General features: G+C 46.3%; 1 protein-coding gene across 1 annotated transcript; it reads left to right on the forward strand.

Moving 5' to 3' along the window:
* The first annotated feature begins 25,958 nt into the window (after positions 1-25,958).
* LOC122548603 (potassium channel subfamily K member 1-like) lies at positions 25,959-59,554 on the forward strand. Its single transcript, XM_087978747.1, has 3 exons — positions 25,959-26,851; positions 50,320-50,715; positions 55,721-59,554. Exons 1-3 carry the CDS (start codon positions 26,494-26,496, stop codon positions 55,984-55,986), a joined length of 1,020 nt encoding a protein of 339 aa, XP_087834873.1. The 5' UTR covers positions 25,959-26,493; the 3' UTR covers positions 55,987-59,554.
* Positions 59,555-60,948: the final 1,394 nt, after the last annotated feature.

Consider the following 60,948-nt stretch of genomic DNA (forward strand, 5'->3'; position numbering starts at 1 on the left):
AGAGGGAGGAGCAGGACAGGGGGGCAGGAGAGACGGGCAGGAGAGAGGGGGACAGGAGGGAGGGGGCAGGAGAGAGAGAGGTGCAGGAGAGAGAGGGGGCAGGAGAGAGAGGGGGCAGGAGAGATGGGGGCAGGTGAGAGGTGGTAGGAGAAGGGGCAGGAGAGAAAGGTGGCAGGAGAGAGGGGGGGGCAAGAGAGAGGGGGGCTGGAGAGAGAGAGAGGGGGCAGGAGGGAGGGGGCAGGAGAGATGGGGGCAGGAGAGAGAGAAAGCAGGTGAGAGAGTGGGGCAAGAGAGAGGGGCAGGAGAGAGAGGAGCAGGAGAGAGGGGGGGGGGGCCAGGAGAGAGGGTGGCAGGAGTGAGAGGGGGCAGGAGAGAGAGGGGGCAGGAGAGAGAGGGGGGCAGGAGGGTAGGTGGCAGGAGAGAGAGGGGGCAGGAGAGAGAGGGGGCAGGAGAGAGAGGGGGCAGGAGAGAGAGGGAGGGGCAGGTGAGGGAGTGGGGCAGGAGAGAGAGAGGGGCAAGAGAGAGAGGGGGGCAGGAGGGTAGGTGGCAGGAGAGAGAGGGGGCAGGAGAGAGAGGGGGCAGGAGGGTAGGTGGCAGGAGAGAGAAGGGCAGGAGAGAGAGGGGGCAGGAGAGAGAGGGGGCAGGAGAGAGAGGGAGGGGCAGGTGAGGGAGTGGGGCAGGAGAGAGAGAGGGGCAAGAGAGAGAGGGGGGCAGGAGGGTAGGTGGCAGGAGAGAGAGGGGGCAGGAGAGAGAGGGGGTAGGAAGGTAGGTGGCAGGAGAGAGAAGGGCAGGAGAGAGAGGGGGCAGGAGAGAAAGAGAGGGGCAGGCGAGCGAGTGGGGCAGGATAGAGAGAGGGGGCAGGAGAGGGAGTGGGGGCAGGAGAGAGGGGGGCAGGAAAGAGAGAGGGGCAGGAGAGAGAGTGGGGGCAGGAGAGAGAAGGGGGCTGGAGAGAGGGGGCAGGAGACAGGGGGAGGCAGGAGATGTAGGTGTGAGGAGAGAGAGAGGGGATAAGATGGCTGGGGAGGGGGGAGGAGAGGGGGGTGGGGCAGGAGAGAGGAGGCATCCTTGTGTCTGACTCCAGATTTGATCAGGAAGCTTTCTGAATCGTTCCCAAAGTTTAGCCACTGAGAATAGCCGGAGCTATGAGGATTTCTCCTGAGGGCTGTACACTAACAGCTGGTCCCTACAGAATAAAAGAAGGAGATCGATGTAGCGTACAAGGAGAAGGCTTCAGGGAAAATAATGAGTCAAACTAAGTGTAGAATCATGGTGTTATAGAGGCATAGACACAGAAACAAAACCTTCAGTCCAATCTGTCCATGCCAACCGTAATCCCTAACTAAACCTGCCTCACCTGCGCTTGGCCTATATTCCCCCCAAACATTTCTTATCCATATACTTATCTGAGTGTCTTCTGAATGTAACTGCACTTCCTCTGGAAGGCCATTCCACACATGAACCACTGTCTGTGTAAGAAAATTGCCCCTCGCGCCTTTTTAAAATCTTTCTCCTCTCACCTTAAAAATATGCCCCCTAGTCCTTAAATTCCCCCACCCTAGGGAAAAGACACCTGCCGCTCACCTTCACTAAACCCCCCATGGTTTCATAAACATCGATAATGTCACCCCTCAACCTCCTACACTCCAGTGAGAAAAGTCCAGGTCTCTCCTTATTCCCAGCAAAGTGCTCGTAAATCGCTTCTGAACTCTCTGCAGATTAATAATATCCTCCCTATAACAGGGTGACCAGAACGCGACACAGTGCCCTAGAACAGGCCTCACCAACATCCCAACTCCGATACTCAATGGTCTAAGCAGTGAAGGCAAATGTGCAAATACCTTCTTAACCATCCTGATGCAGATTCCAAGGAATTGTTACCTGAACCCCTTTGGTCTTAAGTGCATAACTTATATAGTTACAACTAATAGTGTGAAGAAGCCTGTTTTATTCTTTTACTCTGTGATACTGTAAACTTCAAAACTTTAATAACTGTTCTGGGATTAAAGGAATCAACAATAACTCTTTCTGGAATGGACAAAGTTAAAAATCACACAACACCAGGTTATAGTCCAACAGGCTTATTTGAAACCTCTAGCTTTCAGAATGCTGCTCCTTCATCAGGTGGTTGTCACAAAGCTAGTGTTTCCAATTAAACCTGTTGGACTATAACTTGGTATTGTTAACTTTGTACACCGCAGTCCAACACCGGCATCTCCAAATCTTTCTGGAATAAACTGTTTCCTAAGATGAAAGCAACAAGGAGAAACTCTTACAGAGAAATTAAAAGCAACATGCTAATTAACCATCAGTGGGAAGAAAGACTTGAGTACCAGAAACAAGCTGTTACCTGGGAGAGAGGAGATAACCTGCTGCCCTGTGCCAAATGGGCAATTAAGCTTGCCCGCAGAAGGGAAGTCCTCAAGTAAAGGGGTTAATTGCAGGAAAGTTGTGTTTGAATGGACCCTTAATGTTGAATGTAACGAGGAACAGGGAAGCTACTCCTGATAAGAAAGCAAGCTACTGTAATCACTGTTGTGGATGAACAGATGTAAAAGATCATCAATAATGTCTAAGTAGAAACCTTACAAGACAGAAAATCCTTTAAGAATTCAACTTCAGGATTATTCTGTAGCAGAATTTCGAAGAATGACACAACATAATGATCGAACCCTGGATATCCAGAGACCAACGCAATTGGTAGCTAAATTCCCGGGGGTGGCTTTGATAAGAAGTGACCATAAGTTGTTCTGAAGTCAAACCCACCAGCCTTGTATCCTCAAAGACCTAGCCTGAGCCTGATTAAAGAAGGCAGATGATCAGGATTACAGTTGGTAAATGAGGATGGAAACAATCAAATCTTTTGAGATTTAGTCAGATCATTTAAATTTTTGTATTATTGAACCATGCATTGAAACTGTGCTGCAAAATCTTGGCACACAACCAACCTGAATGGGAGAACTTGGTTAAGGAATGTTTGATTAGGAACCTGCCAAAGTGGACAGAATATCAGGAAGCTTATGGCGTTCCGAGGCTCGTGCATCGGGTCGTTTGTTAGAATCAGTTAGGACGTCTTTGGGAGAGTATCCGCCCATAGCGTTGACGGGAATTTGTTGTCTTCATGTGGAGGAGAAAGTGAGGGCTGCAGATGCTGGAGATCAGAGCTGAAAAATGTGTTGCTGGAAAAGCGCAGCAGGTCAGGCAGCATCCAAGGAGCAGGAGAATCGACGTTTCAGGCATGAGCCCTTCTTCAGGAAGAAGAAGACTTGGTACATGAAGCATGCTTTAAAACAGAGAAATGATGAGATCAGAGAGTTGAAGTCAGAAAACCCAGTGACTCAGTGGTTAGCACTGCTGCCTCACAGCACCAGGGTCCCAGGTTCGATTCCAGCCTCGGGCGACTGTCTGTGTGGAGTTTGCACATTCTCCCCGTGTCTGCGTGGGTTTCCTCCCACAGTCCAAAGATGTGCAGGTCAGGTGAATTGGCCGTGCTAAATTGCCCGTAGTGTTAGGTGCATTAGTCAGAGGGAAATGGGTCTGGGTGGGTTAATCTTCGGAGGGTCGGTGTGGACTGGTTGGGCTGAAGGGCCTGTTTCCACACTGTAGGGAATCTAAAAAAAATACGCAGAGTTACAACAGAAATTCAAGACCCCAGGTCTTGCCAGTCAGGAAAGGGCAGTTTTCCAATTGGAAAAGACAGAATTAAAGGGAAAGGTTAAATGTCTTTCAGGAGGAGAGAGTTTACTTCTCAAACGATCAGGTTCAGTTTGAGACAGTGAACAGAAATGCTGAGAAGGCACAGAGGCAGGGTCAGCATCAGAAATGAAAGCTCAGGAACTTGAAGGTCGAGGCAAAACTCTCTACTGCATCAGGGGCTGTTTGAGCAATAAGTGCAGAATGCGGACCTTTCTAAACGCTGACAAGAGATTAATGCCTTGAGGTCACAGTTTTCCAGGCAGACAGGGTTTCACTGTACTTGGGGACTGGGAAAAGGTGATTCTGACTGGGGATCAGTCAAGGATGAGGGAATGCATTCTTCAGATCAAGGCAGGGAATGTGATAACAATCCTGGCCATGCCACCCCACTGCTACATTTGGATAAAGATTCCCTGTATCCAGTTATACCAGTGGTATTATCCAAGTCATCACCCCCATACAACGTTCCAAATATGCTGATTTTACAGTCACCTGTATTTTACAGTAAGAATATGCAGTGATTGAAACAAGGTGGATCTCATTGACTGTGAGATCCCTGATTATGACTATTAATCAGGTCAATCAGGGAGCCCTGGCTGACAGATACATACAGGGAATTCAGAGAATCTCCTGATTTCAGGGACTGACTCTGAGCTGGCTGGTCACAGCCAATGTACTGTGCATATGTAAATAACGGGCGACTTAGTGACAAGATACCAGCCTCTGTGCAGTTATTTCAGAATAAAATAAAATACAGCTAAAGGCCTTCATTTGTCACCATGAAGCAGCACCATTTTGAATAGTTTAAGAATAAGGAAATGAAAGATATATCTTGAGGAGAGTTTGTATGTCCTGGGCCAGCTCATCACGGTCAATGACCCCTGTGCCACCTTCCCTTCACCACGGCTGCCCGCCATCTACACTGGACCTAGCCACCATCGAAGACACCGATCCTCCAGGCGCCATCTTTGCTCCTGGGTCAATACGACTCCACCATCGCCTCAGCTCTGCCTAAACCAGAGCAACCAAGGTCAGAGTGCATCTCTCGCCCCTGCCAAAGTAGCAGCTGCCTGTTCCAGCTCCTGTGCTAGCTCTGGGAAAGTAATTACTGGCTGACTCTCCTCCACGCTGGGCCCGCTCAAGCCTATGGTTCAATTCCCAGAGGCAGCTCAGCACTAAGGCAACCTCCTTCAGTAAATCCCAACAATCCCTTCTGGCAGTCTGAACAGGATTGCAAAATGGGAACGTGGCCCTTATCCCATCACACAATTCTGGAATACTGCTAAAGACATGCCTACTTTTTCACTAGGCCTCATGAGCTGCTTGTTATCACTTACCATCAGAGAAGGTTGTGAAACAGAGGTGGGTGAAGCTTTTGCTTGCCTGCTATAAATACTTTGATTTGAGATACCCTTGCTGATCCACAGAGCACTGGGGGACAGGAGAGGGAGGGGATCCCCAGGAGATGTGGAGAAAGTAATACTGTCAGCAACAGGATGTAATCGAAGGGATTTTGGAGACTGACTGAATAAATGTGGACAAAGGGAAAGAGGAAATCACCTGCGGCGTTTGCTTCCTGTCTGTGGGCCCAGTTTATAACTCTTGGTGGGATCCAGCAAAGAAACTATCTTGATGATAGACAGCAGTGTTTGGTTGTGAACCCTAAAAGCTGAGGATAACACAGACTGGCATGATGCAGTCACAGGTAGACAGGTTAGTAAAGAAAGCGTTTGGTATGCTTACCTTTATTAGTCATTGCATTGAGAATGGGAGATGGAAGGTCATGTTGCAGCTGTACAGAATATTGTTTTGGCCAATTTTGGAATATTAAGAATGGGGAAAACACAAAGAAAATGCCCCCTGTTAGAACACAAAGGCCTCCAAGTGATTTACCAGTCCTGAGGGATTCTTGATGAAGGGCATTTGCCCGAAACGTCGATTTTACTGCTCCTCAGATGCTGCCTGAACTGCTGTGCTTTTCCAGCACCACTAATCCAGAATCTGGTTTCCAGCATCTGCAGTCATTGTTTTTACCTGAGGAATGAAGGACATGGTTTTGATCAAGGCAAAGGTAACTCTGCCCCCTAGTGGAAGGGGCAGAATTGTGTTTTAATTGTGAGGGAAGAGGACATTTTGTCAATGATTGTCCCCTCTGCCTAATTATCCGATAGACATAACTGGCCATTACGTCTGGAAGGACCCATTCACATGTATCCAATCATGGAGCAGGGAAGAGAGTGCCCCCTAGTGACAGGGTTGGGCCTTTTCACAATGAGTGTGTAGTGCCAAATGGGATTGGGTAAGATAGCTCTCATTGAGGGTGAGGTCGGAGGTCACCCTGATGAAATCCTACAAGTTATAAACTGTCCTTAACGCAGTCAATGAGTTTGCCATTAAATGGGCACAGTGCAAAGACAATTATTTTAAATGTATTTATAGGTCACAAACAGAAAGCGTCAAGAACCACCTGCTACACACTCAAATTGGTCAGATACAGTGAGAACATCTGGTAGAATCCGACTGGGATGCAGAACATATTCTGGGTTCAGATGTTATGACCAAATGTGATCAGGCCTGCATCTGACAGATGCCCTGGTCTGGGGGGGGCAGGGACCCCTTGAGATTCAATCGCCAAACCTGTAAAGTACGAGAATTATAGATTAACCCTCTGACCTGGCTGATGGCCATGCTGCTCAGAGTCTTATTTATAGTATAGAATGCATTCACCACCCACAAACGTGATTGTGGATGCATGATAGGGGAAATGGTGATATATATATAATATATAGCCCAGATCCTAAACCCCAACGACAATATTCTTTCTGGAAACGAGCAGAAGGAGAGGTAGCCAAAGTAATTGACAGTCTGTTTCGGCGGGACATTTTGTGCACGGTAACCTCTACTAGCCTAATTCCTCTATTTGGCCAGTTAAGAAGCCAGATGGCTCCTGGAGAGTGACAATTGATTATAGTGCATTGACTAAAGCCACTCGTTGCATTGTATCTACCGTAAATGACAGTGCTCAGACTAGGATGAAACAGGCACCTCGGGCAAGGTACTTGACTGACCTGTAATTAGTAATAAATCTGAAGTAATGGTCCATTCCTTTAAAGCAGGAAGTCAGTATAAATTTGCATTTACCTTTCAAAGGCAACAGTACACGCAGACTTGTTTGCTGTAATTCCCCAGCCATATCCGATCAAAGATTAGCAAAGCAATTAGAACACCTTTTTCAATCCTAGCTACCTAGTACGGTATGTAGATGATTTGTTGCTATAGATGGGGACCAAACATGAACACCTGCTTCTGCTACATGAGCTTTTAACTCTCTTCACAGATCGAGCATTGAGAGTTAACTCTAAGAAAGCACAGGTCATCAAACAGAAACGCTGTCATATGGGGTGCAGTGATGTTGGAGACAGACAGGAAACGGATTGATGCTGTCTGTAATCTGCCTATACAATCATTCCTCGTATTAGTGGGTCACTGTAGGAATCACATTGGCACCTTTGCTATGAAAGCAGCTCTGTTGTCAGATCTGTTGTAAAAGGGAGTTCTGTGGGAATGTCTGGGACAACACACACAAGCCAGTAGAACAAGGTTTCTCATTTTGTGAAAAACATTTGCGTGCTGTTTCTGGGCAGTCCGACATTTTGCATACAGAATTGGCCTTAATCCTCTTACCATTCTAACAGAACACCCCCCTATTTAGTTACTGCTGGATGGATGTCTTAAAGATGTTAATATTAGAACAGAATAGCTTCATCATTACATTCGTTACAAGACTTGTGTATTACAGTTGAAAATCTATGTAAAATCATTTTTAGCTGACGATTTACTGTAACGACATCGCACATCCCTATGCTCAGTTGAAACAAATGACCCTAAAGGACCATAAGGAAGGGGAGAGGGAGGGCCAATTTAAAATTGTTATCGATGGCTCCTCCATGGCAGAAGATAGAACCAGGAATAGAAAGTGGAAACTGTGACTTGGGTAGCACATGATGCTCTCTTTTTAAAATTACCAAGCAGCAAACTGCAGAACTATCAGTGGCGAGGGACATAGTGAGTCACCCTGAAGTACTGCCGACCCCATCAGACCTTCACTCTGATAGCATATACATTTGTATTAGCCTGACTGATTTTCTTCTGAGCAGTGAGAGGTTCTGTGTCAGCAGATGTGCTTTTGGTACAGGACAGAAATATACCTTAGAACAGGAAAGAGATAGAGGTCATTAAAGTTAAATCCCAACATAGATCATCTCCAGAAGGATACGTCAATGCAGATGAGCGAGGGGTCCAAGAGGGCAAGCTTTGGCAAGGCCCAGCCGCGACTGAGAGCTCAAAACAATGTCTATCGTCAACACCATGTGCTCCTTCACTGCAGGGAAAATGATGCTGGAAATGTATTTCAATAGCAGAAGGCTGCTGGAGGAATTGACAATATATACTGCGACCTCACCTAATCCCAGAACTCCAACTGTTACCAAAATTGATAACTCCTGATAACAAAGGTACAGATGATATTGTAGACCCCACACCAGTGCCACAAGAGCAAACAATATGTGAGGCCTCACAGAGCCAGGGACCCGGGTTCGATTCCAGCCTTGCGACTGTCTGTGTGGAGTTTGCACATTCTCCCTGTGTCTGTGTGCATTTCTTCCCACAGTCCAAAGATGTGCAAGTTAGGGTGGATTAGCCATGTTAAATTGTCCACAGTATCCAGGGATGTGTAGGTTAGGTGGATTAGCCATAGAATATATAGGGTACAGGGTTAGGAGAGTGGTCTTGGGGGGGTTGCTGTTCAGACTCGATGGGCTGAATGGCCTGCTTCCACACTGTAGGGATTCAATGAATCAGTTAGATCCAAACAACAATTATCATCATCTCAACCATATTGAGAACTAAATATAATAAGGATAAAATTAAGGTGAAATCTTAATGGAACAGAAACAAACAGTGTGGTTAGCAGGGATATAATGGACTACCTCACTGGGGAGTATAGCGATTTATTTGTATAAACTGTAAATAAGAGCAGGAATCACCTTGATCTTTTGGTTTTGAACAGTCAGTGTGATCTTTTGTGATCCTGATCTGCAGTCAGTGCAATTTTCAGTGACCTGAATCCTCTGTGATCCAATCCTCAGTCAGTGCGATCCTTAGCTTGATCTTCAATCATCCTGATCCTTAGTCATTTCAATCCTCAGTCATTCTGATCCCTGAGTATCTCAATCTTCAGTCATCCCAATTTTCAATTACCTTAATCTTCAGACATCTCAATCCTCAGTCACCTCGATCTTCTGTCATCCCTATCTTCAGTCACCTTGATCCCTAGTCATCCCAATCTTCAGTCTTCCCAATCCTCAGAAATGAGTCTTTCAGCATCAAGATCCTCAACCATTGAAAGAATTCAACCAGGATTTAATTTATTACACCAGTTAGTTTAATGCCTGTCATTGGGAAGCTGTTAGAATCCATTATTAAGGTGTTAGCAATGGGATATTTGGAATGTCAAACTGAAATCCATCAGAGTTAGTGTGGTTTTAACAAAGGGCAAATTGTGTTTGACTAATTTGCTAGATTTCTTTGTAGATGTAACAAGCAAAGTGGATGATGGCGGTTCTGTAGATGAAGTATATTTGTCGAGTCATAGACTCCGGCATCACGGAAACAGACTCTTCAGTGCAGTTCATCCATGCTGACCAAGTTTCTCAAAGTAAAGTTGCCTCACTTGCCTGCGTTTGGCTCTTATCCCTCTAAACCTTTCCTATTCATGTACCTATCCAAACGTTGTAACTACTTGCGTCCACTACTTCCTCTGGGAGTTCATTCCACATACAAGCCATACTCTATGCGAAGAGTTACCCCTCAGGTGCCTTTTAAACCTTTCTCCTCTCACCTTAAAAATATGTCCCCCAAGCTTTGAATTTCCCACCCTAGTGAAAACACCAATGCCATTCATCTTATCTATACCCCTCATGATTTTATAAACCTTTATTGAGGTCACCTGTCAGCCTCCAATACTCCAGTTGGTGGACTATGGTGGATGCTGGGACATCGAGTGAATTTAAGGAGGAGATAAACAGATTTTTAATTAATAATGGGTTAAAAGATTATGAAGAGTTATTTTGATTTGATTTATTACTGTCACAGCTACCGAGATACAGTGAAAAGTATTGTTTTGCGTGCTAACTAGATAAACTCATACCATAAGTACATCAGAGTAATAGAGCAGAATGCAGAGTATGGTGTTACAGCTACAGAGAAACTGCAGAGAAGGTTCATCTGTAACATCTGAGAGGTCCGTTCCTAAGGATAGACCGGATCTAAGATTTGAAGTTCTAAATTGGAAGAACACTAATTTTGACAGTATTAGGCAAGGTCTTTCAAAAGCTGATTGGGCACAGATGTTCGCAGGTAAAGCGACGGCTGGAAAATAGGAAGCCTTCAGAAATGAGATAACGAGAGTCCAGAGACAATCTATTCCTGTCACGGTGAAAGGAAAGGCTGATAGGTTTAGGGAATGCTGGAAGACTAAAGAAATTGAGGGTTTGCTTAAGAAAAAGAAGGAAGCACATGTCAGGTAGAGACAGCAGAGATCGAGTGCATCCTTAGTCTTGGTCAGAGCAGTTGCCATACCACGCTGTGACATATGTAGTTAGGATACTTTCTATGGTGCATCTTTAAAAACTGGTATGAGTCAATGCGGACATGCCGAATTTCCACAGCCTTCTTTTGGCATTGACTTTTTCTTGTATGTAACGTCAATGTGGATGGACCAGGATTGATCATTGGTGATATGTACACCCAGGAACGTGAAGCTCTCGACCTCAGTGCCATTAATACAGACAGGGCAGATCATCCACTCCACTTCCTTAACTTAATAACCAGTTCCTTTGTTTTGTTGACATTGAGGGAAAGAATGTTATCTTGACACCATGCCACTAACCTTTCTATCTCTTTCCTGTAATCTGGCTCATTGTTATTTGAGAACTGACCACTATGGTGGTGTCATCAGCAAATTTGTAAATGGAGTTAGAGCAGAATTTGGCCACACAGTCGTGAGTGTATAAGGAGTATAGTAAAGGGCTGAGTACGAAGCCTTGTGGGGCAATGGTGTGGAGGATTATTATGGAGGAGGTGTAGTCGCCTATCCTTACCGATGGTGGTCTCTGGGTCAGGAAGTTGGTGATCCAGTTGCAGGGAGAGGAGCAGAGTCCTCCGTCTTGGAGTTTTGTTGGAATTATGGTGTTAAAGGAGGAGCTAAATTTGATTAACAGGGATCTGACAAATTTGTGCCTGTTATCCAGATGTTCCAGGGATGAGGGTAAGGCCAGGGAGGTGGCAGCTGCTGTGGACCTATTGTGATGGTAGGCGCATTGTAGCAGATTAAGGCAGGTCAGGAAATTGGAGTCGAGGCCAAGCTGAGATCAGCCATGATCACATCAAATGGTGGAGTAGGCTGGAGGGGCTGAATTACCTACACTTGCTTCTCGATCTTATGTTCTAGGATTTGGACAAATATTAATTAACAAAATTATCTTCCATGTACTGGCGATTGATCAGTTATTGTGTAAAGATAGTAAATGCTTCATTAGGATTTCCAAATTGATTAGAATCACCATCAGGCCTGATGAATGGTTGAATTATATTGAATGTTCAAACGCTCTTATCCTGGACCCACACAGAAAGGCTCGAAGTTACTTTTCTGACAGATAATAAATCACTCGCTCTCATTCCCAAGCCAGACTGGCAGAGTGTGCTTTCAAACACTTCCTGAGAAATTAACAGCAAAATGCTTCCATGTGAGAAAGAGCTTGCATTTATCGAGCCACTTTCACAAAGTTTACAAGCAGCAAAGTATTTTTTGAAGTCAGCTCACTAATGTCGGAAATGCGGCTGTGAGCTGCAGTAGAATGCAGGCTACAAACAGCAATCTTATTGGATGTTAAGCACTTTGATGTGCAATATGAGAATGTGACTACTTGTAGGGAGTCCAAACCTGGGGCTTGAGAATGTAGGTAGTCATCGAGAAATCCAATAGGAAGCTCAATAACAACTTGTCTTGATATAGCACCTTTAACATAGTAAAGCATTCCAAAATGATTCATGGGAAAATTATCAAGCAAGATTTGACACCAAAGCACATAAAGATATATTAGGACAGATTTTGATTTAATTTGATTTATTATTGTCACATGTACCTGAGTACAGTGAAACGTTTTGTTTTGTGTGCAGTACCGGCAGATCATACCGTACAAAGTGTATTGGGGTAATGGAACAGAGTGAAAAATACAATGTTACAGCTGCAGAGAAGGTGCACAAAGAGCAAGATCAACACTGAATGTAAAATTTGAGAGGTCCATTTAGAAATCTCATAACACTGGGGAAGAAGCTGTTCTTGAACTGACATGTGTTTAAGCTTTTATATCTTCTGCCCTGATGGAAGAGGTTGGCAGAGATTATAACAGGGTTGGGAGGGGTCTTTGATGATGTTGGCTGTCTTTCTGAGGCAGGGAGAAGTGTAGATGGAGTCAGTGGATGGCAGGTTGGCTTGCGTGATGGACTGGGCTGTGTTCACAACTCTCTGTAGGTTTCTTATGGTCCTGGGCAGAGCAGTTACCAAACAAAGTCATGATGCATCCGGATAGATGGCCCAATGATTGATCAAATGTTTTAAGGAACAGGTTCAAGAAGAAAAGTGAGGTAGAGAGGCAGAGAGGTTGACAGAGGTAATTCCAGAGGCAGGCGCCTGCCTCAGCAACTAAAGGCCCGTCTTCCAATGGTGGTGGGATTAAGATCAGAACCAGTCGAGAGGCCAGAACTGAAGGAGCACAGAGTGCTCAGAGTGTTATAGGACTGGAGGAGATCACAGAAATGGTGGGGGGAATGTTAGACAAGATCAGAATGTCAGGGGAAACATCTTTATCCAGAGAGTGGACAATTCACTGACAGTTGGAGCAGTTGAGGCAAATAATATTGAATAATTTAAGGGGCAGTTGAAAAAAGTCATAACAATAAAAGCTCAGAAGAGCGTAGTGATAGCATGAGGTAAATAGAACATGGAACATAGAACAATACAGGACAGAACAGGCCCTTTGGCCCTCGATGTTGCGCCGACCTGTGAACTATTTTCAGCTCATCCCCCTACACTATCCCATCATCATCCATGTGCTTATCCAAGGATTGTTTAAATCTCCCTAATGTGGCTGAGTTGACTACATTGGCAGGTAGGGCATTCCACGCCCTTACCACTGTCTGAGTTAAGAATCTGCCTCTGACATCTGTCTTAAATGTATCATCCCTGACTTTGTAGCTATGCCCCCTCGTACAAGCTGACGTCATCATTCTAAGCAAAAGACTTCCACTGTCTACCCTATCTAATCCTCTGATCATCTTGTATGTCTCCATCATATCCCCTCTTAGCCTTCTTCTTTCCAATGAGAACAGACCCCAGTCTCTCAGCCTCTCCTCATAAGGCCTTCCCTCCAGACCAGCCAACATCCTGGTAAATCTCCTCTGCACCTTTTCCAATGCTTCCACATACTTCTCAAAATATGGGGACCAGAACTGTACACAATATTCCAAGTGTGGCAGCACTAGTGTTTTGTATAGTTGCAGCATCACATTACGGTTCCAGAACTCAATCCCTCGACCAATAAAACCTAACACACCTTATGCCTTCTTGACAGCACTATCCACCTGGGTGGCAACTTTCAGGGATCTATGTACATGGACTCCAAGATCCCTCTGCACATCCATATTACCAAGAATCTTTCCATTGACCCAGTACTCTGCCTTCCTGTTATTCTTCCCAAAGTGAATCACCTCACATTTAGCTGCATTGAACTCCATTTGCCACCTCTCAGCCTAATTCTGCAGTTTATCTAAGTCCCCCTGCAATCTGTAACATTCTTCCACACTGTCCACTACTCCACCAACTGTAGTGTCATCTGCAAATCTACTAATCCATCCACCTGTGCCTGCGTCCAAGTAATTTATAAAATGACAAACAGCAGTGGTTCCAAAACAGATCCTTGTGGCAGACCACTAGTAACCGGACTCCAAGCTGAATATTTTCCATCAACCACCTCTCGCTGCCTTCTTTCAGAAAGTCAGTTTCTAATCCAAACTGCTAAATCACCCTCAATCCCATGCCTCTGCATTTCCTCTAACAGCCTACCATGTGGGACCTTATCAAAGGCTTTACTGAAGTCCATGTATACGATGTCAACTACCCTACCCTCATCTATATCCTTGGTCACCTTCTCAAAAAACCCAATGAGGTTTGTGAGACATGACCTGCCCATGACGAAACCATGTTGACTATCTGCAATCAAATTGTTGCTTGCTAGATGATTATAAATCTTATCTCTTATAATCCTTTCCAAAACCTTTCCTACAACAGAAGTAAGGCTTACCGGTCTATAATTACCTGGGTCATCTCTACTGCTCTTCTTGAACAAGGGCACAACATTTGCAATCCTTCCTGTCCTCTGGTACTAAACCTGTAGACAATGATGATTCAAAGATCAAAGCCAAAGGCTCCAACACCTCCTCCCGAGCTTCCCAGAGAATCCTCTGATAAATCCCATCTGGCCCAATTGACTTGTCTACTTTCACGCCTTCTAGAATTGATAACACCTGTTCGTAACTAACCTCAATCCTTTCCAGTCTAATATCTCATACCTCATTCTTCTCCTCTACAATATTCTCCTTTTCCTGAGTGAAAACTGATGAGAAATGTTCGTTTAGCACCTCTCCAATCTCCACAAGATCCACATTCAACTTCCCACTTCTGTCTTTGATTGGCCCTATTCCTACTCTAATCATCCTTTTATTCCTCACATACCTATAGAAAGCTTTAGGGTTCTCCTTTATTCTATTTGCTAAAGACTGCTCGTGTCCTCTCTTTGCTCTTAACTCTCTCTTTAAATCCTTCCTAGCTGATCTGTAACACTCGATCGCCTTATTTGAACCATCTTGCCTCATCAACTCATAAGTTCCTTTTTCTTCTAAACAAGAGATGCAATTTCTGTAGTAAACCATGGTTCCCTTACCTTATAACTTCCTCCCTGCCTGACAGGGACATACCTAACAAGGACACACAATATATGTTCCTTAAACCAGCTCCACATTTCCATTGTCTGCCTCCCCTGCATTTTGCTACCCCATTCTATGCATCCTAATTCTTGCCTAATCGCATGAGAATTGCCCTTGCCCATTGATAACTCTTGATCTGTGGCACATACCTGTCCCTTTCCATCGCTAAACTAAACATAACTGAATTATGGTCGCTCTCTCCAAAGCCCTCACCCACCACTAACTCAAACACCTGGCCTGGTTCATGTTCATAAAGAGGGCAGCAGGTGGTTCATGTGGACTATTAGGGTTGAATGGTTTGTTTTTGTGCTGTGACATCCATATTATTCTGTGTAAGATGCTATGGGAACTCTCTGCTCCTCTTCAAAGCAAGAACAAGAGGTTGGCGCCTCCATTCAAGCTGCCTGTGAGAAGCAGCACTCCCCACCCCAATACTGACACTGGGAGTGTCTGCTCAATGATGAGCACTGGAGTGATGGTTGGCCGTTCTCTAGCATCAGGTCTGACAGAAATCTGAAAGCAGACTCCTCCACCTAACCTGTCAGGCTGGCATTAGTACAATATTGTTGAGATCTAAAGAGATCAGGGAGAAACCAAGAATGTTGAAGAAGGAACAAAGATTGAAACTTTGAAATAAAAACAGAAGGTGCTGGAGAAACTCAGCAGATCCGGCTGCATCTGTGGAAACAGCAACAGAGTTAACTTTTTGAGTCCAGTATAACTCTTCTTCAGGAGGTTGAAGCTTGTTACTTGACATCAAAGGACACAAATCTACGAATCCAACTTTCGGAATGCAGTGGACAATTAATCCAACCCCAGGCTGCATTTCTCCGCACCGGGATAACGGATTCCTAAAACTTACCTTTAGCTGCGCAAAATGCTCTCCGGCTCATGGCAGACTGGATGGAGAGTTGTGGTTTTCACCTGACCCATGGACTGACCTGGGTTAACATTACATTCTTCTTGGTTCCCTGGCCAGTATTTATCCCTCAACATCGAGTTACACAGAAAGTCCAGTACAGACGTAGGCTTGTGTTGGGGTTTGTGCTTCATTAGCCATCACAAACCATCTCACCCTGTCATCTCATCCTATCAAACCTTTTCTCTGTGCTATGTTTAAGGAGCTTCTCCTTAATCACATCTTCATAGCTCACTCCCACCACACTGCCCCCGTAACCATTCTCCTGGTAAAGAGGCTTCTCTGGATTTCCTCCATTGGTTTTATCAGTGACAATCGTATATGCATACCGTCTAATATCCCTAAAACACACAATCTGCTCATTTCACCCATTACTATCTGTTACAGCTTGGTCTACCCAAACTGGCTTCTTACACGATAACAGTTAGAAATTAGCTATAAGGTGCTTGGGACACCCTGAGGCAGTGAAAGATCGAATCCTTCTTCACTGTTTCATAGAATCCCGACAGTGTGAAAGCAGGCCATTTGGTCCATCAAGTTCCCCTTGGGCGGCACGGTGGCACAGTGGTTAGCACTGTTGCCTCACAGCGCCAGAGACCTGGGTTCAATTCCCGACTCAGGCGACTGACTGTGTGGAGTTTGCACGTTCTCCCCGTGTCTGCGTGGGTTTCCTCCGGGTGCTCCGGTTTCCTCCCACAATCCAAAAAGATGTGAAGGTTAGGTGAATTGGCCATGCTAAATTGCCCGTAGTGTTAGGTAAGGGGTAAATGTAGGGGTATGGGTGGGTTTCGCTTCGGCGGGTCGGTGTGGACTTGTTGGGCCCAAGGGCCTGTTTCCACATTGTAATGTAATCTAATCTAATCTAAGTCCACATTAACCCTCCAAAGAGCATTCCACCCAGGCCCACCCCCCTACCCTATCCCTATAACTCTGCATTTTCCCATGGCTAATCCACCCCTAGACACTATGGTAATTTAGCATGGCAACTCCACCTACACTGTCCATCTTTGGATTATGGGAGGAAACTGGAGCACATGGAGAGAATGTGCAAACTCCACACAGACCGTCACCCGAGGGTGGAATCGAACCCGGGTCTCTGGTGCCATGAGGCAGCAGTGCTAACCACTGAGCCACCGTGCTGCCCCGTGTTGTATAAATTATCCTGAATCTCCTGGACATCCAAAGAAATGAGTCTCTGTCAAGGTGACACGTGAATCCTCTTTTGCTTTCCTTTATTGGTCAGAGTATTGAGTACAGGAGTTGGGAGGTCATGTTGCGGCTGTACAGGACATTGGTTGGGCTACTGTTGGAATATTGCGTGCAATTCTGGTCTCCTTCCTATCGGAAAGATGTTGTGAAACTTGAAAGGGTTCAGAAAAGATTTACAAGGATGTTGCCAGGGTTGGAGGATCTGAGCTACAGGGAGAGGCTGAACAGGCTGGGGCTGTTTTCCCTGGAGCGTTGACGGCTGAGGGGTGACCTTATAGAGATTTATAAAATCATGAGGGGCGTGGATAGGATAAATAGACAAAGTCTTTTCCCTGGAGTGGGGGAGTCCAGAACTAGAGGACATAGGTTTAAGGTGAGAGGGGAAAGATATAAAAAAGACCTAAGGGGCAACTTTTTCACGCAGAGGGTGGTACGTGTATGGAATGAGCTGCCAGACGAGGTGGTGGTGGCCGGTAAAATTGCAAAATTTAAAAGGCATTTGGATGAGTATATGAATAGGAAGGGTTTGGAAGGATATGGGCCAGGTGCTAGCAGGTGGGACTAGATTAGGTTGGGATGTCCGGTCGGCATGGACAGGTTGGACCGAAGGGTCTGTTTCTGTGCTGTACATCTCTATGACTCTATAAGTCAGACCGATGCTATTGAAATGTTTTGATTTTCCTTCTGGTCACATGAGCCCATTCCCTTTCACTGTCATTTCCAAATCCTAGCCCTTCACTTCCTAACACTTCACCTGTCTCTCTCTTCAGCCTCACTGAGGCTTTCCAATGAGCTCAGGGTGTGTGTTTTGACCCTGCTTGAAGTCTGTAGGAACGTCAATCTATCAATTCCAGCTCCAAACCACTCCCATCCAGTGATTCCAATGAAAAGCAACATAAGGCAGGTTATATGAAGAGGTCCTGGTGGGTCATTATCGTGGGCGGCACGGTGGCACAGTGGTTAGCACCGCTGCCTCACAGCGCCAGAGACCCGGGTTCAATTCCCGCCTCAGGCGACTGACTGTGTGGAGTTTGCACGTTCTCCCCGTGTCTGCGTGGGTTTCCTCCGGGTGCTCCGGTTTCCTCCCACAATCCAAAGATATGCAGGTCAGGTGAATTGGCCATGCTAAATTGCCCGTAGTGTTAGGTAAGGGGTAAATGTAGGGGTTTGGGTGGGTTGCGCTTCGGCGGGTCAGTGTGGACTTGTTGGGCCGAAGGGCCTGTTTCCACACTGTAAGTAATCTAATCTAAAGTAATCTAATCTAAAAAAAAAATTACCATCTCAATGAGATCTGTGCAAGCACCTAAACATTTTGAGTATCTCAATAAAATTAGGTACAAAATACAAAAGAACAAAGAAAATTTACAGCCCTGGAACAGGCCCTTCGGCCCTCCAAGCCTGAGCCGATCCAAATCTACTGTCTAAACCTGTCACCCAATTCCTAAGCATCTGTGTCCCTCTGCTCCCCACCTACTCTTGCATCTGTCTTGACGCATCTTAAAAGAATCTACCGTGCCTGCCTCTACTACGTCTGCTGGCAACGTGTTCCAGCCACCTACCACCCTCTGTGTAAAGGTGTAAGGTTGGACAGATGGGTGGAACCTTGTTCTGTAACAGCTAGCCAAGATACAGAGCAGTCATGCAGGGGCACAGTGAAAAACTCTCCTTCTGTTCTCACTGGCAGAACTGTAGCTGACTTACAAACACTTTCAGATGGCAGGGTCCAATTGGCCAGAGCGAAAAGTCATATAAGTATCTAATCCTTTCAGATGCAGATACTCAGCGCCGGATGTTGTTGTGATCTGTGTTAATCTGTCTGTGAAGCAGTCAACTGGCTTAGAATTGAATGCTCTCTCGGTCCTATTCATCATTAAGGAGAAAAGTATCGAGTGCAGTCTATCAGGCTCTTTGATTGCGCTTGATGTCAACAGACTGTTCAGGATGAGCCAGCTTTGGCCTGATTGAAACTATCAATTGACGTGTTATGTAAACAGTGATCCTGTTAGAAATGACCAAGAAACCAGTCCTCACCAACATGTGTATCCTTTCCAAAGTCATACTAAAAAAACAGTTTCTGTGAAAAAGTCACTTGGCAGATTGCATTAAATCACCAGAACTTTGAAGCCAGCAGCAAGGCAGAGCTCTGATGGTGAGTCAGCCTTGCCCTGTCAGATCCTTGCAGGGTCTGTCACTCTCGACAATGGTGACCCTTTGTTACTGAACACTGGTTTGGCCTCACCTAAAGTACTGCATCCAGGCTGGGCACCACTTTGTAGGAACGATGTGAAGGTGTATTGTGTGGCACTATCACCATGACAGACTACAAACAGATCAAACAATTCAAAACTCGGCATCCACAAACCACCATAGTCCATCAGGAGCACCCGAATTGTACTCCGACGTGTTCTGTAACCTCACAGCCTGACATATCACTCACTCGCCCATTACCATTAGGCCAGGAGATCAACCTGGTCCAATGAAGAGTGCAGAAAAACATGCCAGGACCACACCAGGCATTTCTAAAAGTGAGGTGTCGACCCCTGGTGAAGCTACCAAACGGGACTACTTGGTGTAAGTGAGGACTGCAGATGCTGGAGATCAGAGCTGAAAATGTGTTGCTGGAAAAGCACAGCAGGTCAGGCAGCATCCAAGGAACAGGAGAATCGACGTTTCCTTGGATGCTGCCTGACCTGCTACGCTTTTCCAGCAACACATTTTTGGGACTACTTGGTGTGCCAAACAGCATAACTAGCAAGTGATAGTCAGAGTCAAACAATCCCAGAACCAATGGATCAGATCTAAGCTCTTCAGTCCTGCCATATTCAGTCATAAATGGTGGTGGACAATTAAACAAATCACTGGAGGAAGAGGCTCAACCTCAATGACAGAGGAGCCCAACACATCAGCGTAAAAGACAAGACTGAACCATTCACAACAATCTTCAGCCAGAAATGCTAAGTAGATGATCCATCTCAGCCTCCTCCAGTGGTCCCCAGCATTACAGATACCAGTCTTCAGCCCATTCACTTCACTTCATGTGATAACAAGAAACTGTTGGAGGCACTGAATACTGCAAAGGCTATGGGCCCTGACAACATTCTGGCAATAGTACTGAGGACTTGTGCTCCAGAACTTGCCAATCCGCCAGCCAGGAGAAAGTGAGGGCTGCAAATGCTGGAGGTCAAAGCTTAAAAATGCGTTGCTGGAAAAGCGCAGCAGGTCAGGCAGCATCAAAGGAGAAGGAGAATCGACGTTTTGGGCATGATTCCTGAAGAAGGGCTTATGCCCGAAACGCCGATTCTCCTTCTCCTTTGATGCTGCCTGACCTGCTGCGCTTTTCCAGCAACACATTTTTAAAATCCGCCAGCCAGACTGAATCAGTAGTTGCAGCACAGGCATCTACCCCAACAATGTGGAAAATTGCCCAGCTATGTCCTATACGCATAAAAAACAGGACAAATCCATCCTTGGCAATTACCACACCATCCGTCTACTCTCGATAATCGGTGAAGTGATGGAAGGTCTCACTAACACTGCAATAACCTGCTCAGCGACGCCCAGTTTGGGTTCCACCAGGGTCACCCAGCTCCTGACCTCATTACAGCCTTGGTCCAAACATGGAGAAAAGAGCTCAGAGGGTAGGGGAGAGTGACGGCCCTTGACATCAAGGCTGCATTCGACCGAGTGTGGCATCAAGGAGCCCCAGTAAATCTGGAATCAATGGGAATCCAGGGGTAAACTCTCCGGTGGTCAGAGTCATACCTGGCACATAGGAAGATGGTTGTGGCTGTTGGAGGTCAGTCATCTCAGCTCCAGGACATCTCTGCAGGAGCTCCTCAGGGTAATGTCCCCAGGCCCAACCAGCTTCAGCTGCTTCCTCAATGACCTCCTTCCATTGTGAGGTCAAAAGCACAAATGTTTGCTGATAATTCCACAATGTCCAGCACTGCTTGTGGCTCCTCAGGTATTAGTTAGTCCTGAAGAAGGGGTTACACCCAAAATGTTGACTTCTCCACCTCCTGATGCAGCCTGGCTTGCTGCGTTCTTCTAGCCTCCTGCTTGTCTTCCTCAGATATTGGAGCAGTCCATGTTCAAATGCAATAAGATCTTTACAATACCTAGATTTCAGCTGACAAGTGGCAAGTAACATTTGCACCACACAATGACCATTTCCACTAATATAACAATCACCCCAATGCTGTTATCATCATTGAGTCTTCTGCTATCAACATCCTAAGGGTTAACGTTGATCTGAAACTGAAATGGATTTGACTCATGATCACAGTGGCTACAAGGGCAAGTCAGATCCTAGGAATACTGTGGTGGATAAATCATCTCCTGACACCCCCGCCCCAAAAACCTGTCCATTATCTACAAGCCACAAGCTAGGAATGTGATGGAATACTCCCCACTCACCTGGATGGGTGCAGCTCCAACAACACTCAAGAAGCTTGACACCATAAGACCATAAGACATAGGAGCGGAAGTAAGGCCATTCGGCCCATCTAGTCCACTCCGCCATTCAATCATGGCTTATGGGCATTTCAACTCCAATTACCCGCATTCTCCCCGTAGCCCTTAATTCCTTGCGACATCAAGAATTTATCAATTTCTGATAAGACCATTAAGAGGCAATTGGATGGGTATATGAATAGGAAGGGTTTGGAGGGATATAGGCCAGGTGCTGGCAGGTGGGACTAGATTGAGTTGGGATATCTGGTTGGTATGGACGAGTTGGACCGAAGGGTCTGTTTCCATGCTGTACATCTCTATGTGTCTATGATTCAGTCCATGTGCTGTAGGGAGACCCACAGTGTTGTTTAAAAGGGCATCCAGGACAAAGCTGCCCATTTGATTGGCACCATATCTACAAACATCCACTCCCTCTACTGATGCTCAGTTGCAGCAGTGTGTACCATCTACAAGATGCGCTGCAGAAATTCACCAAGGATCCTTAGACAGCACCTTCCAAACCCACAACCATTTCCATCTAGAAGGGCAAGAGTATGGGAATACCACTAGTCCCTCACCAAGCCACTCGACATATTGATTTGGAAATATATCACTGTTCCTTCAGTGCCACTGGGCCAGCATCCTGAAATGCCCTTTTAAACAGCACTGTGGGTCTCCCTACAGCACATGGACTGAATCATAGACCCATAGAGATGTACAGACCCTTCGGTCCAACTCGTCCATACCAACCAGTTATCCCAACCCAATCTAGTCCCACCTGCCAGCACCTGGCCTACATCCCTCCAAACCCTTCCTATTCATATACTCATCCAACTGCCTCTTAAATGTTGCAATTGTACCAGCCTCCACCACTTCCTCTGGCAGCTCATTCCATACACATACCACCCTCTGCATGAAAAAGTTGCCCCGTAGGTCTCTTTTATATCTTTCCCCTCTCACCCTAAATCTATGCCCTCTCGTTCTGGACTCCCGACCCCAGGGAAAAGAATTTGCCTATTTACTCTATCCATGCCCCTCATAATTTTGTAAACCTCTATAAGGTCACCCCTCAGCCTCCGACGCTCCAGGGAAAACAGCCCCAGCCTGTTCAGCCTCTCCGAATAGCTCAAATCCTCCAACCCTGGCAACATCCTTGTAAATCTTTTCTGAACCCTTTCAAGTTTCACAACATCTTTCCGATAGGAAGGAGGAAAGAATTGCACGCAATATTCCAACAGTGGCCTAACCAATGTCCTGTACAGCCGCAACATGACCTCCCAACTCCTGTACTCAATACTCTGACCAATAAAGGAAAGCATAACAAACGCCTTTTTCACTATCCTATCTACCTGCAACTCCACTTCCAAGGAGCTATGAACCTGCACACCAAGGTCTCTTTGTTCAGCAACACTCCCTAGGACCTTACCATTAAGTCTATAAGTCCTGCTAAGATTTGCTTTCCCAAAATGCAGCACCTCGCATTTATCTGAATTAAACTCCATCTGCCACTTCTCAGCCCATTGGCCCATCTGATCAAGATCCTGTTGTAATCTGAGGTAACCCTCTTCGCTATCCACTACATCTCCAATTTTGGTGTCATCTGCAAACTTACTAACTATACCTCCTATGCTCACATCCAAATAATTTATATAAATGACAAAAATTAGAGGGCTCAGCACCGATCCTTGTGGCACTCCACTGGTCACAGGCCTCCAGTCTGAAAAACAACCCTCCACCATCACCCTCTGTCTTCTACCTTTGAGCCAGTTCTGTATCCAAGTGGCTAGTTCTCCCTGTATTCCGTGAGATCTAACCTCGCTAATCAGTCTCCCATGGGGAGCCTTATCGAACGCCTTACTGAAGTCCATATAGATTACATCTACCACTCTGCCCTCATCAATCTTCTTTGTTACTTCTTCAAAAAACTCAATCAAGTTTGTGAGACATGATTTCCCACACACAAAACCATATTGACTATCCCCAATCAGTCCTTGTCTTTCCAAATACATGTGCATCCTGTCCCTCAGGATTCACTCCAACAACTTGCCCACCACCGATGTCAGGCTCACTGGTCTACAGCCTGACTGCAGTGGTTTCAGAAGCCAGCTCACTACCATCCAGGGATGGACGATAAATACTGGTCCAGCCAGTGATACCCTCCTCCCGCCAATGAATAAGGAAGTCATGAGAGGGTGTGCAGAAAGCATGCAGGAGCATGAGTCCGGATACATGCCCAGACGAGATGCAATGTGGACTCCTGAGATGACAGCTGTGCTGGTCTATACAGAGCAGTGTCAAGTCACACAGCACTCAGCCTGAGCCTGAATCAGAAGCAGCAACTACTGCATTGTGACCATTACTTTCAACTCCGTGCTGCCCAGAGCAGCACTAAAGACAAACCAAAATAGGTTAATGTTTACTCCATGTGTGGCTCAAACCTCGAATGAGAAACAGAGGGGGTGCTTTTTTGTGAAAGTGTGCTGTCGGGATCATAAGGTGTTTGTGTGAGAGTAAGAGAGAGAGAGAGATGTCTGTGTGTGTCATAGAGAGTAAGAGAGAGATGTGTGTGTGAGTAAGAGAGAATGTATGTGTGAGAGAGAGGTGTGTGTGAGTGACAGAGAGAGTGTGTGTGTGAGTGACAGAGAGAGTGTGTGTGTGTGAGTGACAGAGAGAGTGTGTGTGTGTGACAGAGAGAGTGTGTGTGTATGTGACAGAGAGAGTGTGTGTGTGTGTGTGTGTGAGTGACAGAGAGAGTGTGTGTGTGTATGTGTGAGTGACAGAGAGAGTGTGTGTGTGTGACAGAGAGAGTGTGTGTGTGTGAGTGACAGAGAGAGTGTGTGTGTGTGTGAGTGACAGAGAGAGAGTGTGTGTGTGTGTGAGTGACAGAGAGAGTGTGTGTGTGTATGAGTGACAGAGAGAGTGTGTGTGTGAGTGACAGAGAGAGTGTGTGTGTATGTGACAGAGAGAGTGTGTGTGTGTGTGTGAGTGACAGAGAGAGTGTGTGTGTGTGAGTGACAGAGAGAGTGAGTCTGTGTGTGTGTGTGAGTGACAGAGTGTGTGTGTATGAGTGACAGAGAGAGTGTGTGTGTGAGTGACAGAGAGAGTGTCTGTGTGTATGTGACAGAGTGTGTGTGTGTGTGTGAGTGACAGAGTGTGTGTGTATGAGTGACAGAGAGAGTGTGTGTGTGAGTGACAGAGAGAGTGTCTGTGTGTATGTGACAGAGAGAGTGTGTGTGTGTGAGTGACAGAGAGTGTGTGTGTGTGAGAGAGAGGTGTGTGTGAGTGACAGAGAGTGTGTGTGAGTGACAGAGTGTGTGTGTGAGAGAGAGGTGTGTGTGAGTGACAGAGTGTGTGAGAGTAAGAATGTGTGTGTCAGAGTGTGTGAGTAAAAGAGAATGTGTGTGTGAGAGAGGTGTGTGTGAATGACAGAGAGTGTGTGTGTGAGAGAGAGAGAGAGAGAGAGTGTGTGTGTGTGTGAGAGAGAGTGTGTGTGAGAGAGAGTGTGTGTGTGTGTGTTTTAACCATTTCAGCATACTCCCTAAAGAGTGCAGGCGTCTCACTGTGTGCACGGGAGCGCTGCGAGTGAACCTGACTGAGAATTCCAACCTGGAGCCAGCCAGGGGACACCAATTCCCTGACTCTTCAGACAGAGCCCCCTCAGCGCCGGCGCTGGGTCACGGGGGGGGGGGGGGGAGGCTGCAGTCGCTGGTGTCTTTCCAGTTTATTGGCTTTGACAGACTCGTGGTTTCCACTTACCTGAAGACGTCAGGAGCTGCTGCCACATCCTCGCCCCTGCCTGCTCTCTGATGCGGAAGGAACAAGCTGACTTTTATTATAGGTCAGAGTCAGCCAGCGATAGCTCCGGAGAACAGAGTGCAGTGAAACCGGCCACTCCGGACAATCAGCCCCCAACTCCAGAAAACAAACAGGGGACCCGAGAGACTTCCAGAGGCCGGACTGTCATTAACAGGGGCCTCTCAGACAGTTCCACCGCCACTCCGGGAACACTCAGCGACAGCGACAACTCGACACAGCGCACTGAATGACTTCGAGAACTCTCCCAGCCTGGGGTAACATTGGGGACTGTATCCCAGCCTGGGGTAACATTGGGGACTGTATCCCAGCCTGGGGTAGCATTGGGGACTGTATCCCAGCCTGGGGTAGCATTGGGGACTGTATCCCAGCCTGGGGTAGCATTGGGGACTGTATCCCAGCCTGGGGTAACATTGGGGACTGTATCCCAGCCTAGACTAGCATTGGGGACTGTATCCCAGCCTAGACTAGCATTGGGGACTGTATCCCAGCCTAGACTAGCATTGGGGACTGTATCCCAGTCTGGGGTAGCATTGGGGACTGTATCCCAGCCTAGACTAGCATTGGGGACTGTATCCCAGCCTGGGGTAACATTGGGGACTGTATCCCAGCCTGGGGTAACATTGGGGACTGTATCCCAGCCTGGGGTAACATTGGGGACTGTATCCCAGCCTAGACTAGCATTGGGGACTGTATCCCAGCCTAGACTAGCATTGGGGACTGTATCCCAGCCTAGACTAGCATTGGGGACTGTATCCCAGCCTAGACTAGCATTGGGGACTGTATCCCAGCCTGGGGTAACATTGGGGACTGTATCCCAGCCTGGGGTAACATTGGGGACTGTATCCCAGCCTAGACTAGCATTGGGGACTGTATCCCAGCCTGGGGTAACATTGGGGACTGTATCCCAGCCTAGACTAGCATTGGGGACTGTATCCCAGCCTGGGGTAACATTGGGGACTGTATCCCAGCCTAGACTAGCATTGGGGACTGTATCCCAGCCTGGGGTAATATCGGGGACTGTATCCCAGCCTGGGGTAACATTGGGACTGTTTCCCAGCCTGGGGTAACATTGGGGACTGTATCCCAGCCTGGGGTAACATTGGGACTGTTTCCCAGCCTGGGGTAACATTGGGTTGTACACCTGTTACAATAATATTGGGGACTGTAGCCTTGCCTACGGTAACATTGGGTGTACATACCACCTTAGAGTAACAGAGGGGACTGTAGGCCAGTCTAGCTCTGTGCTACCACAAAGCCAGCCGCGCAGTTCCTGCCCTGTCTTTCTATTGTCAGCCGGGGAGATGTTCCAAGCTCTAGGCAGTTCTAACCGTTGCCTCCGCTTGATGCACAGCAACAAGTCCAGCTGTTACTTTGCTCTGCTGGCTCTCGCCTACCTGCTGTACCTGAGCTTCGGCGCCCTGATCTTCTCCTCAGTTGAGTTGCCTTACGAGGACAGCCTCCGGCGGGAATTGAGGGAGCTGAAGGACCAGTTTCTGGAGGATAACCCATGTCTGACCCCAAACAGCCTGGAACATTTCCTGGACCAGGTCCTAGAAGCCAACAATTACGGGGTGTCCGTGTTAAACAACAGCACTGGCAAGTGGAACTGGGACTTCACCTCTTCCCTCTTCTTCGCTGCCACTGTCCTCACAACTACAGGTAAAGCAGGGGCAGGTCCCAACTCCTCATTGCTTTGTTCAGCTATTGTACGCTGCACTTAAAATTTGTCTGCTGTTTACCTACTTTGTCAAATCAATAGGATTTGATGATGGCATTGTATATGTTCTGTGTGTATCTCTATAGAATATACGTGTGCAATGTGTCTATAATTAGTGCATGTCTGTATGTGCCTGCACCAAATTCAAGGTTGACAGTGCATTACTAAATGGGTAGGAAGTGCTGTCCTACAAGCACGGATGTTAGAATCTGTTGTGTGCTGTCCTCTGATATGGGTGCAACAATTCCTGACATGCCACAAGGGAGTTTAGATTAGAGTAGATTCCCCTACAGTGTGGAAACAGGCCCTTCGGCCCAACCAGTCCACACCGACCCCCCCAAAGAGTAACCCACCCAGTCCCATTTCCCTCTGACTAATGCACCTAGCACTACGAGCAATTTAGCACGGCCAATTCATCTGACCTGCACATCTTTGGACTGTGGGAGGAAACTGGAGCACTCGGAGGAAACCCACATAGTCATGGGAAGAATGTGCAAACTCCACACAGACAGTCGCCTGAGGCTGGAATCAAACCCGGGTCCTTGGCGCTGTGAGGCAGCAGTGCTAACCACTGAGTCACTGTGAATTAGTTGAATCTGGGTATGGAAACTTTCAAAGATGATGGTTTGAGGTACAATGGGCTGTCATGTGGGTGAGTGTGGGCTCACACTGGAAAAAAATCAACATGCATTTGTTAAATGTAGATCACATTGATCAAACTCACTGGAGTCTTTTGATAAGGTTGCAGGCAGAGTTGACAAAATGGCATGTTTGACGTGAGGTACGTGGACTCTCACAGGGTATTTCAGAAACCACCACAGAACAGCCTTGTCAGCAAAGCTGAAGGCGCTGTCAGGTATAATGTTATCAGAGTGACAGGAAGCAGAGACATGGTGAATGGTTGTTTGTCAGACTTGGTTGGTTTCTAGTGGGGTTCCCCTGGGGATGGTGTGAACCACTGCCTTTCTCAATCTATATTCATGAGCCAGGCTTGAGCACAAAGGGCACCATTTCCAAGTATATAATGCCACTAAACTTGGGAAGCACTGTGAATTACAAGCAGAAGAATAATCCACTGGTGACAGAGAGGAGGCTGTGGGTTACTGGTGGGATGGCGAGATGAAATTTACTCCAGGGGGCTGTGATTACCTCTTCTCAAACGTCCTCCCGAAATCAATGTAAAACATCAGGTACAATTCTGAAGGGGGCTACAGGAACAGGTGGATAAAACAAAGAAGTGTGGATGCTGGGGATCTGAAACAAAAAACAGAAATTGTTGGTGAATCTCAGCAGCTGTGGAGAGAAGATCTGTACTGTACCCTTGGCTGAAGGAGTGATCAAGTGAGACCTCCACCCAGGCATTCTGCAGCGGAAATCTAGTGACAGAACAGTTCACTTTACAGAGCTAGGGAGCTCATCGAGGAGCCTGTTCCTCATTCATTCATTCATAGGAGTTGCTGGCTCGCCAGCAAGCTCAGCTAATCCATCCTGGATCAACTGCACAAGGTGGGAGGCAGCTGCTGCTCTGAACTACCATAGTCTATGACTGACCTCCAGCAACCCAAATCAGCTTCTGTTGTGCATTGCTTAGAGTCATGCCCCACAAAAAAGACAATAGTTATGGTTGCTGGAGAACTAAAATGAGAGAACACTTAGAGTCATAGACGTGCACATCACAGAAACAGACCCTTCGTCCAAGTTGTCCACGCCGACCAGATATCCTAAACTAATCTAGCCCCATTGGTCAGCATTTGGCCCATATCCCTCTAAACCTTTCCTATTCATATATCTATCCAGATGCTTTTTAAATGCTGTAATTGTACCAGCCTTCGTCACCTCCTCTGGCAGCTCTTTCCGTACTCTCACCACCCTCCGCATAAAAAAGATCCATTTTAAAATTTCTCCCTTCTCACCTTAAACCTATGCCCTCTCGTTTTACCTATCCTGGGAAAAAAGACCTTGGCTATTCACCCTATCCATGCCCCTCGTGATTTTACAAACTTGTATCAGGTCACCCTTCAGCCTCTGAGGCTCCAGGGAAAACAGCCCCAGCCTATTCAACTTCTCCCTACAGCTCAAACCCTCTGGTCCCGGCAATATCCTTGTAAAGCTCTGCTGCACCTTTTCAAGTTTAACAATATCTTTCCGATAGCAGAGGGACCAGAAATAAATGAAGTATTCAAAGAAAACCTGTATTTCTTTAGGTCCAAAGAATGTCTTAAGGTGCTTTGCAGTCAGTGAAGTAGTTTTGAAGTGCAGTCACTGTTATAATGTAGAAAAATTGACAGCCAATTTGTACACAGCAAGCTCCCACAAACAGCAATGTGATTCATGACGAGATAATCTTCGTTAGTGGGGTTGATTGGAGGTTGAGTATTGATCCCCAAGGACACCAGAGTTAACTCCCCTGCTCTTCTTTGAAGCAGTGCTGCGGTATCTCTTACACTGACCTGTGAGGGCAAAATGGCACCTTGGGTTAACATGCAATCCAAAAGACAACGTCTCTGAGAGTTCATCAATAGTTCACACTGTACAGGAGGGGAGGTGACACTGAGACACCCAGAAACCTTTTATACAAGATAAAACTGAACGTATCAACCCCTCCCTTGCCACTCCTCTCGCTGAATAGATGAGACCATCAGTTCTTCACCTCAGCCACCTGTCATTGTGTGGGAGCCTCTGTAAGGAGGCTGCTGTTCACCCAGTATCTCCTCCCAGCTCACCACACGACTACGTAATCAATGCAATGAGCTAAGGATATCCACGTCTTGTTATTCTCGAGGCTATGGAAAAAACAGCAACTGGCATTTATATCGTACTTTCCTGTAACAATATCAGACCGGGATTAGATGCCGTGTCACACATATTAGAATTAGGGATGGGAAGCTTAGTTTAGACTCGAGGTAGGTTTTAAAGAACCCTCTTCAAGGGCAAAAGAGAGTTGTTGAGATTTAGACTGGGCTAGACCCTTGGCTGCTGAATACACAGTTGCCAATATCGTAAAGCAATGACATTTGAGGTTATTAGAGTGCAGCTATCTCAGGGGGTAAGGGGGCTGGAGGAGATCATTGATAGCCATGTTGAAAATTGTAAAATGTAGCTGTTGTCAGAACACGACTGAATGTAGGTCAGCGATGGTGGATACAGGCAGCTGAGCTTTGAATGAGCCAAAGTTTACAGGGTCGGGAGTGCAGTGCTGGAAAAGCACAGCAGGTCAGGCAGCAGCCGAGGAGCAGGAGAATCGATGTTTCGGGCATAAGCCCTTCATCAGGACATTCCTGATGAAGGGCTTATGCCTGAACGTTGATTGTACAGCTCCTTGGATACCGCCTGACCTGCTGTTCTTTTCCAGCACCACTCTGTTCGACTCTGACATTTCATCATCTGCAGTCCTCACTTTCTCCATATAAAGGAATGGGATTGTTGATGGTCAGGTTTGCTCATGGAAATGTGCCGCAGTGAAATAAACCTAAAGCTCCACGTAGTACATAAGATGACTAAGCAGTTTGTGGGTGAGGCCAGGAATTTTGGTTCAGACTCCTCCCGCTCTCCCTTTTGAGAGATGTCACCAGGATGGTTTCACCTTCCTCCCCAGACCCTGGCCTGACTCTGCACTCTCGCTCATTGCTGGCCTGGTCACTGCAGGTTTTACACAGCGTTGAAGCCAAACCAGACTGTGCAGAGACTGAGTGATGTCAGTGACAGTGACCCAAAGGGATCGGGATGATCAAAGGAAGCTGGGGCACTTCACAGGTATCAGCTCGACTCCTCCCCAATCACTAGAGTAAAAATGAATCTGCTTATTTGCAACATCTTCCACTTTAATAACTTCAATAACATCTTTGGATGTGAAATGCTTTCAGACATCCCGAAATGTAAAGATTTCCTTGCACTCCAATTTCAGGGCATCATTAAAGCTGACGCTGTCAAACTTAATGAATAGTTGGATTGTTTAAATTAGTAAATACCACCAGCCAAATTGGTATGTGTATTCGGTGTTAAATAAATACCTGCTGTATTAAATAACCAAACACAGATAAAGAGGCAGATAGCCAACTTAGTGGGGCATGACCATGCAACATGAGGGAGGTCTTTGTCCAAGCGGAGGACCCAGCCCTAATCCTGAGATTGTCGCTGGGGTGGCACGGTGGCTAGCACTGCTGCCTCACAGCGCCAGGGTCCCAGGTTCAATTCTAGCCTCGGATGGCTGTCTGTGTGGAGTTTGCACATTCTCCCCGTGTGTGTGGGTTTCCTCTGGTGAATTAGCCATGCTAAATTGTCCCATATTAGTCAGAGGGAAATGCGTCTGGGTGGGTTACTCTTCAGAGGGTCAGTGTGGACTTGTTGGGCCGAAGGGCCTGTTTCCACATTGGAGGTAATCTAAACCTTGTCACTATCTCATTCTGATAAAGACTGCTTCCCTTTGCAGCCACACCCCACTGAATCTCAGCATTTGCCTATCTTTATTGCTGTTCAAAGCACATTTGTTTAAAGGTAGGATACATACATTTTAAGATTTCTATACAGAGGTTACTGATAAGAGTTCCACATGCTTCTTAAGCTTTGATCTGTCTTTGCCCAGGACACTTCAGATAAAGTGATATTGCTTCTTCAGGTAGGAACAGGTGAGGCAGTTGGATTTCTGTGCAAACAGGAAGTTTTCAGTGATCACACAGATCAGACAAGCAGTAGACCCTCACCTACCATACCAGCAACTGCTGTTTCCAGCCCTGGCTCATCTAAACCTGCTGCTGACTCCTTCCTACTAGAGAGCTGATAGCCAATCAGAGGCTGACAGCTCCTCATTTGGGTAGTTGTCATGGGTGGGGTCACTGAGTCACTTTGACTAAGAGCCTCCCCCATTCAAATGTTTGGACATTCTGTATAGTGACTGCTGCTGCATGCTAGCAACTGTGGGATGAGGCGTTGAAATAGAGGTTTCACAGAGAGGGAGAGCTGTAGGGACTGGAGGAGGTTACATAGAGAGGGAGGGTCGTAGGGACAGGAGGAGGTTAGAGGGAGAGTTGTAGGGACTGGAGGAGGTTACAGAGAGAGGGAGGGTCGTACAGGAGGAGGTTAGAGGGAGGGTTGTAGGGACTGGAGGAGGTTACAGAGAGAGGGAGGGTCGTAGGGACAGGAGGAGTTTAGAGGGAGGGTTGTAGGGACTGGAGGAGGTTACAGAGAGAGGGAGGGTCGCAGGGACTAGAGGAGGGTAAAGAGAGAGGGAGGGTTGCAGGGGCTAGAGGAAGTTACAGAGAGAGAGGGCTGTAGGAATTGGAGGAGGTTACAGAGAGACGGAGGGTCGCAGGGACTAGAGGAGGGTACAGAGAGAGGGCTGTAGGGGCTGGAGGAGGTTAGATGGAGGGTTGTAAGGGTTGGAGGACATTACACAGGGTGGGTACTGAGGGAGTGCTGCACTGTCACAGGGTCAGTACTGAGGGAGTGCCGCACTGTCACAGGGTCAGTACTGAGGGAGTGCCGCACTGTCACAGGGTCAGTACTGAGGGAGTGCCGCACTGTCACAGGGTCAGTACTGAGGGAGTGCCGCACTGTCACGGGGTCAGTACTGAGAGAGTGCCGCACTGTCACGGGGTCAGTACTGAGAGAGTGCCGCACTGTCACGGGGTCAGTACTGAGAGAGTGCCGCACTGTCACGGGGTCAGTACTGAGGGAGTGCCGCACTGTCACGGGGTCAGTACTGAGGGAGTGCCGCACTGTCACGGGGTCAGTACTGAGAGAGTGCCGCACTGTCACGGGGTCAGTACTGAGAGAGTGCCGCACTGTCACGGGGTCAGTACTGAGAGAGTGCCGCACTGTCACGGGGTCAGTACTGAGAGAGTGCCGCACTGTCACAGGGTCAGTACTGAAGAGAGTGCCGCACTGTCACAGGGTCAGTACTGAGGGAGTGCCGCACTGTCACGGGGTCAGTACTGAGAGAGTGCCGCACTGTCACGGGGTCAGTACTGAAGAGAGTGCCGCACTGTCACGGGGTCAGTACTGAAGAGAGTGCCGCACTGTCACAGGGTCAGTACTGAAGAGAGTGCCGCACTGTCACGGGGTCAGTACTGAAGAGAGTGCCGCACTGTCACAGGGTCAGTACTGAAGAGAGTGCCGCACTGTCACAGGGTCAGTACTGAAGAGAGTGCCGCACTGTCACAGGGTCAGTACTGAAGAGAGTGCCGCACTGTCACAGGGTCAGTACTGAAGAGAGTGCCGCACTGTCACGGGGTCAGTACTGAAGAGAGTGCCGCACTGTCACAGGGTCAGTACTGAAGAGAGTGCCGCACTGTCACAGGGTCAGTACTGAAGAGAGTGCCGCACTGTCACAGGGTCAGTACTGAAGAGAGTGCCGCACTGTCACAGGGTCAGTACTGAGGGAGTGCCGCACTGTCACGGGGTCAGTACTGAGAGAGTGCCGCACTGTCACGGGGTCAGTACTGAAGAGAGTGCCGCACTGTCACGGGGTCAGTACTGAAGAGAGTGCCGCACTGTCACGGGGTCAGTACTGAAGAGAGTGCCGCACTGTCACAGGGTCAGTACTGAAGAGAGTGCCGCACTGTCACAGGGTCAGTACTGAAGAGAGTGCCGCACTGTCACAGGGTCAGTACTGAAGAGAGTGCCGCACTGTCACAGGGTCAGTACTGAAGAGAGTGCCGCACTGTCACAGGGTCAGTACTGAAGAGAGTGCCGCACTGTCACAGGGTCAGTACTGAAGAGAGTGCCGCACTGTCACAGGGTCAGTACTGAAGGGAGTGCCGCACTGTCACAGGGTCAGTACTGAAGAGAGTGCCGCACTGTCACAGGGTCAGTACTGAAGAGAGTGCCGCACTGTCACAGGGTCAGTACTGAAGGGAGTGCCGCACTGTCACAGGGTCAGTACTGAAGAGAGTGCCGCACTGTCACAGGGTCAGTACTGAAGAGAGTGCCGCACTGTCACAGGGTCAGTACTGAAGAGAGTGCCGCACTGTCACAGGGTCAGTACTGAAGAGAGTGCCGCACTGTCACGGGGTCAGTACTGAAGAGAGTGCCGCACTGTCACGGGGTCAGTACTGAGAGAGTACAGCACTGTCACGGGGTCAGTACTGAGGGAGTGCCACTCTGTCACAAGGTCAGTACTGAGAGAGTGTTGCACTGTCGGACGGTCAGTACTGAGGGTGTGCCCCACTGTCAGAGGGTCAGTTCTGAGGACTGCCGTAATGTTGGAGGTTACAGAGGGAGGGAGGGAGGGTTGTAGGGCCTGGAGGAGTTTACAGAGAAGTGGAGGGATTTAGAGACTGCAGGAGGTTACAGAGAGAGGGAGGGTGGGGAAAGGTGGCGATGCTGTGAGAAGGTGTTCTGAGTTCTGTTAGAGTAGGAAGCCTGATCTTTGAACTTGCTCAGAGCTCCACTGAGATTCTGGATCAATGGTGCTGGAAGAGCACAGCAGTTCAGGCAGCATCGAGGAGCTTCAGCAAAATCAAAATCAACAAGGTAAAAACAATGACTGCAGATGCTGGAAACCAGATTCTGGGTCAATGGTGCTGGAAGAGCCCATTGTTGTCTGCGAATCTGGGAGCCCAGAGCTCCAACCTTTGTGTGGTCCCAGAGCCCACGGTGGAAAATCATGTTGTAGAAAAGGGAAGTGACAAGATTCACCAGGGAAACAAGGATGAGCCATTGTCAGCGTGGAAGCAATGGAGCGATGTTGGCGGGGAACAGGCTGTGAATTAGAATTGAAGGGACAGTGTGTCAGGGGAGCTGAGGTCTGAGGATTGCAATGTGAGTGGCTGAGTGCTTGGCTGTTCTTGATAGTTGGCGGGTGGCACAGTGGTTAGCACTGCTGCCTCACAGCGCCAGAGACCCGGATTCAATTCCCGCCTCAGGCAACTGTGTGGAGTTTGCACATTCTCCCCGTGTCTGCGTGGGTTTCCTCCGGGTGCTCCGGTTTCCTCCCACAGTCCAAAGATGTGCAGGTCAGGTGAATTGGCCGTGCTAAATTGCCTGTAGTGTTAGGTGAAGGGGTAAATGTAGCAGAATGAGTCTGGGTGGGTTGCTGTGTGGAGGGTCGGTGTGGACTTGTTGGGCCGAAGGGCCTGTTTCCACACTGTAAGTAATCTAAAAAAAATCTAAAAAGGTTTCTGTGGAATTATCAAAGAGCAGGGTTAAGGGAGGACGAACAGACTGTGCCCTTCAGCCTGTGAACTGAATATTACTGTCTGTCCTCCATCCTGCTCACAGAAACCAAAAACAAACTCCCAAGGGACATCTACAATATTGTTTGGAAATCATTTTGAAATGGAGCTGTTTGTGTTTCTCTCAGGTCAAGCTGCCCTTTCAGTGACCCAGTAAGTGCCCCAGCTGTCTGCCTGCCTCACACTCTCCTCTGTTAATCTCTCTCGCTCACCTTCACTCTGGCCCTCACTCTCCATCTGACTCTTGGGTGCTGCCAGCCAGTCCCCTCCTCATGGGAAGGTGGGGAACAGGCCTGATCCATTCTCCAGCACCTCTCTCCCTCTCCACCCTCTCTGGAGGGAAATTGGGATCCTGCTCTGCGGACCCTCTGGTCATGCCACGATGGCCCTGACACAGTGTGACACTGGGCCAAGGCCGTGTATGTGACAATAGGAGGTGTGTGTGTAGATGTGCAATTCGGAGCACAGAAATAGTTGATGGCAGTTAGCTGCTGAATGTGAGACAGAGACAGAGAGAGCAGGATTATTCAAGACAGGCTCATGGGCAAAAGAAACATGAAACCCAGACAGTATGGGTCGAGACTGCTTTACATGTCACACCCTAAATCTTCACCATTCCACTGACTACAGCTTTTCAATCTCAGTGAAAAAAAACAATTCCAACATTCACAGGTTACCTGTGTCACTTTCCAAATAACTGAGTATCTTGAGTCAGAATGGTGTAGGTTCAAATCCCTCTCCAAAGATTGGATCACAAATACCATGATGACTTCAGTGCTGTGGGAGTGCCGCACTGTCGGAGGGTCAGTATTGAGGGAGTGCCGCACTGTCGGACGGTCAGTATTGAGGGAGTGCCGCCCTGTCGGAGGGTCAGTACTGAGGCAGTGCCGCACTGTCGGACGGTCAGTATTGAGGGACTGCCGCATTGTCGGAGGGTCAGTACTAACTGTACTGTCAGCAGTTCCCTCTTTTCTGTGAGATTAGATTACTTACAGTGTGGAAACAGGCTCTTCAGCCCAACAAGTCCACCCCAACCTGCTGAAGCGCAACCCACCCAGACCCATTCCCCTACATTTACCCCTTCACCTAACACTACAGGCAATTTAGCACGGCCAATTCACCTGACTTGCACATTTTTGGACTGTGGGAGGAAACCGGAGCACCTGGAGGAAACCCACACAGACACGGGGAGAATGTGCCAACTCCACACAGACAGTCACCCGCAGCTGGAATCGAACCGAGGACCCTGGTGTTGTGAGGCAGCAGTGCTAACCACTGAGCCACCGTGCTGCCCACATGTTACATCAGAGGCTCCGTCAGCCCCTTCAAGTGGATGAAAAAGATCACACGGCCATTGTTTGGTGCGGAGCAATTCACCTTGGTGTCCTGACTAATATTTATCCTTCAATGCAAATCTGTAAAGAACCACAATATCTGGCCATTATTTCATTGCTTTTGTCGGAGCTTGCGGTGTGTAAATTGGGTTCCACAATTTCTTCCTCACTGCAGGGACTACGGTTTTTTTTAAAATTACTTCATTGGCTGTCATGACTTGGAGGTGCTGGTGTTGGACTGAGGTGGACAAAGTTAAAAAGCACACAACACCAGGTTATAGTCCAACAGGTTTATTTGAAAGTATTGGTGCTTCCAAGTAAATGTGTTGTTCTATAACCTGGTGTTGTGTGCTTTTTAACTTCATTGGCTGTGATGTGCTTTAGGATGTCCTGAGGTGGGATCAGGCACTACTATATCAATGCAAGTTCTGCAGTCCTGCTTGTTCAATTTAGAAATCTGTTTAGGTGAACTTAATCCCAAAAGGGGGGTGCTGGGCCAAGTCAGTGATTTGTTTCAGTTTGACAGCAGCCTGTGATATTGACCTATTTTCAGCAGCACCCCTGCCGAGGGAGAACTGTTCATTCATTCACATCTTGTTGGAGCTGCTGCAATCATTCCTCCTGTGAGAGCAATGGGGGGGCATCCGAGAATTAATAACCTCGACAGCACTACATGTCAGGTTGTCAGAACGAGAAGCATTGGGCTGAGAGGATACTGATTGAAAGAGGTCCTTATATCTTCAGAGACAGGGAATTAGTTTTAACCTTGTTTGGCAGCAACTCTCTCCCCTCCCCCATCCCCTAGTTCTTCAACCCTGTCATGTTCCACACAGAGAGAAAGGGACAGACACTGCTCAGAATTTCCTCCCAATCCTCCAGTAGGGAGCTTCACTTGATGAGTGCTGGACACCCCACAGAGGAGCAGAGCCAAGATATCTTCCCCAGCTCTCAGTACTGACTGAGTTCAAGCTGCAGCCATATTGAACTGAATTTAATTCTGTTCCAATCTCAGAGACTGGGGAAAGTTTGCTTTTATTTAACATGCTAGTATGTCCAAGGGGGTGGGGGTGGTCCAGAATGATTCACTACTAAACTCTCTGCTTGTTCTAACTGAGTCAAATGGCTCCCGCCATTTTGTGCACAACAGCCTGCAGACCTGAATGACCCAGTGAAGTGGGTAAAGGGATAAATATTGGTCAAAATGCAAGGACAAACTGTCCAACCTTTTTTGAATGGTGTCAGGGAGGTTTCAACATGTCATCCAGGCTGACTGTCCTCTTGCAGTACCAAGGGAGCACTGCACTGTCAGAGGTGCCGTGTTTTGGGGTAAGATGCTAAACTGAGGCCCTGTTTGCTATCACAGGATGGAAATGATTCCTCAGCCACTATTTTGAGGAAGAGCAGAGGAGTTCTTGCTGTGTCCTGAATTCTGAACACAAAAAAGGTTATCTATTCATTGTCTCAGTGCAATTGGTGGGATCTCATTGTGGCCAAATTGGCTGCTGGCTTTCCTACTCCATTTTAAACAGTAGTTCTCTGGCTGCAGGTTACTCTGTGACACTGTTCTGTGAGGTACAAGTCCTAAATTGATTTGGAACACAGGGACCTCTATTCCAATGAAAACAACAGAATGAACATTATTTTTGAACTAAGTATTAACTGAGCTCTAAAACCCGGCTCCAAACAGATCAACAGCCCATGTCACAGTAATATAACACGGTAGCGTCTAAAATAATTCATTCTTAACAGAAAACCAAAGAACTGCGGCTACAGGAAGTCAGAAACAAAATCAGAAATTGCAGGAAAAACTCAGCAAGTCAGGCAGCATCTGTGGAGAGAAAACAGAGTTAATGTTTCGCTTGCAATGACCCTTCTTCAGAATTAATTCTTATTAATTAATTCTTAATAATTAATTCTTACACAACTCTTCAGGCATCTCAGCATTCCAACTCTGTCTCACTCATGATAGGGTGGTTTAGGATAAAAACAGACCAGGGGCTCCCTTCATTATCTACAGCCACCATCTGATAATCGCATCATCCTGTGACTAGTCACAGTCACTAGTCACTCTCTGTCAGTGTGTTGCTAATAGACTTGTCAGGAGCTGAGGAAGTCCTCTGTGATGGAAAGCTTGGGATTCTGGAAGTTCAAAGTCAACTGGTCCTCCTAAACATGGACCATATCCCATGTTTTACCTCATACATTCAGAATAACTTGGAATCCCCTTTCAGAAATCCATGGAACTAACATTTGAATGAATCAATATGAACTTCTGCCAGCATCTCCCTGGACAATGTGTCCCATAGACTGGCCACTCACTTACTGGAACACTTCTAGAATGGTCATCTCCAGTAACCTAGACATCCTGTCGTACCACATGCCTGGGGAATCTCGTTATGCTGTAAGTCACTGGGAGTATGACGCTTCCTCCACTAGCTGGAGTCTGGTCCCAAGTCATGTTAATCCCCAGGACTCCATTTACAATATTTCTATCCTGGCTCCTGCCTGAATCAAGCAGGAATGAGGGAATGTCCTGTGGGAAATTGCAGATGAAATGGACAATTTCCTAACCATTGCAATCTTTTAGACTAGAATAGATAGATATATTTGATTTTGCAACTGTAATAAATGCTTGTTGTATAAATGCCTCAATAAAATAAGGGTTTCTCAGACACGCTTCACAGCCACCAACTGAGAGATTTACAAAAGGTCAATTTCACATTCATGCCAATCGTGTCCACCATGTTGGCACTTTGGCTCAGTGGTTAGCACTGCTGCCTCACAGCGCCAGATATCTGGGTTCGATTCCAGCTCTGAGTGACAGTGTGGAGTTTGCACATTCTCCCTGTGTCTGTGTGGGTTTCCTCCCACAATCCAAAGATGTGCAGGTTAGGTGGATTGGCCATAGTGTTCAGGGATGTGTAGGTTAGGTGCATTAGTCAGGGATAAATGTAGAGTAATAGGTTCAGGGAATGGGTCTGGGTGAATTGCTCTTCGGAGGGTCGGTGTGGACTTGTTGGGCCAAAAGGCCTGTTTCCACACTGTAGGGGTTCTGTGATTCAGCCCTTCCCAGACATTGCCAATTGGCTCGGTGTAATCTAGGGCTAATCTTCTTGGCACCCCTGCATGGGAGAAGACTGTTCGGGACAATTAGAGAAAAGGATCATGATTTTTGAGAAATTTTCTTTGATTTGCTTCATTGTTTATTAGAAGTATTAGGGACTGTTTTTCATTCATTTATGGGATGTAAGCATTTATTGTCTATCTCTAGCTGCCCAGTCAAATGTCAACCATAGTGCATTTGGTCTGGAGTCACATGTCTGCCAGACCAGGTAAGGGAGGAAATCTGTCATCCTTAAACAACATCAGTGAAAAATGGGATTTTACATCAGTCACCATTAGGGTGGCTTTTTATTCCAAATGTTTATATTCTTTCATGGTGTGCTTTGAGCCCCTGTATCCAGAACTTTAACTTGGGACTCTGGATTGCATATGTATTTGCATTACCATCAGACCACCAGCGCCTCATCACAATTAAGACTAGCCCACTCAGGTGTTGGAGAACCTGTCCACTTTCCAAATGTTTAAACACTTCCAAGGTTGCTGGTTTAGATAACCAGTGAGGAGAGAATGTGGAAATGGGGAATTTGGAGACCGAAAGATCAAACCTCCAAGAATCCGACTAAATAGCAACCCTCAAGTCCCATTCCCTAACTGACCACTTCCTGCTGCTGTATAAAATCATTTCTCTTGTAATGGGCAGTGTGACATGCCTGAAAACTAGACTGGGAAATGAATGCACTGCTCATACAAGAATTCCGTTGTACAAGACTAGTCAGTGTACAAGATTAGTCAGACTAGTTTGCCTGATCCCTGAGTTCTACTGCTTTTTCCTACTGGCTGTCCCATGCAGAGCAGCAAGAAATTCATTCAGGGAAACTCCAGTAATTTGACTATAGTGCGGGATTTATTGGGAATCAGGAGAGCCAGGCGACATCTGTGTCTAACCTCCTCTCGCCCTTTAGGCCTCAGAGATCTCCCTCCCTCCCCCTCCGCTATGTCTGGCCTCCTCAACATTCTCAGTATTCAGTCTTCAGCTGCCAAATCCCTAAGCTCTGGAATTTTTCCCTAGACCTGTCTGTGTGTCTCTCCTGCTTTCCAATGGTCCTTATGAAAACTAATCTCTTTCATCAAGCATGAGGACACTTGTTTATGGTGCTGAAATTCAGTTTTTGTCTGATAACAATTCTGTATTGTGCTTGGGAGCATTTTTGCCCTGTTAAAGGTGTTATACAAATAAAATTACTTGTTGCCTTCCTGTCAGTACCTGTTTTGAAATTATAAACTCAAGAACATTCCTTTTCATCACCATTTGACTATTACAGATCTCCTATGATATTCCTCCACTTAAAACAGGGAGGGGGTTTGAACCCTGGTATTAGGTCAAATTGTCCTCTATGTTATTAGCCATGATCTCAATAATGGGGCAGCAGATGTGATGGGCTGATTGGCCTGCTTCTGGTCTTATGCTGTTGTCTATCAGCCATATCTGTCAGTCAGAATGTTGTGGGTTCATGTCCGGTATCTAGACTGACGCATCACTGCAGTACTCAGGTGCTAGCTCTTGAATGATACATTACATTGGAACCTTCAAATCAATGTTTTAAAAAAAAACTCATAACGGTATTTGCAAACTCCAAGTCCATTCTCCCTGATGTTCTGGGCTGATACTTATTCCTCAACCAATATCATTAAAATAGACGATCCCATCATTATCGCTCTGTGGGATCTTACTTTGCATAACTTGCAAATTTCAGCTGGATGTCATTATTTTGAAGATGACCAAGGGAGTCCCCCTGATATCCTGCCAATATTTATCCCTCAACCAGTAAACATAAAGAAGGCAGAATGACTCCTGCTCATCCCTCAGACTGTCTGAGGGAGAGAGAGCGATGTGTTGTATACTCCATGTATCTACAGTCCATGGTAGGGGTCACAGGTTTGGGAGGAGCTAACTAAGGAACCTTGAGTTACTATAGTGCGTCTTGTTGATGATACACACCGATACCAGTCCACATTGTGATGGAGGGAGGGGATTTTAAAGGTGGTGGATATGTTGAATGTTTGTAGATGTGTTGTCAATCCAGCGGGGAGGAAGTGAGGACTGCAGATGCTGGGGATCAGAGCTGAAAATGTGTTGCTGGAAAAGCGCAGCAGGTCAGGCAGCATCCAGGGAGCAGGAGAATCGACGTCTCGGGCATAAGCCCTACTTCAGGCTTATGTCCGAAACATTGATTCTCCTGTTCCTTGGATGCTGCCTGACCTGCTGCGCTTTTCCAGCAACACATTTTTCAGCTGTCAATCCAGCGGACTGCTTTGTTCTGGAAGGTGTCAAGCTTCTTGAGTTAAGTTGGAGCTGCACCCATCCAGGCAAAAGTGAAATATTCCATCACACTCCTCCTTTGTGCCATGTAGGTGTTGGATGGGCTATGGGATGTCAGAAGATGAGTAACTCGCTGCAGGATTTCTAATCTCTGACCTGTTATTGTAGCCACTGTGTTTGTACAAAATGTCCAGCAGAGTTTCTGGTCAATGATAAGCCCCTGGGTGTTGGTAATGTGTGATTCAGTGAGGATGACACCATTGAATGTCAAGTGGCTGTGGATGGATTGTCTTGTTGGAGATGGTCATTGCCTGGTACATGTGTGGTACAAGTGTTATTGCCATTCATCAGCCCAAACCTGAATATTGTCCAGGTCTTGCTGCATTTGGACATGAGCTGCTTCAGTATTATTTAACCCTTTAAGCCCTGGTATCATTCTGATTTAACCCTTTAAACGCTATTCAATTCGAGTTGTCGTCTTGTCTGTTGCAATCATGTTCTAACCACTGCCCCACGCTATCAGGAATGTTCTAGAGTAGACACGGTTCATTCGGCCCATCAAGTCTCTCCCAGCCATTGTGCTGTTCAGGTTGTTGCAGACAGGACTGTATAAAGTTATGCTGTTAATCATTAGCAACTTCTCATTTCCCAAGTCACATTACGGAGGGTTACAGAGGCACTGACGATACCATTGCACCTCATTAAGTGCAGTTTCTGCCTCTGGATAAAGCTATCTAGAACTACACTTTACTGAATTGTTACTTAGCAATTTCTGATTTCAGTTTGATATTTCCATTACATTGGAGCACAGAAACATTGAGCACACGTGGAAGCTATTCCCACCTATTTCCTACATTAGTACAAATAACCACCCTTCACAAAGTATATCTTGCAACACAGTGCTTTGGAAATCCTGAGGGTGCTCAAAGGTATTACATAACTGCAAGTGCTTTACTGGTCAGAGATATGGTTCACTCACTCTGGGCTGGGCAGTCAACCCCAATAATACTGGAAACAGAAATTGATGGAAATACTCAGCAAGTCTTGCAGCATTGATGGAGAGAAATCAGAGTAAACTTTCCAGGTCCAGTGACTCCTCTTCAGAACTCCAATAATGTTTCTTCACTCAATAAAGAAGGTGGTAGAAAGAAGGCAGAACGACTCCTGCTGTCTGAGGGAGAAAGGGCAATGTGTTGTATATTATCTACTTCAGATCTTTGCAGAGATGACACTCATTTCTATGTATGTAACAGCTTTATTTGCAATGTTTTAAAATGTCTGCTCCATGCTTCAAGTCTACCTTTCAATTCTTTTTCCAGCTTGTTAACTTCTGTCTGAGCTCATACCTATGCCTAACCCCAGGCAGCATCAATAGTAAACAGACAAGGATAATCAAACACAGAACAGCTGAACCATAGAGAGAGCAAGCTTTGATCTGGCCTCGTTCCCAATCTTTAACCAGGTTAATTCAAGAATTTTATACAAAACTGTTCAGAAAGTACACACCGACATTTAGGACAGAGATGAGGAGAAACTTCTTCACCCAGAGAGTGGTGGCTGTGTGGAATGCTCTGCCCCAGAGGGCAGTGGAGGCCCACTCTCTGGATTCATTTAAGAAAGAGTTGGATAGAGCTCTCAAAGATAGTGGAATCAAGGGTTATGGAGATAAGGCAGGAACAGGATACTGATTAGGAATGATCAGCCATGATCATGTTGAATGGAGTTGCAGGCTCGAAGAGCTGAATGGCCTACCCCTGCACATATTGTCTATTGTCATTTGTACACATATAAACACAAATGTCATTGCATGTGCACACGAACACACTCATAGGGGACATAATGTTCAAGTACACACCTATTTAAATGGTTACTGATGAACACATACATGTGTAAATATTTAAGTACATAAAAATATTCCTGGTGCGTCATGTAAATTGTACATTCATTTTTACCTCCACCTTCTTTACACCATCAGCCGATGGCGAATAAATCATTCCTCATTGTTTAAATAATTTGTGCTGGGTTAGTGCCAGAAAGGTCCAACATTTCTTTCTGAAAATCCAGTCACACCTGTCCCAGTTGCCAAGTACATCAGCCATTGCCTTTCAGGGTGTGGCAGCTTTCCTCTGTGAATGGTTCGTACTGCACAGAAACAGACCCTTCGGTCCAACCAGTCCACGCCAACCATGTTCCCAAACCAAACTAGTCCCATCTGCCTGTGTTTGGCCTATATTCCTCCAAACCTTTGCTGTTCAAGTATTTATCCAAATGTTTTTTAAACATTGTTACTGTACCCACATCCCCCACTTTGTATGGAAATTCATTCCAAGTGCAAGCCACTCTCTGTGGAAACAACGTTGCCCCTCGTATCTTTTTTAAATCTTTCTACTCTCACCTTAAAAATATCTCCCTTAGTTTTGAACTCACCAGTGCTAGGGAAATCACTCATGTCATTCACCCATATTCACTGGCACTTCCCTTCTGATGGCCATCAACATTAACATTCCCCCATCTATTCACCGACCACTCCCCCAAAAGCTAGTGGGCAACTCCCAAGTCACATCCTTTCTCCCTTTGTTGAGTTAGGAATACTCAACAGGCACGCTGTGCACAGCAAGATCCCATGCACAGCAAGTGAACAAATACACAGATTTTAAATTCTTCTGGTGATGTTGGCCGATTGAGTTGAGGCGGGCGGGGGGGGGGGGGGGGGGGGTAAATGTTTGCTCGGAGCACCAAGGAAGGACGCAGGGGTTATGGAAACACAAAAGGCAGTGTTTACCCTTTTCTGCCTTTCGAGGAGAGGTCATCGGAGGTGGGAAGGAGAATATAGGTGCCCATTTCCCCACCCCTCCAATTTCAAGCCTTCTGCAGAGACCACATTCTGCCCTTCCCCCACACTGCTCACCCCACAATCACTTTCAACCCTCTGTGTAAGATAGGTATGATCCAAACAGATCATAGATCAAACAGGTCATTGATCCTCTAGAATGAGAGTGTGGCACCTACTCTTCCCTTCCTTAACTCGCAATTACCGTTTTCCAATCCCAATACCACCTCCTCCACAAATCCCCCTCCCCCAAACCTAATCCTCTTCTTTTTCCCTCAGTCCCCCCTCCCCTAATTCCCCTTTCTCCTAATTTCCTACTCCCCTTTCCATGGTTTGAGTTCCCAAATGGGACTGAATCACCCTTAAGGTCTCATCTCATGAACTCCAGGCCATCGAAGGACCCATGACTCTTTGTCATTGGTCAGCTGACAGGTCCACCCTTTAGACACTACCTTTCACTGGCCAATCAGAAAGTGAACAGACTCTGCAAACCAATGCCCTGTCAAATGACCTTTTTTTAATTGTAGCTCGCGGTTGTTTTTAATCACAGATGAGTTGAACACCCTTTCCAATCTTCCTCTGCTGTGTCCCAATGTTTCCTGTTTAACTCTTGAACATACCAGACCAACCCTGCAATATTCCTAGCCTCCGGTAATAGGGTCTGCTTTAATATTTCATTAAATTGGGAACCCTCATTTCATCCGTGTCTGTCACACTCTTTACCCACTCCACCTCTCTATCTCTTTCACACTTTCCTTTACCCTGTCCTCCTCTGTCTCTTTCACACTCTCCCCTTTACCCTCTCCTCCTCTGGATTACTCTCACTCTCTTTATGCTCTCCTCTTCCGTCTCTCATTTCTCCCGGGACCAAGTTATTTCCACTGACCTACCCTGAGGTCGAACGAACCATTTTACCCACACGGCACTTACTTAGTTCATCATCAGGTACATTTAAAGCTGAAAGTGATTACTATGAAAGGAACTGGCCATTTTCTGTTCTGCTGCTGAGACGTTTTAAGTTTATAGCCAATGGTTGAGTACTTCCGTGTATCTAACCTTCAATCAGATTTGACACACTGTAATTGGCCATCCATTAAGAAAGAGCTTACATGTACACTGTTCCTTGGCCAAGCTTAAGTTGACCCAATGCTCTTCAAAGCCGATGCATTATTTATAAAACTGTAGTCTGTCCAATAGGTCAGCACACCCATAGTCTTTGAAGCTGAACATAGCAACATATAAAACATGACTGACACCAGCTGCTCAGACTGTGAATCAAACAGGGTCAAGAAGAGAATTTACATAGCACCTTTCATTACAGCAGGATACCTTTACAGCCAATGAAGTCCTTTATTTGGTGTGTAGTCACTGTCGTGAAGTTGGAAACGTAGGGCCCAATTTACATGCAGAAAGCTCCCTCAAACAGCAAAGAGAGAATCTGTTTCTAAGGGGTGGGTTGAGGGATAAAGTTGGTCTATCCAAGTTCTTGACAAATTTGGCTGCCCGCTGGAGCTGCTCAATGTGATCTCCTCTGTATGAAACATGATTGGTGTCAGAGCATTGGAATCCTTTGAGATTCACCAGCACATCAGAACGGACAGGCTGCTATTCGGTTTTGCTCACCTGAAGTCCAGGACAATGATGGACCAAGTCCTCAGAGTTTTGTGATACACCGATGATATAGTATACTGGCGAGCACAGTATACTATATTATATACTGACAAGCACAACAGCAAATGGGCAGATTCTCTCAAATGTAAAGAGTTTGGTTTCCACATCAGCCTCAGGAATGTTGTCATATCACCGTCTAGCAGCATTGACAATGTGACACCAGATGATGCAACAGTTTCACATACCTAGGTTCTGCAATCACTAGCAATCTGTCATTTCGATGCTGAAATCAGCACACTTCGCCAAGCCTGTGCACTCAATGTATTCCTTGACAATAGTGAAGCCTGGACAACATATGCTAGATCAGAGAAAAAGCTGAACAGGTTCCACGTTCATTGTCTCAGACAGATCTGCTTGGCATCTTTTGGCATTGCAAAGTCTCTAACTCTGATCCTGGAGTGCATAAATTCCATCCGCATATACTCATTACAAAGCGAGCAACATACCTGCTGGCTCAGTGACGTCCTTCAGGTGGATAAGATATCACACCATAAGATGTCACACACAAAGAATCTTTGTACAAAATGAACTGTTCACAGGTGGTTACCTTGGCACCCCTACTGCTGTTACAGTGACACCTACAATTGGGATATGAACACTGGGAACATTGACACTGAACGCTGGAAAGCATCTGTTGATGACTGCCACCTCTGAAAGCTGACTGTTTGGAAGGGCATTAGAAAAGGCGAGCTGAAAGAAAAAAAACACAGCTGGCCAAGAAGAGGTCGAGAGAAAAGAGAGGCCAACAAATGGTACATTTGGCAGCCCATTGCAGCAGAGGTTACTATGTCAGAGTTGGAGGGGAGCGGACGGTGGGGTGGAGTCTCCTAAGCCACGCTAGATGATGCCTAACACAGTTGATCACCACGACACGAACCAGTTTATTACAAGATGGAACACTGCCAGTATAACATTGGGCAGGACAATGCCTTGCTCTGATAGATTTGTTTCCATCTGCCTCAGAGGGTATATGAGACCACTGTCAAAAACAGTACCTCAGACAACACATTACTCCCTGAGCTTTGAACAGAACAATCAGCTTGGAGTCCACATCAGTCAGTCTGTATATTAAGAAGGGCTTTATTCCTGAAGAAGGGCTTATGCCCGAAACGTCGATTCTCCTGTTCCCTGGATGCTGCCTGACCTGCTGCGCTTTTCCAGCAACACATTTCCAGCTCTGATCTCCAGCATCAGCAGACCTCACTTTCTCCTCCAGTCTGTATATTAACTCCAGCTTGATCTTCACAATGAGTACAGCAGGAGGTTTGCTAATAGAGTCATAGTGTCGTACAGCATGAAAACAGACCCTTCGGTCCAACTCGTCCACACCAACCATGTCCCTAAACTAAACTAGTCCCAATTGCCTGCATTTGGCCCATTATCCCTCCAAACATTTGGTATTCATGTATTTATCCAAATGTCTTTTAAACACATCCACCACTCCTTCTGACAGTTCATTCCATACACAAACCACCGTGTAAAATTGTTGTCCCTCATGTCATTTTTAAAACTTTTTCCTCTCACCTTAAAAATATGCCCCTAGTTTAGAACTCCCCAATCCCAATCCTAGGGAAGAGACCTTTGTGATTCATTTTATCTACACCCTTTGTGATTTTATAAACCAGAGTAAGGTCACCACAATCTGCTCTGCTCCAGTGAAGGAGTCAAGCTGACTGGACAGGTGACCAAAAGTTTGGACAAAGAGGGAGATTTTGAAAGAAGGGTGAGGGGGTTCCAGAGTTTTAGGGCCCAAGATGCTTGAGAGCAAGGTTTCCACCGGTGGAACAATTCAACTCGGGATTGACAAAAGGCCAAATTTCTCGGAGCACAGAGATTTTGGAAGTCTATGGAACTGGAGCAGGTTAGAGATAGATGAAAATTACAGAGAGAGAGAGAGAGAGGCTGTGAGGGGAACTGAAAACATGGGAGATGAGAGTTGTTACTGGATTTTGGTATGAACAAGTAGTGGTTATTTCTGTGTTTGGTACGTTCACAAAGATGACAATATTGGCTCTAAGTTGTAATTGTTCTAAATTTAAGTACTGATAAGATGGAGGGCTCATTTTATTCTGATGGGAGTTTTCTTGGAAAGGAATGTGGAGTGCTGGAGTGGTAAAGGTACAGTTGTATATCGAGCACAGACAATGTGCGTTGGTGTACTGTAGGAGTGGGATTGATTCCTTAATGGGGCCCAGGTCACTTAGATAATTAGGTAAAAACAATGACTGCAGATGCTGGAAACCAGATTCTGGATCAGTGGTGCTGGAAGAGCACAGCAATTCAGGCAGCATCCGAGGACAAGCAAAATCGACGTTTCGGGCAAAAGCCCTTCATCAGGAATAAAGGCCTTGACTTAGATAATTATCCAGCCCCCTGATGTCATCTCCAGCACTTGTCACCCCGACTCCTCTGCTCTTGGGGTCGAAGGTCATGGGGTTCAAAAAAAACCTGAGCGTTGTTCGGCAGGAGTGCCACACTGTCAGACATCTCCCATGTGAAGAGTTGAACCTAGCTTCGCTCTTCTCCCTGACCCAGCATTTCAAAGGAGAGCAGAGGAATTCCTTACAAGGTGTTCTGGTCAATGGCTGCCCCTTGACCAATGCGACACATTATCTGGACGATATCAGGTTGCTGATTGTGGGATCTTGTTGAGCACAAGTCCACTCTAGCATTACAGAAAAGGATAGTGCTTAATTTGCTATCGATACATTGGGGTATCCTGTGGTTGTGAATGGTGTTACAGGAGGCAGCCTAGAATGACAGTCAAAGATCACACAAAGGTCAGAACAAGTGACAAGACCTGAAGGGGGTGATTTTCAAGGGGTGATGGGGGTGGCCTGGTACAGCATCATATCTCCTAGTGTTGAAAGAGCTCAGTTTGCACAAACATGGCCATCCGACAGCAGCATGGTTGTCCTGGTTACCATGGTGGCCAGTCCACTGGTCTAACCCTTCCTCATCAGCAGCAAACCACCCTCCCGATCCCCCACAATCAAATGTTGGACCCCCTTCATCCTCCGTTCCCAGGCCTGTGGACTTGCTGCAAGTGTTTCCTGGGTGGAAACGGCACTGCCAGGAATCCCCTTTCTTTGCCTATTTTCCTGGGTTACCAATGACTGTGGTGGTCAGGATACTGGGACAGTAAGGGTCTTGGAATCTCAACCTTGAGGTGCTGGAGAGAAGGGCAGTGTTGGAAAGTGCTGCTGGAGGGGGAGGGCCTGATGTTGGAGCCTGGAAATCCTGACTAGCATCTCGGGATTGAGTAGTGGGGCAAGGGGAGATTGTGCAGCCCTGGGTAATAGTTGATAGTTGTGTAAAAGGAGCAGGTGTGATGATGCTGTAAGTTTAAGAGATTATTTTGTCCTGGTTTCTTTTAAGAGAGAGAGTGAACGAGAGGTCACTACTCAAGACAATTTGAGTGAAAGGCTTGGGAAGTGTTTTTAATAGTCTGAGTGGGTCTGGCCAGCTCTCACAGATTAGGATTTCTGGGTGTTGGTTTTTCAACAGCATCAGAGCTACTGGGGTCTCAACAGAGTTGGGAGCTTCAGTGAATTGCTCCTTGTTGCTACTTTCTCTGAGTTTTCTCTTGATGTGTTTTCGCCTCCTGGATGGGAGAACTGCTTGTGAGAATCTATATCGGGGTGCGCTTATGGGATGTGACTATATTGGAACAGTTAATTAGTAATAGTTACTGTATCTATTATTCTGTTAAGTTTTCCAATAGGGCTAAGTTATGCTAAATTCATCTTTCTTTGGTTGTATTTAACTATAGTACTTAAATAAATTGTGTTTTGCTCAAAGCTGATTAATTTGACCAGTTTCATTGCATCTGGAACACAGCACTTTACATTTGCCTTTAACATAAGAAAATGTTAGGGTCTAGGCTACCACCTTGAAGTATTTTGAGAGGGTCTGGTCTACTTCATAACACAGTAGATGCCCCATTCCCATCTGGTGGGTGCAGCTGCCCTCTGATTGGATGGCCACCCGGAGTTATGGACATGTTCTTTTGTTGTTGCAGGTTACGGTCACACGGTGCCTCTCTCCGATGGTGGCAAGGCTTTCTGCATCATTTACTCACTGCTGGGGATTCCATTTACACTGCTGGTCCTCACCTCCATTGTCCAGCGGCTCATGGTCCATGTGAGCAGGCGGCCAGTCCAGTACATCCACACTCGCTGGGGTTATGCCGAGCAAACCGTCGCACTGGTCCACGCCGTGATCCTGGGGCTAATCGTCACCTCCTGCTTCTTCTTCATCCCGGCGGCCATCTTCTCTGCCCTGGAAAAGGACTGGAACTTTCTGGAATCCATTTACTTTTGCTTCATCTCCCTCAGCACTATTGGCCTGGGAGACTATGTTCCTGGGGAGGTGCGCCATCAGCAGTTCCGTGAGCTGTACAAGCTGGGAATAACCGGTGAGTATGGGCAGCTGACATATTGTGGATAGCTGGTCTCACCCAGAGCCTGCAAAGAGACCTTAAAGATCTGGTGGTATCAATAATTAACACCCAGACCTTCCCTCCACAAAACCTGAGTTCAATGCTGATGGGTTTCAATCATTCATCATTGCTACAGGCACCAGAGTGCTGCACTGTCAGAGGATCAGTACTGAGGGAGTGCTGCACTGTCAGAGGGTCAGTACTGAGGGAGTGCTGCACTGTCAGAGGGTCAGTAATGAGGGAGTGCTGCACTGTCAGAGGATCAGTACTGAGGGAGTGCCGCACTGTCAGAGGGTCAGTACCGAGGGAATGCTGCACTGTTACAGGGTCAATACTGAAGGAGTGCCGCACTGTTGGAGAGTCAGTAGTGAGGGAGTGCCGTACTGTCAGAGGGTCTGTACTGAGGGAGTGCTGCACTGTCAGAGGGTCAGTACTGAGGGAGCACCACACTGTCATAGGGTTAGTACTGAGGGAGTGCCGCACTGTCAGAGGGTCATTACTGAGGGAGTACCGCACTGTTGGAGTGTCAGCACTGAGGGAGTGCCACACTATCAGAGGGTCAGTACTGAGGGAGTGCCACACTGTCAGAGGGTCAGTACTGAGAGAGTACCACACTGTCGGAGGGTCAGTTCTGAGGGAGTGCCACACTGTCAGAGGGTCAGTGCTGTGGGAATGCCACACTGTTGGAGGGTCAGTACTGAGGGAGTGCTGCGCTTTTGGAAGTACTGTCTTTCTGATCTGGCATTCAGCCAAAGTTCCGTTTGCTCTTTGAAGTTTAAGTGAAATATCTAATCAAAGAGAGTTGATCATTAATAAAGATGGAATGTGAGTGCATTAAAGGGAGATATGCAGCTCATCATGCCCGTTTCAGATTATGAATGATCAACCTGATTCACCTAATCTCTGTTGTTTCTGGGCAACCCTGTACATTTCCTGCTTCCAACCTCATTGAGCAAACAAAGTGAAAATGACAGCAAAGATCAGGTAGCCAGAGCCTGTCAATCACACTGAGGTTCAGGAGTTTCAGCTCTGGATGTTTGTGCTCTTAGCCAAGCCTCCGTCCTGTTGTCTGTGCTCTGAGCCAATTCCCATTAGATTGTTGAAACTCCTAAGGCCTTGTCCAATTGACAGCCCTCAATCAGTTTCACAATGTTTGTTTACACAGTGTCTTGTTGTCTCGGGTTTGAGACTTCCAAGTGTCTGAATGATTGCCATTCTTCTTGTCCCTCCCAGAAGGAACTTTTAATCATCGAGAAGTTATGAATGAATCGCCTTTTTAAAGCTTTTTTTTTTAATGCATCCAAAGACCACTACAGGTTCATTGCTTCTACACAGTGTATCGTGGATGAATGCAAATATAAGTGACATACTTTGACGTGGAGGAGGAAGGATCAGAGGTCCTGCTGATGAGGCTGGAGGAATAGCTAAAGGCTCCTGTGCAGTGTGTAAATTGATTGTAACCAGTTAAGGCTGAGTGGCCTGTTTCAGTGCTGTCCATCGATGTAATGCTAGTCTAATGTCTCCTGGGTGGTACTGAACTTCTTGTGGATGCGCTCATCCAAGGGGAAGCTGCTTTGTGTTAAGGGCTTGGATGGAGAGGAATTTGTGAAGTGTGTAGAAGACAATTTTCTGATTCAGTATGTGGATGGACTGACTAGAGAAGGTGCAAAACCTGTCCTACTCTTGGGAAATAAGGCAGGGCAGGTGGCTGAGGTGTCAGTGGGGGAGCGACCATAATTCTATTAGATTTAAAATAGTGATGGAAAAGGATAGACTGGATCGATAGGCCAAAGTTCAAAATTGGAGGAAGGCCAATTTTGACGGTATTAGGCAAGAACTTTCAAAAGCTGATTGGGGGCAGATGTTCGCAGGATGGCAGGGAAGTGGGAAGCCTTCAGAAATGAGATAATGAGAGTCCAGAGACAGTATATTCCTGTCAGGGTGAAAGGAAAGGCTGATAGGTATAGGAAATGCTGGATGACTAAAGAAATTGAGGTTTTGGTCAAGGCAAAAAAGGAAGCATATGTCAGGTATAGACAGGATAGATCGAGTGAATCCCTTAAAGATATAAAGGCAGTAGGAGTATACTTAAGAGGGAAATCAGGAGCGCAAAAAGGGGACATGAAACAGCTTTGGCAAATAGGGTTAAGGAGAATCCAAAGGGATTCTCCAAATACATTAAGGACAAAATGGTAACTAAGGAGAGAATAGGGCCTGTTAAAGATCAGTAAGGCAGCCTTTGTGTGGAACCACAGGAGATGGAGGAGATGCTAAATTAGTATTTTGCGTAGTGTTTACTGTGGAAAGGGACATGAAAGCTAGAGAACATGGGGAAATAGATAGTGACAACTTGAAAAATGTCCATATTATAGGAGAGGAAGGGCTGGATATCTTAAAATGTATAATGGTGGATAAATTCCCAACACCTGATCAGGCGTACCCCTGAACCTTGTGGGAAGCTAGGAAGTGATTGCTGGGCCCCTTGCTGAGATATTTGTATCATTAATAGTCACAGGTGAGGTGCTGGAAGACTGGCAACATGGTGCCACTATTTAAGTGGTAAGGCAAAGCCAGGTAACTATCGACCGGTGAGCCTGACCTCAGTGGTGGGCAAGTTGTTGGAGTGAATCCTGAGGGATAGGATGTACATGTATTTGGAAAGGCAAGGACTGATTAGGGATAGTCAACATGGCTTTGATTAGATTTAGATTACATTACATTACAGTGTGGAAACAGGCCACACCGACCCGCCGAAACGCAACCCACCCATACCCCTACATTTACCCCTTACCTAACACTACGGGCAATTTAGCATGGCCAATTCACCTGACCTGCACATCTTTGGACTGTGGGAGGAAACCGGAGCACCCAGAGGAAAACCACGCAGACACGGGGAGAATGTGCAAACTCCACACAGTCAGTTGCCTGAGGTGGGAATTGAACCCGGGTCTCCGGCACTGTGAGGCAGCAGTGCTAACCACTGTGTCACCGTGCCGCCCAATTGTGGGTGGGAAATCATGTCTCACTAACTTGATTGACTTTTTTGAAGAAGTAACAAAGAGGATTGACGAGGGCAGAGCGGTAGATGTGATCTATATGGACTTCAGTAAAGCGTTCGACAAGGTTCCCCATGTGAGACTGATTCGCAAGTTTAGGTCTCACGGAATACAGGGAGAACTAGCCATTTGGATATAGAACTGGCTCAAAGGTAGAAGACAGAGGGTGGTGGTGGAGGGTTGTTTTTCAGATTGAAAGTCTGTGACCAGTGGAGTGCCACAAGGATCGGTGCTGGGTCCGCTACTTTTCGTCATTTATATAAATGATTTGGATATGAACATAGGAGGTATAGTTAGTGAGTTTGCAGATGACACCAAAATTGGGGGTGCAGTGGACAGTGAAGAAGATTACCTCAGAGTACAACAGGATCCTGATCAGATGGGCTGAGGAGTGGCAGATGGAGTTTAATTTACATAAATATGAAGTGCTGCATTTTGGAATTGCAAATCTTAGGACTTATACAGTTAATGATAAGGTCCTTGGGAGTGTAGCTAAACAAAGAGACCTTGGAGTGCAGGTTCATAGCTCCTTGAAAGTGGAGTGGTAGGTAAGTAGGATAGTGAAGGAGGTGTTTAGTATTGTCTTTATTGGTCAGTGTATTGAATATTGAAGTTGGGAGGTCATGTTGTGGCTGTTCAGGACGTTGTTTAGGCTAATTTTGAAATATTGCGTGCAATTCTGGTCTCCTTCCTATTGAAAGGATATTGTGAAACTTGAAAGTGTTCAGAAAAGATTTACCAGCATGTTGCCAGGGTTGGAGGATTTGAGCTATAGGGAGAGGATGAATAGGCTGGGGCTAATCTCCCTGGAGTGTCGGAGGCTGAGGGGTGACCTTATAGTAGTTCATAAAATCATGAGGGGCATGGATAGGGTAAATAGATAAGGTCCTTTCCAACAACTTGCCCACCACCGAGGTCAGGCTCACCGGTCGATAGTTACCTGGCTTTGCCTTACCACTTAAATAGTGGCACCATGTTAGCCAGTCTTCCAGCACCTCACCTGTGACTATTAATGATACAAATATCTCAGCAAGGGGCCCAGCAATCACTTCCTAGCTTCCCACAAGGTTCAGGGGTACACCTGATCAGGTGTTGGGGAATTTATCCACCATTATACATTTTAAGATGTCCAGCCGTTCCTCCTCAGAACTAGAGGGCATAGATTGAAGGTGAGAGGGGAAAGATATAAAAGAGACCTAAGGGGCAAATGTTTCACGCAGAGGGTGGTACGTGTATGGAATGAGCTGCCAGAGGATGTGGTGGAGGCTGGTACAATTGCAACATTTAAGAGGCATTTGGATGGGTATATGAATGGAAGGGTTTGGAGGGATATGGGCCAAGTACTGGCAAATGGCACTAGATTAGGTTAGGATATCTGGTTGGCATGGACAATTTGGACTTCCATGCTGTACATCTCTATGACTCTATAAATGGGCCTGGATTAATTTAAAAATCACACAACACCAGGTTATAGTCCAACAGGTTTAATTGGAAGCACACTAGCTTTCGGAGGGACGCTCCTTCATCAGGTGATAGTGTGATTTTTAACTTTGTACACCCCAGTCCAACACCGGCATCTCCAAATCTAGATTAATTTAGGATGTCTGGTCGGTGTGGACAAGTTAGAGCGAAGAGTCTGTTTTCATTGCTGTACAGCTCTGTGCCTCTAAGTGGAGAGTACTCTGTTACACTCCTGACTCATACCCTGTACATACTGGACGAGTTCTGAGCCTCTAGATACAAGAGGAAGCCCCCACTGAATATCCAATCTGAGACCCAGAGGCTGTAACTGACAGTGTTTGATGAGCATTTCAGGGGAAAGAAAGTGCTGGCGAATGAACAATTTTATTTTGAGCCATGCTTCAATCATCCATACTTAATTGTATCTAAAAATAACTAATCTGCCTTTCTCTCTCTCTCTCCAGTGTACCTCATGATTGGCCTCACGGCTGTGCTTGTTGTCCTGGAAACATTCTGTGAGCTGCAGAAGCTCAAGGAATTTAAAAGGATCTTCTACTTGAAGAAAGACAAGCTGGAGGACGAACAGAACATTCTAGACCACGATCAGCTCTCGTTTCCCTCGGTTACGGACTCTGTGCCTATTACCAGGGAACAGCAGAAACTCAACGAGGCCTTTTCTCCAGGCCCAGTGGCCAGCTATCAGTTTACAGAGGAGCCTGTGAACCGGTGACCCTCGGCTCTCACCTACTCCCCTTCCAAAACACCATTGGCCAATCCTTCCATCATGTCATGAAGCAAATCTGTATGTAATTAGTGTAGGATCTAAAGCAACTCACCAGCCTTTAAAAAAGGGCAAGAAGCACAAATCAGGTTAAGGAAAAGAAACCAGGGTAAGGAAAGTGTGTTTTCAGGTCACTTTGAAGTAAAAAGCACTGTGATAGTTGCCAAGAATGTCTACATCGGTTTCCCTCAGGCGAAGTAGTTATACAAGATTGACCACTAGGGCATTCTGCCCCCATTAGAAGGAGAAGCAATTATTAATGATTTGGCAAAATACTTATTTTACTTGTAATATTCGTTGTGAGGGAGGGAAAATAAGCTGACAGTGTTCAAACAGCGTCCACACTGGGAGATGGGGTCCTATATTCGGAAATGACTTACACCTGTTTCTATGGTGCCTGCGCCTCATTAGAAAATGAGACTCGGCCTGTTATCCCCTCTTTCCTGATCCGTTACACAGATTTGTCTCATCTATGTCTCAACAGCATTTACCCTGCTCATTTCGATACCCCCTCAGGTCCTTATCTCCATAAACAAAATCTCTCGATTGCAGACTTGAAAGCTCCAATCAGCCCCTAGAATCCACACTCTTTTTGGGGAGAGACTCTCCCTCCCCTTTGAGTGATGAGGTGCTTCCTGACATGATTGCAGGCCTGACCTAGCTCTAACTTTAATGTTAGGTCCCATTGTCCTTCATTCCCCCCTGAGGAAAAAAATAGCATCTTTCTGTCTCTGCCAACAAATCCTTCCAATATTTAAAAAAAAAACTAGTCTTCTAAATCTTTTGGAGTTGTACAAAAGTGATACCTCATCTTTGCCACCTGACCTTATAATATATCCTTTTTACTTCTGCCGTCTTTCTGGTGAATTGGAGGAGCACATTATCCATGATTGGTCTATCCTTCCTGAGTGCAGTATCCAAGTCTGAACACCATACACCAGGCAGAATCTGCCCAGAGTTCCCCATACTACTGAACAGCACAGCTCCCATCCTTTACCGATGTTGTCCTGTATGAGTTCACAGCCAACATCCCATCCCCCTATTTGTCTTTTCGATTGATTTGATAAACTGTTCACCTCGTGAGCCACTGAAGAAAGCCAGCCCCAGTCCGTTTCCCGTCGGTCCTTCTAACTGCTATACTCTGGGGAAAAAATGGTGCTGGATGTTCACCCTTGAATACTCAAACTTTTTGCTTTTTAATTTTTTAAAATATAAAGTTAAATGATGTTTAACAGGGGAAATGATGTCGGTGTACAAGAAAAACAAACTATTTGACTGGATTCCTCAAAACAACTGTCGAACACCTTCATTTATCATTTTGGTATTAAGGAATAATGTTTGTGTCTAATGTCGAAATTCTACCTCGTGTGAAGATATGAAAAACAAAACACGTACTGAAAGGAATTGGTTCAGCTCTTTTTGCTCGATATTTTCAAGCAGTTCTTCACAGAGAGCTCTATTTCAAGTGCTGTCCATTTTGAATGGGGCCTGGTTCTGGGTGTCTAACAGGCTCCTGTTAACATGGCAACCAAAGTGCTGCAATAAATTGGACCCCAGTTGCTGTCTGAGCTGGGAGACATTGGAAAGCCGCACCATGTTCGTTCTGCCCAGTTTCACAGGGATAGAACTGAAGTGACAATGTTGGGTTGGATTATTCATGGGGCACGGCCCAAGGGGAGCAAATTTAATCTCAGTTGCCACATCCAACCACCGTGCAGTTGACAAGGCTGGGTTTACCCAGGAACTGGCTGATCAGGGTCCTGACTGCTGTCTCCCATTCAGAAATACTCAACCCCATGTAGAAAGCCATTGCCAGATTGAGACAGGAAGGGTTGAGGCTGGGTGAAGATCATGAAACCAGCTCAATTCAAGGACTAGAGGCTAAACTAAGGCGGCAGAGCCCTGGGTTTTACGATACAGATCTTTTTATCAATAACAACAGAGAATGCTGGAGAAACTCAACAGATCTGGAAGCATATCTAGACAGATAAACAGTCAATGTTTCAAGTCTGGTATGACTCTTCCTCAGAACTGCAAGGTGAAAGAAAATAGTTTTTAAAATACTTTTGTCTCAAGTAGAGGAGGAGCAAAAGGGTTAAATGGTATAGATGCAAAGGGTTTTTAAATTGCACAGAAAGAAAAGAAAGGGGGTAAATGAGTGTGTAAAGCAGAGAGTTGGTCCTTTTTACTAAGTGCAAAGTAAACAAGACATAAGGATAAATAGACAAAGTCTTTTCCCTGGGATAGGGGAGTCCAGAACTAGAGGGCATAGGTTTAGGGCGAGAGGGGAAAGATATAAAAGAGACCAAAGGGGCAACATTTTCACACAGAGGGTGGTACGTGTATGGAATGAACTGCCAGAGGATGTGATGGAGGGTGGTACAATTGCAACATTTAAGAGGCATTTGGATGGGTATATGAATAGGAAGGGTTTTGGGGGATATGGGTCGGGTGCTGGCAGGTGGGACTAGATTAGGTTGGGATATCTGGTTGGTGTGGACGGGTTGGACCGAAGGGTCTGTTTCCGTGCTGTACATCTCTATGACTCTGTGACAAACATGACACGCCTACGATGAAGTAGTGAGGGGAGAGAAGAGCATTTTATTCCTCTTCTTCATTCTTCTCACAATGAGTTTCTGAAGTTAGTGAATTCAATATTGAGACCTTGAGGCTGTTAGATTGAAACACACTGAAAGCTTGAGGAACCACACCTCAATTTCTGCTTAGGCACTCTGCCTAATGAGTTTCACCAGCATTTTCTGTGTTTGTTTCAGTTTTCCAGCATCCACAGTATTTTGCCTTTATTTGAATCTTTTTATTAGTGCCATTTCAAAAGCTTTACCTCAGTCCAAGATGTGCATGGCAAGCATGTAATAATTGCTTTAAAAACCAACTCCACTTGAACAATATTCCACTCGTTTGAAAATTCTGGAGTCCATTTTATTTATAAGTAAATTAATTTTTTTTGAAAACTGCTGGAAATTCTCCACAGCTCAGGCAACTTCTGTGGAGACAGTTAATGTTTTAGTTGAATGACCTTGAGAAACATTTTCTGTTTTTATTTGGGATTTCCAGCCTCTGCAGTATTTTATTCTGTTAATTTTGTTTGTGTTGTGTTTTGTAAGTGAGAAACTCCAAGGAGGGTTGCCACTTGCCATGGAAGGGAAGGAGTTCAGAATGCAGGGAGAGTTTGTCAGACATGGCGAGTGTAGAGAATCCCTCTCTGGGGGCAATGATGTAAACACCAGGCAAGGAAGAACATTAAAGGTAGACAGACACAACCAATTAGTCAGGGCTTTAAACGGAGGATAAGCTTTCTCTAAGTTCGGAAGGAAAATATAGGAAAGGATAATTAGGTGTTTCTATGTTGAAGTCAAACAAAGTGGCCCACTGATGTAGGGCAGTGTTGCATGTCTGTTATTTTTATATTGTATGTAACATTGTGTGTACCAATGGTGTCCCAGCATCTATATTGCTCTATTTGTTGACTTGTGAAATAAAACAGCTTAACAATTCACACCTGCTACCTTCAGATCTGTCTCTTTCAAAAGCTTTGGAAAGGATCTTGCATACAGAGTGAAAGGCATTGATATAATTTTAATCGGAAGTGACTAGGATTGCTGTAACCCAAGATTCCTCGATGATGATAGGAGATCTTCGATGGTATGTGTGTGAATGGCTGGAAGCTGCAAGCTAAACAATCCTCTGCTGACCAATGGCATTAATCCACTTGAGAAAGATTTGCATTTATCTACCGCCTCATAATCTCAGCATGGTCCAAAGGGCTTTGCTTACAATTCACTACTTTTTAGAAATTCATTCATGATCCAGGTGTCACTGGCTGGCCAGCATTTATTGCCCATCCCTAGTTGCCCTCAAGAAGGTGATGGTGATGGTTCTTGAACTGCTGCAGTCTATTTGCTGTATGGTAGTCCCACAATGCCCTTAGGGAGAGAATTCATGGATTTTGACCCAGCGACAGTGATGAGTAGCTAGGAGGGGTACCCATAGGTAATGGTGTTCCCACGTATCTGCCGGCTTTGTCCTTCCAGATGGAAATAGTTGTGGGTTTGGAAGGTACTGTATTTATAATGGTATAACACCTCTCTCCACTCCCAGTGTAAATGTGGAATGGGCTTTAACTGTTGAAATCCCCTCTGCGGCCCTGGTGTGAGGAGACAATGGGCTTTAACTGTTATGAGGCCATCTTCCCTCCCAGAGGTGGGGTTTCACTCGACAATTATTGTATGTGGGACAATGAGATACAAACATGTTGGATTTTGTTCTCACTAACACCCGCATTGTACTTCCAGAAGCTTCTATTTGAGTATCAGCTAATCAGAATTCACAAACAAGATCAAAGGACTGGCTTCAGTTTCTTGTTATCTCAGTGTTGACCAGGATTTGGAGAAATTATTTGCTGATAATGTGACTGGATTTGTAATTCCAGATGCCCAGGCTAATATTCCAGGGACATGGGTTTGATTCCCACCATGGCAAATAGTGAAATTTGAATTCAGTCAATAACTGAAATTAACAGCTGGACTTATGATAGCCAAGTAAAGATTATCATAAAAGCCCATCTGGTTCAATAATATCCTTCAAGGAGGGAAATCTGCCATCTTCACCTGGTCTGGCCTATATGTGACTCCAGAGCCCTAGCAATATGGTGGACTCTCAACTGGTTTCTGAAATGGCTGCGTAAGTCACTCAGTTGTATCAATCGCTATGAAGTCTCAATAAAGGAATGAAATCAAATGGACCACCTGACATTGACCTAGACACCAGAAATAACAATGGGAAAAATAGTCCCACAGGCCCACCTTCCTAAGTCCTCCTTACTACTGAGAGTTACTGCCAAAGTTGTGAGAGCTGTCTCAACAGCCCGACATGGTCTTACTCTTGGAATCA

This window comes from Chiloscyllium plagiosum, unplaced genomic scaffold (genome assembly GCF_037043375.1).
Source record: "Chiloscyllium plagiosum isolate Xiang-an unplaced genomic scaffold, Cpla_swu_hap1 HiC_scaffold_3, whole genome shotgun sequence".
NCBI classification, from domain to species: Eukaryota; Metazoa; Chordata; class Chondrichthyes; order Orectolobiformes; family Hemiscylliidae; genus Chiloscyllium; species Chiloscyllium plagiosum.

Excerpts from the sequence above, each read along its gene's own strand:
- LOC122548603 (XM_087978747.1), top strand. The coding sequence starts at position 26,494 with ATGTTCCAAGCTCTAGGCAGTTCTAACCGTTGCCTCCGCTTGATGCAC. Across the intron at positions 26,852-50,319 it reads CACTGTCCTCACAACTACAG|GTTACGGTCACACGGTGCCT; the intron begins GTAAAGCAGGGG and ends TTGTTGTTGCAG. Across the intron at positions 50,716-55,720 it reads GTACAAGCTGGGAATAACCG|TGTACCTCATGATTGGCCTC; the intron begins GTGAGTATGGGC and ends CTCTCTCTCCAG.